The sequence below is a fragment of the Lactuca sativa genome, chromosome 6 (genome assembly GCF_002870075.4).
Source record: "Lactuca sativa cultivar Salinas chromosome 6, Lsat_Salinas_v11, whole genome shotgun sequence".
Lineage (NCBI taxonomy): Eukaryota > Viridiplantae > Streptophyta > Magnoliopsida > Asterales > Asteraceae > Lactuca > Lactuca sativa.
The window spans coordinates 48,978,141-49,050,229 of record NC_056628.2 but is presented as its reverse complement, the minus strand read 5'-3'; the positions used below and the strand labels follow the sequence as shown (position 1 = coordinate 49,050,229).

The following is a 72,089-nucleotide window of genomic DNA, read 5'->3' as shown; positions in this document are numbered from 1 at the left end:
ACTATAAGGGGGGTTTAAGGAAACGGCCTACAAAATGACCATCCTTGGGTAACTATTCTTACCTATCGTGCTCTTGTATGGTGGATGGTCGTTATCCAAACAATTTTGATAGGACATAATCTCACTAATAAGTATAATGATATAAAGTAACTAAACTATTTTTTTTAAAATCTCACTCTTAGTTACTTTTGGAAAAATGTGAAAAGTATGCTAATACATAAATTTGCACATTATTCTTAATATGTAGTTAGTGGAGCGTGTGTGGTTTACCGATGTCACACCCCCAAACCAGAACGGTTGAAACGTTCGGCGTGGATGACGTCATGTACAGTATCATAACAATTGAATAATAGTAATCAAAGCAACACAACCATCATATTGAAAATATATAATTTACATTGTGTTCAAAACATTGTTTGTTTGACATCAAAACTACAACAAAAACAAAGACGTAACGCTACTATGCTCCGTCTTCTAGAAGCCTATGTGGGTACCTATCTACTAATTTCGTGAGAATACAAGTAGTTTAAAAAGTATCAACATTTAAGTTGGTGAGTTCATAATCATTTTGTACGAAAAAATATGTTCTTTGTTCCTTGAAAACGTTAGTGTATTCTTCCAGAAAATCCAATATTTTCTTTGTATAAGTGTTATAGTCTTAGTACCTTAAGACCAAAATGTATAAGTTTCTTATGCTTAAAGTTTGTAATACGAAGTTCTAAATTTTGTACGTGGTGTGACCCATACTAGTTCCTCCTATGACCACTTAGTGTATACAAGTTATATATAATCAAGATCGAACGGACAGTCGAATGAGTGATTCTGCCCTAAGCCCACAACCAAACAAGGAACAGGATCTAAGGTGGAATCACACATTCTAGTGCCTATAGGATCTTAATTATATATAACCCTAACGGATACACTAAGTAATCATAGAGTTAACAATAATGGCCGTTTCCGAATTGTAAGTTGCACTGGACTAGAAAAATAGTGTACTGTAATTGTATTTGTATGTAATCCCTTTAAATGTATGTTTCTAGATATCTAACTCGTGTTGTACTGAGAAGTCGTGTAATGTAGTTTTATTATTATATAAAACTATTTGAAGGTATGTTTGCCCCGTAAACCAAATGTAAAGTTAACGCTCAAATGAGACTGTTTGAAAATATATTACTCCATAAATGTGTCGTTGTTTTCTCCATGTGAGTTCTTATAACCATACTATGACCTAAGATGGCCTGAACACGACGTTTTTCAGACGTCGGAAACGTTAACGACATTTGTCACCCCCGACCTGCTGGTCCAACTGTAGCTAACAGTGAGGGTGTGGGATTTTCAGTCCCATATAGATCTATACACAAATATCTCGCTCTCCCTACAAGAGTCTCTGGTTATAAGTCAGGACTTTTGCTGGTACTTAGGTAAGTACATGAAGATGTGTCTCACAAATTTATTGCTTCAATGAGTTTACGAGTAATGAACTGAAAACCATTTTAGTAAATGTAATACCCTTTAGTAAATGAAATGTAATACCCTTTAGTGAATGAAAATGTAATACCCTATAGTGAATGAAAATGTAATATCCTTTAGTGATAGAAAATGTAATACCCTTTAGTTAATAAAAATGTAACTTTTCCATAGAGATTTCTAAGTGTATAATTATTGTAAAATAAACCATAAACTATACCTATTATATTTTATAATGTATGTTCTGCTGAAATGAAAACCGTTGCGTTTTAACATGTTTTTGCATGTAAATGTTTATAAATTTGATAGTATCGTTGTTTCGCATAATTAGTAATTTCACATAAAAATACATATAAAAGTTAAGAAAACATACGTAGTGGTTTGTTTATTTACACAAATATTCTTGTGTTTTACTTGTATTCCCCCCCCCCCCTACCCTGAAACATAGAAAAAGATGTGAAAATGTGGGGGTATGAACTCACCTCGAGCATGATTGCGGTTAGATAACGAGATAAAAACGGTAATCTTCGAGTTTAGATTACATGAAGGGTGTTTTATCCTAACGGTTTTAAAAACATAATGATGTGTAAATATAATGAACTAACATAAATATGATTAAATAACACTAGTTTATAAGAACTTACAATGATTTATTTAAGGAAATATTTTTGAAGAAATGAAGTTCCAGGAGGTGTTTGATCTTTAAACTTTGAAAGGAAATGAGTTTGGTTTTGAGAGAAATTGTGGAGAAGTTAACTCTGAATGGTTTTGAAGAATGATTTCTAAAGTGTGTATTATATATGGAAGATAAGGGATAAGAGTTTAAGAGAAGTGACACTTACGTTGGTAAGTGTATCATATCACTTTGGGAAGGTAAATAACCAATCCACTTGTATCTTATCTTGACTTTTAAGGAGGATTTCGGCCAATGTGGAAGAGATTTTGGTCTAGCATGATCGAAATCCTCAAATATCTCTCACACAAAGTAGTTTTCGGTCCTAGCTTCCACTAAGGAGTTTTTGGTCTTGTTATGCTTCCATGAAGTGTTTTCGGCCTTAGTGGGCCTTAGGGGGTGATTTCGGTCATGATGTGTTTCAATGAAAGTGATTTCAGTCTAGGAGTGTTTCCTAGATTCCCAAAACCGAAATCCTAAAGTACTTTACAATTTCATGCTTTTAGACTTATCATTTGGCTTGTGTTAACTCCTTTGACTCCTTAATGTTTTGTTAACTTGTATTAACTTCAAAGGTTTATTACTACAAGGTTTTCCAAGGTATTATATATATATATATATATATATATATATATATATATATATATATATATATATATATATATATATATATAAATGTAGGTTCAAATATTTCTCATATCTATTGTGTGCTAGAATGTACCAATAAGAAATTAGTAAAAATCATATGTATATTAAATGATATCCATACTTATATTCTTTTTTATGGAAACTAATAAAATTCTTCATTAATGTCAATAATAATATTCTTTCAGAATGGATTCGTATCTAGAAAAATGAATATATTCTAACAGAATGAGAGTGTATTCTACTAGAATACACTCTAGTTATTTATATTCCATGCAACTTTATTGAATTTTAAGTGAATAAGTCCTAAAACAAAAAACGAACTCATACATCAAAACCTAGATACGAATTCATTCTGAAAGAATGTTATTGCTGACATGAATGACGAATTTAATTAGTTTCTATAGAAAATGAATTATAATTATGGATATCATTTAATAAACATACAATTATGGAAATCTTTTAATACCTACCTTTATTTAATTAAATAATTATTTAATTTTACTAAATTTCTATTGGTGCATTCTAGCACACAATAAATATAAGAAACACATTAACCTAACGCTATATATATATATATATATATATATATATATATATATATATATATATATATATATATATAAGCATGGTTTTCAATGAGCATCATATTTCTATTGCATCAAGTTACATTGTGAATTCACTGGTACATGATTGAAGTTTAGACCTAGTTTGCTTTGGAAATTTTCAAGTTGTCACAACCGACACATTAATATTCACTATAAAGAGTAATAATGTGCATTTCGGAAATTATCTTTGTTAATGGAGCGCGTGTGGTTAACCGGTACATTAATTGGAGATGATAAATGACATCGAGAGTGCAAAACATATTTGAATGGTTATTCACATCTTGTTTGTGATCCTCAGCATCGCAGTCACAAATAAAGGAGCATAATATGAGATTAAACATGTCATTGATAATAAAATGAATCTAAAAATATCTAGGAATTTCATAGTTTGAAATTGGTGATTTGCTTTTATCTACCTTTCATAAATTCGCAATAAGATTATGACATCCCACTTCTTAGTTGTGAATTGTTATATTGGATCCTAGCCTTAAATACTATTTATGGGTTAAAATATTAAGGATTATTGTCATCTTACTAAAACTACTTTTTCATTATATCTGTTTATTTTTGGTGATGCTTTTGCTCCTCAAACTCTTCCCACAACGTTTCACTACTCTCAATCGTGTCCAAGGTGACATTGGATGGCACCAAGTACAATGATTGGATGTGCAACATCAAGATGGCTCTTCGCTACATGGGAAATGAGTATGTCCTTAAGAAACAACTTAATAAGATTGATGAAGCCACTGTTAATCCTCAAGAAATAGCCTCCCACAAGAAACACTATGACGACATGACTAAGGTTGCTTCCATCATGGTTTCTGTCATGATAACTAAGTTGCAAAAGTTATATGAGGACTATTAGCCATACGAGATGAACTTGGATCTTGTGAAAAAGTTTCACAAGAGAGCTCAACAATAAAAGTATGAGGTCTTCAAAGCTCTAATGGCTTGAAAATTGAAGAAAGGAAAGTCTATCTACAACTATGTGCAAAGAATGCAAATATACGTGGAGCACCTTGAAAGGGTTAATGTGAATTTCGAGGAGGATTTGGCCATTGACATGGTCCTTAACTCCTTGCCTCATTTGTTATGATCACTTCATTCTGGCTTATCATTTGAACCACACAGAAACCACATTAGGCCAACTCCACAACTTGTTGACGACAACTGAGTCAAGAATGAAGAAGAATCAAACTCCTACCTCTACAAATTTTCCTGTCATTGCCATTGGGTAAAACAAAGGGAAGAAAAAGAAAGGTGGTCCTAAGCATAACAAGAAGGGCAAGTTCCATGTTGGGTTGTCTAGCAATGGCCCAAAAGAAAAGCCCAGTTCTTATATTACTTCCGTTAGTGATCCCAAAGATGCCATTTGCTTATATTGAAATGATAAGGACCATTGGAAATGAAGCTGCCCCAAGTACTTACATGACATCAAAGATGGCAAAGTGAAGCCATCGTCAGTATGTATTTACACTATTGAAGCTAATAAATCACAACCTACATGTTCTTTGGTCCTTGATACAGGATGTGGTTTTCACATGTGTTCTGATTTTCTTGGACTAAGAGAAAGTGAAAAGGTGGAGCATGGAAGGATAAATCTACTCATGGGCAATATGTGATCTTCTATTGTTACCAAGATTGGAACTTATAGTCTTATTGGAACTTATAGTCTTATGCTTAATAGTGATGATAGATTAGATTTAGTTAATCGTTGCTATTCGCCAGAAATGACATGAAACATTATTTCTGTTAATGCACTTTTTAGACAAGGTTTTTGATATTCATATAATGACATTAATGGATCAATTTTGGTTTATAAAAATGACATTTTTACGTTTGAAGCTTTACCTTTTAATAGTGTGTATGAAACTGTGATTTGTGATGATAGCTTGGGTAATAGTGTATTTCATATTGATTCGTTTAATGTTTTAGACAAGGCATGCTTGTGGCATTGTCATCTTCGGCACATTAACAAGAAATGCATCGCCCAACTCCAAAAGGATGGAGTTTTGGAATCATTACTTAAGTACAGATGATTAATGCAAATCTTATCTTTTGGGGAAGATGAAAAATCACCTTTCACTAGATATTGTGAAAGAGGTGATGGTTTGTTGGATCGCATACACACAGATGTGTGTGGACCCTTCAGATCCACCACAAGTGTAACATCCCGAATAAAGGTATGATTATCATTCTTGAAAATTTTCCTTAAATGTCAAATTTAGTCCCTAAAAGAGAAATGTTGGCAAGAGTAGTACGCGGGGCATACGCATGGGTACGCGCAGTGTACTCATGTGCCATGCATAACCACAAAAGACAACCTAGTACGCTTTGCAGCTCGTTTGCTAGGTTTTTGTGTCATTAGTATCAGGTGAGTCTCCTCACTTATTCTTACATTTATGGGTATGCTAGATATATTATGATGACCAGCTGGGTCTAGTTTCTATGATTTGTTATGTTATGATATTGTATGTGATTGGGCTGCTGATAGCCAATCGGGGGTTGCTGATAACTGTACGAGCGTGCCGTTAGCTCACCGAGACTACTGATAGTTCTAGGGTTGCAGATAACCCATGGTTGTTTACTTATGTTGTATTATATGTGGTATTTTGGGGAAATCATTAAGCTTTATGCTTACATGTGTGATTTATATGTGGCAGGTACTTTGTTGGACCGCGGGAAAATAAAGGTCTAATTGTACACAAGCACTGAGAATTTACTACCGGGACGTGTTCTTTTTTGTACTCTGATAACTATGATACTTGTGGTTTTAGGATGATTGTACTTGAAAATTGGTTGTGAAACTATGTTTTCGGAAATTTTAAAAATGAAAATTTTGGTCTAAAATTTAAGGTGTTACAATTTGGTATCAGAACCCTGGTTTTAGGGATTTGGATGAACCTCTGGGTGATTCAAAACTCAAACTGAGGGTCTGAACATTTTCAATAACTTAACAAGAAATGAAGACTATTTATTGATTGAAAAAAGCCAGAGGAGCACTGTGTACAATCGACCAGCGCTTGAGCGACAGTTTCCCAAAATATCTCAGTTTATTTTTGTAGTGCAGAGCAAACATGTTATATTACAAGCAGATAGTATTAGATGCTAGCTAGTTGCAGGCTAAGGAATCCTTCTAAACAGTATGAAATGTTTCCTGATTTATGATGCCTTAGGCTAGGGGTTCATTCCTTATTGGATTTAGTCTATCTTTACTATTTGTTTAGTGTATGCCTTATAGTTGTACATAGTTAGGGTTTTGTAGCCTTAGAATGCCTGATTTAGCCTTTCTTCATGTTCCTCATTTGGTTGTGGATTTGAGGAAGGATCATTTATTCGAATGTTTATCAAATCCCCTACTTTGTACATTTGGCATACACGAAGCGAACAGCTAGGGCAGATGAGATCTCATAGGACAGAGAAGTGTTGGGAGTAGTCTAGAGCTAGTATCTAGACGTATGATTGAGGTTCTCAGGAACCAAAAAAGGGACTCCATAGATGATATGAGGATGTACGATTCTTGGGGTCTCGAGGGTACGATCTGAGACAAATGCAGACTGGTGTGGAAGGCAGTATTGGGCCCGTACTATTGAAAACACAGGATCCGTATGCGACTCGAGGAATAATCTCGGGGGACTAAAGAACTTGTAGGGGTGTGAGTGTTGTTATAGGTGTTTTATCCTATTGTTGATAGTTTTTCTTATGCATTTCAGTATGGTGGTTACCCGAGGTTTAGGCTCTAGCGACCCCGAGGGGCTGAGTGCTAGTGACGATGAGACTCACAGGATTGTTGCCGCAGAGGTGGTCGCAGCAACCCGAGAGGCTATCCCAGAGATGTTTAGGTCTTTTAAGACCACGGTGATTGAGACCTTCGATGAGCTCTATGCCGTTGTCACTAAAGCTACTACTGTTGCGGCCATCACAGCTCTCGCTGCTACAAGCTGTAGAGGGGGTGATGCTTTGTGGTATTAGGTGTTCACCAACACGAAGCCACTCGGGTTTGATGGGACCCAGGATCTTATTGTTGTTATGAGATGGATCTCTGATGTTGAAGGTGTAGGGTTTTGAGCATTCTAACACTCCTAAGTGTAAATCCAACCCTAAATACCTTGGATCTATGTTTTCTCTATTATACATGCAATTATGAACATCCAAGGTATTATCCTAATCTAGCATACAAAATAATGAATATAACAAGATAGAATACATGCCTCTTTGAAGTAGAATGTCTTCATGAAGCTTGAGTGCCTAGTGCCTCAAGTGTGACACCTCAAATGGTTCACACAACACCAAATACACTTGGAATGACTTGAGAGAAATCCACAACTCATGAAATCGGCTAGCCCTTCTTTTACACACACTAGTCGCCGATTTTGGTGAATAATATGATGCTTATATAGTGTGTTACAATTAGGGTTACACCATGTAAACCCTAATTGTCATGACCTTTCATTTCCATGACCCATGGGTTATGTAACCTCCATGGAGCATCCTATGTGTTTAACCCAACTTGATTATCCATGGAGCTTTGGCCCACTATATAAGTTATGGATGATTTACACAATCAACCCATATATTTAATTAGTTTTCTTTTGATCACTTAATTAATCCTAGATTAATTCTTGATCAATACTAATTAAATAATCTAATTCATGTATTAGAAATTATAATATATTAACCAACCTTAAGTGTTATTTCTCTCATTATAGTCTATCCAAATGCATGATGCCATGCAACCCAAATGGACCATGCCGGGTCGGATCAAGTTTTACCAATTATAGTTATGGACTTAGACATTAATCCAACAGAGGGATGTTTCTATACCTTCTCCTGCCCAGAGAATTTGAGGGTTCGATTCACATTGAACCTGCTTCGCTTGGGAGTGAAGGATTGGTGGAAGTTTGTGACAGCTGACTACACGCCTGTAGAGCATGTTGCAATGACTTGGGAGAGGTTTATTGCGATTCTTAGGGATGCGTTTGTACCCATAATTGAGCAGGAAAGGTTAGCCTAGGAGCTCTTGTCTCTCAAGCAGAAGACAGAGACGGTGACTGAGATCACCAGGATGTTTCATCAGAGGGCTTTGTTCTGCCCTGAGAAGGTATCGATGGAGCAGGCTCGTGTGACTCGGTATTTAAATGTTTTGAGGAGGGATATCAGGGTGTTCATCGAGGAAAAGTTAAACCACGGTTCCAGATACGGGTTCATTTAATGTGACAAGTAGATTCCCATATATATCTCCCTTCTCAATCTATCCAAACGTCGTATTTTCAGGCTAAACGGATCTAACTAGGTCAAGATTTGTCAAGTCTATAAATTTCCTAAGTTCAACTCTGCCTAGTCATGTCCATTTAGAATCTTTTGTGCCTACCGACACATCAATCCCAGATCATAGACCCTTCAACTTTGGGTACGTTACGTAGACTTAGATTGCTTGTTATCACTAGATAATATCACTTCCCAAAACATGTCCCTTAAGCACATTTCATAACCAACATATTTTTTTGATTTTCTAATTTTCTAATGTTTTTGGATTTTTTTATATTTTCTAATTTTTTTGTTTTGTTTTTATTTCTCCCCCTAAATTTGTGCATACGAGAGAAACGAAAGTAAATGCGCAAATTTAAATTATCCTAAAACAAAAATTAGTCTTTAAAGCAAATCAGCTTAAGATAAACTCAGGAATATAGAGAAGAAAACTCAAACCGTAAGTCACCGATTGAATTTGCATCCAGAAGGTCTGAGAACAGCATGCGTAATCTCATGACAGATTCGAAAATTCTTCATGTCATTAAGCACTAACCCCATGAGTGATCCCTTCCTTTCCTCCTTTCCCACAAAAGGACACATACTCTCAAACAAATGTCTGAATGTTGTACAGTTGAGAGATGTCCCCTATCAAGTGTCAGGAACAGCCACTACCAACAAATCGAAGTCTGATGACATGCCTCCATAGCTTCTCCAACTACCTCGCTTGATCCATCAAAATTTTGAAAAGCAAAGTATGCAGAGTCAAATGTTTTCTTCAATGTATCAAGCTCGGTAGTTAGCGCATCATTTTGCCTTTTAACATAACTGTACAGTTCACATTTCTCACTGTACTCTGCATGAATTCTTCTAAAATCCTTTATTTTTGTTTCTAATTCAGCCTTCAGGGGTTTCTGTCCTTTTCTGAGTTAATATCCTTCATATCTTAGGTCCTCAACTTCTCTTTTTAATAAATCAATTTGGTCCCAAAGAAATTTAATCGTAGTTTCACAAGATTGAGAACATGAAACTTTATTGATTGGAACGTTTGAAGAACTCATATGTATTTTAATATGCCCTTTGACTAAAACCTCAAAAGTCAAATTAAAAAGTCAAACTCAAAAGTCAAACTTAAAAGTCAAACTGAAAATCTAAATTTGAAAATTTAAAAGTCAAACGAGAAAGTCAAAGTTTAAAGTCAAAGTCAAAATTTTAAGTAAAAATTCAAAAATAAAAGTTAAAATTTAAAAACTAAAATTTTTGGATGAAAAAGGAATTTAAAATTAAAGAAGGGATAATGTCACTATAGCACAATGAACTTTTGTGATTTGTCCGACTTGACCAATTATGTTTTTTTCTTGCTCATAAGGTCATCTAACTTTTACTGTACATGTCAATTAGGTTATTATCGTTAGTTTTTAACCTTTCCTCAGTTAATTGTTATCTAAATTACACGAATGGCCCCTATGGTTTAATTTTCTTTCGTAATTGGTCGTTATCATCCATGTTTTAAATCACTCGACTAAAACTACCGCAGTCCTGAAACTCTAGGGACCAAAGTGTAACATTTTCATCGTCTTCCCTAAATTCCTTCGCATCCCAACTTACCCGGTGCTCCTTCAAAATCGATCAAATATGCTCAAAAACCCGATGAAATCCTCAAAAACACTACCCCAAATCGCCATAGAGACCGATCGTTTGCACGAGGTGCCACAACTTGAGGACCTACGAGAACGTGAAGGATCAACCGTATAAATACTGCTACCTGATTTCAACTTCGATCATACAATCGAAACGAGGTTGAGTTCGGTTTCAGGTCTCGTCATTTGGGTTTACTAGTTAATGGGGTAAGCTTTTCTTGTGTTCTTAAAATATATGGAAGCTTATGCGATCAAATAATAGGCAAACAAATACCTTGCGATTGTATTAAATACATGTTTGCTAAGGATGTTAGCGCTGACACTTCTCTCATTAATATATACATAAAAACTTAATCGATTTCAATGGTTGAGAAGGTATTCGATGAAATGCCTGACTGAAATGTGGTGTCTTGGACTTGAATGCTTGTAGGGTATTCATTAAAGGGGTTACACGATCAGGCTATAGACCTTTTTCTGCGAATGCAAACAGAAGGAATCAAACATAACCCATTCACATTTGCTACTGTTGGTGGAGCTTTGGCTGACAATGGTGCAGTTGTGAAAATGAATGCAGGTTCATACCACTGGTTGTCAAATTTGGCTTTGAGCTAACTACATAGGTGTGTAATTCTTTGATTAGTATGTATTGAAAATCATGAATGATCATATGTGCAAGATCTGTGTTTGATTATATGGAAGTTAAAGATGCATTTTCATGGAATGGAATGATAGAAAGTCTTGTAACAAATAGACAAGATTTACTCTCCCTTGATCTCTTCCATATATGATACATTTAGGGGTAAAACTCACCATCCTATCTTTGTAACAATACTAAAAGTATGTGCTAACATCAAAGAAAAAATTGTCTATTATTTGGTTTGGTGTTTATGAAATCCAATGGTATGCTTCGTGTTTCAAACAAATTTAATGGGGAGAATGATGACAATGTTACACTTTGGTCCCTAGAGTTTCAGGATTGTGGTAGTTTTAGTCGAGTGATTTAAAACATGGCTGATAATGACCAATCACGAAAGAAATTTAAACCAAAGGAGCCATTCGTGTAATTTAGATAACTAGTGTAAGATGAAAGGGACTATGCACTCACTTGAAAGGTGGTGACTCAGCACTCGGACAACGCTTTGATACTCTCAAAACGATTTCCTTCGATAAAACCTAGTTTCAATACCACTAGGGTTTAGTCTAACGATAACCGCGACAAATTAATAGCTTAGCTATTATTTTTATTATATAAGTGTTAAATAACACTCAACATAACTCATAATAATAGCCCAATTTGCGAAATTTGGAAGCGGAAGGGAGTGGTTTTGAATATAATTTTGAAGGATTGTAGCATGTGATATGTTGGTTCAACTGGTAAGGTGGAGGGCTAATGAAGTAGAGGTCGCAGGTTTGATCCCCTGCACCCCTGAAATCCGTTTCAATTTTTTTGAAGCTGTTGAATGCTGCTGAACGTTGAATTCCCTAGCCGTCCAAGCTGAGTCGCACACGATCCGAGCCATAAACCGCTGAGCCGAGCCGAGGCCGCAAACCGCCGATTGCAAACTCCGGCGACCGTAAACACGTTTACGGCCGTAAACTCCGGACCGTAAACCCTTCAAAGACCGTAAACTCTTCAGAAATCGTTGTTCTTGACGAAAAACAACGTTTTTTCACCCTTTTTGCTCCAAAACTCGATCAAAAACTCGTTTTTACGAAAAACGCGAAGAACAAACCCTCCCTAATTTTCCGAGATCTATCCAAAAACGGAAGAATCTTTCCAAAATAAGATCAAATCGGCTCCAAATCTGACAAAGATGAGTGATACAAACCAAGCTCTGATGCCAATTTTTAGTCCCTAACCTGCTTGTGTGTCAATCAGATCCGTTTGATGGTGTGGTATCCCAATCAAACAGATGAAGTCAGATAAAATAGAAGAGAAGAAGAAGAAGAATATGATGATGAATCTATGTATGATATGATTAGAATGAAGATCCGGATACAAAAGATTCACACACACAAAACTTCTCTCTAGTTTCTCTCTCTAGAACACCTTCAAATGCACATACTTAAGCTCCTCTAGTGTTCATCACTCTTTCCTCACTCCCCTCACCCCTATATATACACACGGGAAACATGGGCCGTAAACAGGTTTACGGCCGTAAACACCTCCCTGGCCGTAAACACATATAAGATATTACATAAAAACACAATTTCCTAGAAAAGCAAAGTATAAACCATAATATTGATGTAACGCCCGCAGATCCGGGTTAGTCAAATTAGAGGCAATAGGGGTCAAAAACAACTTTTCGACAAAAGATTATTTAAAATAAATAATCTTAACCAAGTTGTAGAGTATGTCACAAGGTTTCCATACCTATAACGAACGCCGAAATCCGAGTTATAACGAAGAAGTTATGACCCGTCGAAGTTTCGCGACGAAACCGGCACGACACCGGGAAGCGTAAATAGTGAATTTACGATAGAGTGAGATTTAGCCTTAGCAATCTAAACGAAAGCCGTAGAATATGTTAAACTAAGAGCGTCGATAAAAAGAACGCCCAAATCTGACTTCGTATGAGGAAGTTATGATTTTTCGAAGTTTCGGATTAGCGGTGTACAGCCCGAAATTCAAATATTAGATCGAGTGATTTTTAGCCGACACGACCTAAAAGAGAATCGAATATCTCGATAAGATTAGCGTAACGAGAAAAATATGGGCGAAAACGGACGTCGGATGAAGAAGTTATGAGGATTTAACGGACCAATCCTGTCCCGGCCTGTTAGTAATATAGAATTTAAAAATCAAATCAAAATTAGCCGACGAAGTCTAAACGGAAGTTGTAAAGTACGTTCCCGCCTTCGCGTGGATATAAAGAACGTCAAAAACGGAGCTCGTACGCGAAAGTTACGAATTTTTAAAGTTGGAAAGTGAACTTGCGAAGCTGATGCATGAAATGATGACGTGGCCGAACTCCCAGCCGTCGGATGAAATCGCTTCGGATGGTGACACCTGGTGTGAGGGTTACAGCAAGCGTAGCGAAGAGACGCCTAGTGTCCGGAGTAAGCCCTGCGTCTGAGGCCAAGTACGCCTCGCGTACTTCGGTTCTTATCCGTCTGATGGAGTGTAAGACAGCTGGTCCGAGGTGGCATGCTTATCCGAGCACTACGCCCAGCGTAGCCAAGGACTATGCCCAGCGTACTCCGAGGCCTCGCTGGGTATAAAAGGGGGCGAGGCAGCCTTCATTTTCCACACCATTCTCCTTCTCTCTCTAAAATACTTTCTCTCTCTAGCTCCCCAAACCACCCCTAAGCCCTAGGAAAAATACCTAGCACCTAAAGGAAGCCCCGAGGCTCCCGGATTCCTGAGAAAAAGGGTCTTTCAGTTTTGAAACGCTGCTCCAAATAAAGTTCCGGTTTTCGATAAAATTCGTTGTAAGTGAGCTACGCTTACGCAATTTTTAATATAGCTTCCAAATAATTATAGGAATGTTATTAGGTCCTTAAAACAATTATTTGGACTATTATTACGAGTTATGTTGAGTGTTATTTAACACTTATATAATAAAAATAATAGCTAAGTTGTTAATTTGTCGCGGTTATCGTTAGACTAAACCCTAGTGGTATTGATACTAGGTTTTATCGAAGGAAATCGTTTTGAGAGTATCAAAGCGTTGTCCGAGTGCTGAGTCACCACCTTTCAAGTGAGTGCATAGTCTCTTTCATCTTACACATAGATATGAAGTATTTTATATAAACTACATGATATATGTGCATATTATCTGAATACTTGCTGTCTATGCTGGATGAACGTTTTATACATGTTTTAAAGGATTTAAATTGTATACGTATTTTATATATACGAATATGTTGAGTATGAGATGGGTAGATGAATGATGCTAGATAAAAGATGATGTGAGTAAACATTGGCAGCTATGGACTTAGTGCCTAATAAACATCGGCAACTATTGACTTAGTGCCTATTGGACAAACACCGGTAGCTATGGATTTAGTACCTGTTAGAAATTGGTAGCTATGGACTTAGTACCTATTAGATAAATACTGGTAGCTATGGATTTAGTACCCGATGAATACACTATAGCAGCTATGGAATTAGTGCTTTACGAACGAACATTGACAGCTATGGATTTAGTGCCAGTCCTATAACCTTGGAAGTAAGGGACTTCGGAATAAACGAATGCAGGATAGATGACTCTTAGGTTAAATCCTTAAGAGTAAAGAAGATAATGGGAATGGGTAATTGGGTTGATTGTTTGATTGTTTAAGCATAATAATTATATTATTGTGGGTTGAAAACCCTATGTACTCACCAGGTTTCCCAACCTGACCCACTCAGTTTATTTATATCACAGGTGTTGATACGAAGTCACATTACACTGAGAGATTAAAGAGATGTAGATCACTAGTGTAAATAAATGTAAGTTCCGTTTATGCTTATGTTTCTGTATTGACGATGACATCCCAAACATTTTAAAATGAATAAAATACGTTTCTTTGAAAATGTTTTGATAACGTATTTATCGTGTTTTTTTGGGAACAAATTCCGTAACATTTTTATGAAATGAGGTACTCTGATTTTTATAAAGCATAACCAAAAATCAGTCTTTTCTGGCTGTGAAAATTGAGGATGTCACAATTGACCCAACAAAATGTTTTTTTTTTTTGGAATGAGAGAGATTGATTTATTAATTTGTTATATGATTAATAAATTAATTAGAAATCAACATAAATGTTTGTTAATATATTATAAGAATAATATATTAATTAGAAATAGTATTGTTTAATTAAGAATTAATTAGAAATTAATTGGAATTAATTTTTGGATTAATTTGATTAATTAAAAGTATAAGGATTAAAGAAGTTGAACATTGACCAATTCTAGAACCTCCCATGAGGGGGACGGTTCTAGAGGAGGATTCTAGAGATTTTCTTGGGCTTTAAGGAAGCTTAGTTGATGTTTGTTTTTTGGAAAAAAAAAAACTCTTCAGACCTCTTATTATTGCGTGGCGTAGCACACGTACAACACTTTTAATATCGTAGTTGTTTGTTTTTTAGAAGTCTTCAGAGTTAAAAACTTCTACATGTGTTCTGTTTGGCGCAGCACTTATATTGTCTTTTCCAACCTCTTCTTTTTTCTTGCTGAAATCTTGATTATATGTTGTTGAAATCTTATTTTCCATTTTTTTCGTTTTTTTTGTTTATTCTTGTTGAATTTTTTTCGTGTTTTTTATATTGAATAATGATAATTTCTTGATAAAATATCATTATTTTTTGCTAAAATATCTTTATTTTTTTTGTTGAAATATCATTATTTTTTTTGCTGAAATATCATAAATTCTTGCTGAAATGTTATATATTATTAAATTTTTGGTATTAAAAAATCATTTTGGTTTATAAAATCAGTTTATTTTAATTTTTTAACGCGTGTTTTGTTAAAAAAAACAAACACGCTTCTTATTACAGTTTGCAGCCGTTTGGTCCACCTCTTCTACTGCAGAGGATTGCAGAGGTGGTTCGCAGACTTCATGAATTTTTGCTTTAAAAAAAAACAATACCTTAGAATGCCTTAGGGAGTAAGAAAAGGGATAAGAGTTATCCAAGGAAACCTAGCAGTTCTAGTAATATTTGTAATATGAATACCTTTACGTTTGTAGAGATATAAGGTGCCATTTTAGGATTCTATTTCCTAGTACCATGACCAAATTGAACTCCTGCTTCCATCATCTCTTCTAAATTAATGTTCCAATATTTTCTTGTCATTTCTCCCCACACTGCCTCCCCCTTTTGAAGAACAAAAAGGTACCCTGAAATAAATAATTGTTTCGATGGAACCTTCTTTTATACTATAGATTGGCATAGATACACAGCCCAAGCCATTATTCTTTTCTATTTGTTATTTTTTTATTACTATTACCAAATCAAATGACTAGACCAACAAATCCTTTATAAAAGATAAAAGAAATAGGTGAATATACTATTAGAGATCATTAAATCCTAAAAAATGATTGTTCTTGTATATCATGGAAATTATTTGAACTTCCTTACTCACCTATATAAAACCCTTATGGGATTCATAGTTTTGGCCATCCCTTCTCTAACGCTAAGAGCCAAAAATTCCTTCCTTCTCCTCTCTCCTCTAAAGCTTCCAATTTGCTAGGGTTTGGGTCTGATCCATTAGAGGCACGAGACTTCTGGCACTTGCTTTTTGAAGACCAACAAAGAAGGAATACTAGTTTATTTTCTATAATAAACTACATGTATGTAATTTCCATAAACCCTTTCTTAATCTCAAAAATAGTAATATGCTTTTAGGGTTCTTGATATTTAATAGTTGATTACAAATCATAGAGAGAACATAAGTCCTTTAGGTTGCATTTGAACTTCAGGTTTAAGTTTTTCTGCCAAAATAAGATTTTTGTAACCTATTAGAGTTCTAATAGAACTAATCCTACCAAACAGATCATAGTTATCGAAGTATTCGGTACCTTATTGCTATATGTATCTTTTATCGACTAATAACATATATGGGTATATATGTGGATCCATCTGAATGATATTTTCTTTTGAAAATCCATTTTGATCCTATAGGTTTCTTTCCCTTGGATAGATCTACTAACTCCCAAAATTTCATTGCCCATAATCAAATCCATTTCATCATTAACTAGTTCATCTCACAAAGTAGCATCCATATACAACATGGATTCCTTAAAGGTATTAAGGCCATCATCCAAGTTAATAGAGAAAATGACCTTTCTTGTCAATTTATTTTGAGTCCCTTCAGTCAAATAAGAGAAAAAAAATCATTTTATCTCTCTTTTTTCTTAATGTTGTACTTATCCTTGAATCTTCTACAATTTGAAAAGGTTTTATATAATCTTGAGAAGTACATAGAGCTATAATAGGGTTTGAGTTTTCATAATCTCTCAAAAACTTGTCCTCGAAGAATTCAACATCTTTAGATTTTTACGATGATACCTAAGTCATTATCCAATAATCAGTAAGCCTTGTTGTTATGATAATATCCAGTTAGTATACTCATCATATCTCGGGATCCTAATTTGGATCGCTTAGGATCAGGTGTCCGATAATAAGAAACACATCGTTATACTCTCAGATAGTTTAGTTTTGGTTTTCTCCCTCTACATAACTTATAAGGACTTGAAGGAATCACATAGATACTGATCTTATTGTGTGTGTGTGTGTGTATATATATATATATATATCAACCGATCAATAGTGCTTCCCCATAAATTGGTTGGTAAACCTGATTGGTTTAACATATATTTGACCATCTCAACTAAGGTCTTATTCTTTCTTTCAACCAAAATATTTTGCTAGGAAGTGAACGATGTGGTCTTTCATGTTTAATGTCATTCTATTCATTGAATGCATCAAACTCTTGGCAAAAATATTATCTGCCTCTATCTGGATATATAATTTAATATGTATTTCTAGTTGATTTTTGAAATTTAACCTTGTACAATTTAAATCATGAAAACTTCACTCAAGTTTGAATTTGCTACCAAGATGATAACCTCTTCAACAATGTTTGCAACCAATCCAGACATTTGATCCTTGTACTCTTGAGCATAATTCAGTCTCTCTGTAGACGTAACATTGTTAGACTGTATTTAGGCTTAAGGTAATGTTCATATATTGTTTATGCTTTAATTTCTTGAAATCCTTTTTATTGTGTTCCAAACCTCTTTTTTCTTGTACTTGTTCTTCCCTTTTGTAGCTAGGACCCCCACCAGACACAAGGTACACACTTGATATGAGTTTACTTTGTTTTTCTAAATTTTGTGTGGATTCAGAGGTGCTTCAATATATCATCCAAGGAGTAGTCATCAGCCTTATGCATCATCCTCTCTTAGATAAGTCATTCCAAGAGGGTGGAAACTTTACGACAATTGCACCTATCCAGAATAGCTTAATAAAGTGATGGACAGTATAATCATTTTGTTAACTAAGACCCGGAGTTCATGCACCTACTCCAAGATCGGCCTTCATCGACCATTTTGTAGCCTAAGTACATAAACACAAGGTACTTGTTAGTACCTTCCTCATGTGCCTTGTACTTAGATCCAATACTTTCTAGAGCTCTTTAGGATCTGCGACTGACGCGAATACATCATAGAGGCAGTTATATATGGAGTTCTTGATGTGGTGAAGACATAGGCCTTCAGACTCTCTGCATAGAGATAGATCTCAACTTTTCCAGATCAAAAATTGCTTTTAGATTTGGATCCTTTCTTGCTTTAGGGATATGTTCAAATGAAATAGGGGGCAAGGCGGGGTCTAGAACAAGTTCAAGATTAATAATAAATAGTAGAAACTTGACCTTGTTAGCCCAATAGGAGTATTTATGGCCGTCATAATGGTCTACTTCGATAAAACTTCTAACTCATTAATCTGTAGTTAATGGAAAACATTTCAATGTCCATTTATCTGAAATATTTGATCACAACAAAATCTTTAAGATTTTTATATTCAAACTTAATAGCAAACAATCTGATGAAAAGTATTGTGAAGTAATTTTAAATTATTAGTAATAACCAAAGAAATGAAACTGAAAAATAATATGCAGAATTATATGTCAATTAGTCATAAATAATAAATTTTGTCCAAAAAAATCAGATTTATCATTTTCAATTAGATTTTGATTATAAGAAAGGTAGAATGAGAATGTCCCATAATCAGACAAAATAAAAAGAGAAAGCAAAAAATTAAAACCAACCTAAAAGATGTTGATTCTTGATTATAACTAAATGGAATAACTCTTGTCGATAAAGGTTTTTATGCACTGCAGTGGATGTAAGTTGCAATGTAGAATCTCGGGATTTTTAATGCAATTATCGTTCATTCTAACATCAATAGATGAACCAGTAAACAAAAAGAGAATAAATGAGATCCTAGAGGTCCTATTTATACTAATCGAAAACCATAGAATCTCAAGAATTGTATTTGATGACAACACATGGCCTCTCATAGGCCGTCACATGGCAACTGAAATACAAGATAAACTACAAGTTGGTGTCATTATATAGAATATCAATCTAATCCAATTTCAAACTTGGACTTTATAAGGTTTCCAAAGACTTCAGAAATATTTCTTGTACTTATCCATGAAGTCAACACGTGGTCTGCACGTTGACTTGGTTGGTCCAAACCGATCCAACCTAAACATTACTAAAAACAAAATCTCCTCAGCAGCGTGCAAAATGTGCCTATATAACAAACCTTGTTTCTCACATTCTTATCTTGGCTAGGCGTGTATGTGGTTTTGGCCCATCCTTTAACTTTCACTAAAGCCTATAAAGGATTAAGGCAATGGAAGCCTTATAAACACACAAAAGTTTTTTTTTTTCCTACCACTTTGGGATAAATTTGGGATAATGGAAAATTTTCAACTTGCATTTAATCTCATTATACTTACAACATGATTGCATGATTTTACGTTAAACACATTCATGATTCGGCAATCCTCAAACATAATGGAAGATTGAACATATATAATAACATAAACAAACATTAACAAACAAATATAAACAGAACAAACGTAAACAAACATAAAATAATGTTAATAAACTAATATAAACGAACATTATGAGCATAAATAATAGAAAGAAACAATATATTTCTAACAAGTAGGTCATGAGTTCACACACACACACACACACACACACACACACACACACACACACATATATATATATATATATATATATATATATATATATATATATATATATATATATACATACTAATTCGTATTTCTAAAAAATATTAATAACAATTATAATAGAAAGAAAAAAAATAAGTAAGACCTTATTCATATTTGTTAGTTAGTTTAACTAAAAATATTAAAAAAAAATTATTATTCGTTTATTTGATAAATAAATCAAAATGTGATGGTTCATAAATAGTTTGTTAAATATTTGGTGTGTTTTAATGTTATGTGTTTATGTGTACGTGTGAGAGAAAAAAAAAGTTGTAGATTCTTTTAACAGAAGTTTGCTAGGAACACTCATACAAACATCTTGTAACTCGTTGCATTACCCTACATGCTATGATCAAAGTGACTCTCCCACTTAAGTATTGACCCAGTTATTCATTTATTTAAGATAAGCAAAGTGTGGTATTTAATCCATTAAGTTTATCAAAATGTTTTTAACCCAACCATATTAGAAGTTTAGTGAACGTTAGCATGCCGCAAAAAATTGATGTTCGGATTTTGAGACGAAATATGTATATTTAAGAAAAAAAATAGTTAATATGTGAGTTAGCCGTCATAAAAAAAATCCATTAAGTTTATAGTTTTGAGTTTATTATTTTACATTTAAATAGTAATATAGAAAACTAGTATTTTATAAAAGATGCATATGATTCACAATAGGTAACAAGCAATAACATCTACAGGAACTCGATTTATAAGAGGATAGGTAACATGAAAGAAAGTAAAAAAGCAAAAGAATTTAAGAAAGGGTTTAGGGCTGCAGAAGGAGACGTTTCCTCGTTTTTCAGCTGTTTATATCCTCTGACACAACTTTGATATAACAAGAGCAGCAGTCCCTTTTGTTTTTGTTTTTGTTTTTCTTTTTTTTATTTATATATATTCCTACTCCTACTCCTACTTTCTTTCTCTCTCTCACACCTAAAAACACAGTGAAAACACTCACAAGGCCACAACCATCGACATCTTTGGGATTGCTTTCTTTATCTCTCTCTCTCTCTCTCTCTCTCTAAAAGTTGTCTCTGTTTCGAGACTAGTGAGCAGGTGATGATATTCATCAAATAAGCAAAGAAAGCTGCTGCGCGCATCCAATGATTTGAAAAAGGAAGGTCAAATCAAACGACCCTTTGAATTCTTTCTTTCATTTCCATAATTCCCAGCAGCTTCTTAGAGAGAGAAAGAGAGAAAACTCATATATTAATTCAAGAAGCAGTTCTCAGCAGGTATATCTATCTCTATCTGATTAACTAAATCAAATTCTCAACTCAACTTTCGTTTTGCTGTTGATGATGAATGATATGACTTCTCCTTTTGTGCTTCAAAAGTTCAGGCATTTCATCCACTTCATCCATCCAATCTTTATGGATAATAAAAGAAAATTATATAAATGAAACACCTCTCTCTCTCTCTAACAAGTGGATAGAGAGAGAGGGAGAGACTTTTTGATGGCTAGTCTCTCTAACACAGAGCTCTCTCTCTCTCTCTCTCTATACGTACATATACACATATACATGTAGTTGTCTCTATATTTCATATCTCTCTCTCTCTCTCTCTCTCCAAGTATAACTGCATGAACCTCTCTCTCTCTCTCATAAAGTCTGCGAGTGTCACTGTAAAACTTATTCTTGTTTATTAATCTCCGCCTGCAGCTGTTGGATGACGATGATGATTATGAAGCAACACGTGCGAACTCATCATATCTCCATCACTACCCTCTCTTCAGGTACCTCCCCAGTCCAATCATATTACCATTAACATCATCATCATCTCTCTCATACTCTCTCTCTCTCTCACACACACACACATACACACACATCGCCTGTCTCAGCTATGGCAACTTCTGAATCTGTGTATTGATGATCAGTTGATCATTCTTGAATTCGTTTCCCAGGTTTGCTTTAATCATAGTTCCTGGGAATTCAAGCAGTCTTGTTTTACATGCAGTTGCGTATGGGTTGAAAAAAACAAGGTAAAAACATATATAGTATAACTTTTCTTCGATTTTATTTTATTTAATATTATCAACTAATGATATACACACAACTGTCCCTTATGCGATAACAAAGAATATTTAATTTACAGATCGAAGAAATCCATATAAAGAAAGATACAAAAACATCGATGGCGACATACTACAATGGGAATTCAGAAATTCAAGGTGGAGACGGGTTACAGACACTCGTTCTAATGAATCCTGGATACGTTTATTACTCAGACGCACAACAATCACAGCCGCAAGGTAACTTTGTGTTTCTTGATTCCAATCATCCTGGAAATAATCCGGTCAATAATCATAACCACAACCACCACCACCACATATCTCAAACGCCCCCACAACAACCACCACCACCTTCCGGTCAGACACAACAATTTGTTGGCATACCACTTTCTGCTTCACCACCATCATCCGTTCATTCACAACATGACGTCTCTTCACTTCACGCGTTCATCCCACGAGCTCAGTACATGTATAATCCGGCGGAGATGGTGGCGGCACCACCACGTGAGGTGACACCGTTTCAACAAGGTCTGTCTTTAACGCTTTCTTCTCAGCAATCAAGGTACGGGTCTCAGGCCGCCAGAGTAACTTCTATATCTCCCACCGGCGATGATGGGAGAGCGGCTGTTGGTGGTGGTGGTGGTGGATCCACGTCATCAGCATCCGGGATTTCAAACAATGGTGTGCATAATATGTTGTTGAATTCAAAGTATCTGAAAGCAACACAAGAAATTCTTGAAGAAGTTGTGAACGTTGGTAAGGGAGTGCTCAAGAACTCCGATCAGTTAACTAAGAATCTCAAGACTCCAGTGATCGGAGATGGTGGATCATCGTCTCCGGTCACCGGAGAAGGAATTAGGGATGATCAGTCTGGTAGTAAATCCGGTGGTGGAGCTGAACTTACTACAGCAGAAAGACAAGAAATTCAGATGAAAAAAGCAAAGCTTGTTAACATGCTTGATGAGGTAATAATTAATCAATTAACTAGCAAACAAACTAAATTAACCACTTCATTCTCAATTTTCATTCAAGATTTTGTACAATTCAGCTAAAAGTTTGAATTTTTCTTGTGGGTTTTGAAGGTGGAGCAAAGATACAGACAATATCACCACCAAATGCAAATTGTAATTTCTTGGTTTGAGCAAGCAGCTGGAATTGGATCCGCAAGAACTTACACTGCACTAGCGCTACAGACGATTTCAAAGCAATTCAGGTGCTTAAAAGATGCAATTATGGGACAGATTAAGGCGGCCAGCCGGAGCTTAGGGGAGGAAGACAGTTTAGGTGGTGGTGGTGGGAAGGCTGAGGGCGGTGGTTCAAGGCTGAAATTTGTTGATAATCAACTCCGGCAACAAAGAGCTTTGCAACAATTGGGAATGATCCAACACAATGCTTGGAGACCTCAAAGAGGATTGCCCGAGCGTTCTGTTTCTGTTCTTCGCGCGTGGTTGTTTGAACATTTCCTCCATCCGTAAGAAACTATCTCTTTTATATTACCGTTATATTTACAGCTAGTTGTATATTCAAAGTAGAATATACATTATATATAGATAGATCTCAAAATTTTCAATTTGCATTTCTTAAAAGATTTTTAACCGATTACTCGGATTTGATACAGTTACCCAAAGGATTCGGACAAACATATGCTCGCAAAACAAACCGGTCTTACTAGAAGCCAGGTAAATTTTCTTATTTTTTGTATTTGTATTTTGGATATTGCATTTGTAAAGTTAATGATTTTTTTTTCAAATTTAGGTTTCAAATTGGTTTATAAATGCACGAGTGAGGCTATGGAAGCCAATGGTGGAAGAAATGTATTTGGAGGAAGTGAAGGAACAAGAACAAAACGGATTAGACGACAACAAAACAAACAAAAACGAACAAAACGAAGAGAACTCATCATCCAAAAATGAAAAAAGTGTTTCACCAGAAACCTCAAACAGAGGAGGAATAGGATTCCATTCCACCAAACAAGAGAATCTAAACTCCTTCAATCCTCCACCACCAATGGCGGTTCCCGCCACCGTGTCCACATCACCCACCACCACTACCACGAGAATAAATTTCCAAAACCCATCTGGTTTTAGCCTCATCGGGTCCTTAGAAATGGAAGGAATCACACAATTCAGCCCCAAGAAACCAAGAAACAACGACCGGAATCAGGATTCCGACGCCGGTTTCACACTGACAGGTGGCAATCCAACCGACTTCATGGGCGGACTCGGGGGTTACCCAATTGGTGAAATCGGGCGTTTTACAACCGATCAATTCCAACAACAGTATTCAGGAAACGGAGTTTCTTTGACTTTAGGTCTCCCACACTGTGAAAACCTATCACACCACAGTTTCCTCCCTAACCAAAACATCCAACTAGGCAGAGGGGCAGAATTGGAAGAAAACGAATTTGGCGCCATGAATCCATCATCTTCTTCACACTCAGCCGCCATGTATGAATCCATGAACATTCAAAGCCGCAAGAGGTTTGCTGCACAACCCTTGCCCGATTTTGTTGCTTAATCAACAAAGAATCAAACACCATTTCCACTGTCAAGAAATTCAAGAAATCAAGAAATAAAATCAAGATTTACCCTAGATCAGATCTATACTTTAATGAAGAACAAGAACCATTAGAGTTCTTTATAGATACAGATTAGGTTTTTCATTGAGGGTTGTATATTAATTTTGTATCCGCAGATATGCATAGATGGATTGGCTACATATACATATTGTATGTATGTAAAAGTAAAAAAAAAAAAAAAAAAAAAACTAGTTATATATATATATTTTGATTGGGGGGTATACAAATTAAAAAAATAATAATATATTTATTATTATGATTTTCAATCTAGAGTGTTGATTTGTGGGTGGGGTAGAGTGGGGGTACCTATGGAAAAACACATTCAAGAAACAGGACAATGGCAATAATGATAGACCAAATTTCAAAAGAGAGACCCTGTAATGTTTCCTACAAGTTTCGTGTATAAAATGGTCCAATTCATTAAATATTAGGGGCCAATGAGTGGTTTAAAAAGAACTTTTTATTAGGTTACTTTCCCTTTCGGGTTGATGGTTGTTTGGTACTATTCAATATTGATTGATTAATGCATTCAATGTTATAAAAGTCGCCACTCCCAACTGTCACACACAATTTAATTAAAATCATAACATACCTATATTATCATGCTAGAGTTTCTCGACAAAGTGCATCATTAACTAAAAAAAAAAAGAGAAAGGAAGAAAGACATAGTCGCTATCAAAGGGTGAGTTAGTAATTATTACTATGTAGGTTCGTAATCTGAATGTACATATTCTGTGTGGAATTTTTGAATTTTGCAAAGGGTATCACATAAAGGACACTCCAATTATTAGAGGAGAAAATATAATGACAAAATGGTATGGCCCAATGTTATAAGTGATCGATAAAAAGGATTTCAAACATATTCACTAGAAAACACAAACAGTTAAAAAAATGCACATCGCATTTGGACAAATACCGCATATATCTGAAAGATGGACATTTTGGAGAAAGGCATTGAAACAAAATTGAGTGCATGTTGCTTTCTTTACTTATCATGGGAAAAAAGGAAGATAATTAAAGTAGAATATTTTGGATATTTGATACATCAACAATACCAAGGATTCAAGGTCACGTATATAAGGGGGATGTAAGATGTAGGCATCTTTTACCCAAAAGATGACACAAAAAAAAAAATAGTTGATACAGACAATAAAGCTGAACGTAAAGAGTAGCAGGGTAAACAGGTGAATATTGTACAGATATAGAAACAGTGAAAGCAGATACTGGCAATAAGGTAGGTAGGAAGTATGATGAAATAAAATATTTATATTTGAATTTCTCATTTGATGTAAATGATAAGTTGAACAATATACATATTACATAGTTAACACAACAACAAAGTAATAAACATACAAATGATGACAAAATGGTAAGAGAAAATTAGAAAGATTTAGTGGATAATAACCTAGTGAACAAAGGAGAGAAAGTGTTGTATAAGTTATAACATTTTTATAATACCCTTATTGCCCTTTATATGTGCAAGTCTTCTATTAGCAACTTTGGATCGATAACACCACACTTCAAATACTTCTGTAAGATCCGGATACCGAATATGCTTATTTTCCAACCATTCACTTAAAATCTCCGCTTGTTGTCCAGCTGGCAATGCAAGAATTATTGAAGAAAATGCAGATTCCAAAGATTGCCATATTTCAACATCCATTTTAACAACTAAACATTCATTTTCATCGGTTGTTAAAGAATCAAACAAAGGCTTCAAAATTCTCACAAAAGGAAGCCAAATTTTCACCATATGAAGCCGTTTTATTGTAGGTAAAATTACATTTCCATATGCTATTGCTTCTAGAACCTTGGAAGTTACCTCGATAACTTTTACTTTTGTCTCAAGCATTTCACCTTGTTGACTTATCTGGTCAACAGCTTTGACTATATTTTCTGATACATTGACCCAATTCTCCACAAAATCTTTTAGAATTTCTAACTTGGTTAATATCTGACATGCCCATGATATGTCTACTAAAAAGCATTGAAATTGATTCATTTGTGAATCGCTTGTTTCACATGAGTTGACTACATTGTTGAATCTGGTCAACAATCCCTTGAAGTGTTGTTTGACTTTGGATTTTATGTCTTCATCGGATGTTATCAATGGAGCATCATCATCTTCTGTAAGCATGTATTCGATCTGTTCTTGAGCTGAAGTTTTCAGATCAGCCATAGACAATGGGAGTGCTGACGTGGCAAAAAGAGTGGCTGATAGGAAAAGCTTAACTATGCCAGCTGGATTGACAGGCTGGAGGCGAGCTAAAACTGGTTCTGCTAACAAACCAATTCCAGGAATAATTTTCAAAATCTCTTCCTCCTCAGCCTCCTCCCATGGAGATGCTTCTAGAAAGTCTACACAGGTGGCAACAATTTCTGGTGAGCCAAGATTCACTGCCACCTGGAGAATGCCAAGGGCATTTTTGACATTATGACATATGTCAGTAACAGAACATGTGATTGTGACATAAAAGAGGCGTAAGACTGTGATGTGGTGATCAAAGTCATGTTCTTGACAGTGGACTTCAACACAATTGCGAGAATCAAGAATCTGACATGTGGGCCAGGTTTCAGATAAACGATCTGCAAAATATTTGCTGTTTTTCATAAGAATGTGGGAATGGCAGTATATCCATTCATCACGACCTTCAGGTGTTCTTAATCTTGCAATAACATCACTTGTATATCGATCACCAATCCTGCATAGAAACATACTTAGAGTAAATTTATTATTAACTGTTTAGCTTTATATCAATTTGTTCAATTTTAAAAAAAATTGGTCCATTGGTCCATCATCTCTACAATAAACCCACAAACTTAACTTAAAGTTGAGTAGAATAAGTATAGGGAAAGTTAGGTTATGACTTATGAGCTTCTTTCAGACCATTAGACAAACACCTTGTGTGCATCAAATACTGGATAATTATCTACTCTCTAATCGAGTAAATGTATGTTCCCACTCAACCCAATTGATAAAGTTCATTGCTTTCTCTGATCATCGGCACTAACACTTTGCGCAAGAGGGTAATTCATGATCGCAAGTATAGATGGAAGAGCACTGAATAAATTTAAAGCAGACCCAATTGCCGAAATCGAAACAATTCGATTTCTCTGAGCAGGTACAGGTAATTCTATGAACCAATATACGTACTGCTACATTCAGCTCCGTATCAAATGATTCTTTTTGTAAACTTTATGAAGAAAAATGCTAATTTGTTTATAGGGAAAGAGGTAAGGTGTGAATCGTGAAAGAGTTTATGCATTTACCTTGTATTTTCATCTTCCGTTATCCTCGGGAATGTGGACATGAGATTCTCTTCCATGGGTGAATTTTCCTCCTTTAGATTCACCAGGCAAGGAATGTTAAAAGCGGACCATCATCTGGTTCGGGTTGTTCTTAACCCGTTAATACTCTTGGACCGGAATGGTTGTATGTATCTCCTTGTAGATTACAAAAATCATTAATGTGGGTATATGTGCTCTTTTGGATATGGTTTAATAATTCGAATTGTAAACCTTGGTTTTTAAAATGTGTATTTTTAGCATCCTAATACTTTTCTTAAAAAAATCTATATGGTTCTATTATTCGTATTTTCTTTTATAATTTAACAAAATATTTATATATAACATTTTTTCTTAATACATAACAACTTATTTTTCTTAAATACTTGTACAATATAATTATTTAAATTGCATAGGTAAGTTATTTAGTTTCAAAATTTTTAGCGCCATTAGAAAAAGGGGCTACTAAATCAGAGGGTCGAAGAAGTGATTGGGCCCTCTTTAGGAAGCTCCTTCATGGTGTTTGGCAAAGCGACTTCCAAGTTCTGATTATTTATCTCATGTCGAAGTTGTTCAGTTAGACATTAGGGTTGTTTGATCCTTTTGTGTACCTACAAATAAGAATTTATAAGTTGTATGTAACTTGTTTGGTGGTAGGGAGATCTTTGAAAACAGTTTCTATTGTGTGATGTTGCTATTTTGTTTATTTGGATGGTTTTGTTTGTGTATAGATTTGCTTGATATATGGTTCGGTGACAATGTCAAAATTGCCCTCTTCTTCCAGTAATACCCTTAGTGTCCATGCCATACTAGTGTGTGTGATCCTTTGGAAAACATTGTTTGATTTCCCTCTGAGGATTGTAGGGATTAGTGGTAATGTACCATGATTTCCCTTTTCTTTTGGGGAATATCTTTTGTTAGCGTTGAGAAAACATTAAGGATTTAATCCTCTAGAAGGTATATTTTGGTTGTCCTTTGTTGGCTATAGGAGTTAGTGGTAATGTACCACAATTTCCCTCTTCTTTTGGGGAGTTCCCATAGTTAGCATTGAGGCAACATCAAAAGGGTGTGATCCTTCATAAGGTATCGCTTATTATTTATTGTCAACAGTAAGTGTTAATGGTAATATTAATTCCCCTATTTTTAGGGGGAGTGCCCTTAGTTGGAAATGAGGCAACATTGAGGGGTGTGATTCTCCATAATGTACAATTTAATTGTAGCATTTTGTACAAGTTGGACTAACACCCAATGTTTTCCTTGTATTCTTATGTAACATCCAAAATTTTGGTATGTCTTGAAACCCTAAGGAATGATAATTTTTGCATAAATGGTCCCTTAAGTACACTGGGCGTACTTAAGTGTACGCTTAGTGTACTTGCATGGAAGTGGTCACGGAGGAATCAGAGTACGTTGGGCGTACCTTGAGTTACGAGGGGCGTACGTGCCAAGGACACAAAACCCTAAATTCCAGACTTGAGGCCTATTTAAACAACTTAAGTCCCTTGGACTAAAGCCTAAAGAGCCTCCACGGCCTTAGAACGTCCATATACTCCTGGAAACCTTATGAGATCATTCTTGAGCCTTAAAGAGTGCATTTGTGGCCTTTTAGTGTGTATTTTAAGAAGAAGGGGTGGTCAAGCAAGCTTGGATCAAGTGGGTGCTTCAAGATCCTGCGCCAAAATCATCTTGCAAATCTTCTGGAGGTAAAAAGCTTGCATCTTTCCTTTCTAATCTTTAGATCTAGCTAGGGTTTTGGTGGTTTGTCCCTTTGATGAACTTTGGACCTCTTTTGTTGAGCTAAGCCTCCCCATTTGATATGAAAGACAGATCTGAGGTCCCCTAGTCATTTAGAAGTATAGAAACGGAAGATTGATGAGAGATTTGACCTCATACATGGGTAAAAGACCTTGGAAAGGTCTTAATGGAGTAGTCGGGTGTGTATGAGACATGCAAGGGCATAAAGTTGCCAACTTTATGCCTTAGGACATCTTTTCAGACTTAGATCTAGCTTTTGGACGTGAAGGATTCGAGCATTAAGCACTTAATGGAAAGAGTGCTTAAAATGGTTGTACGATGGGCGTAACTAGCAGTACGCGGCGCGTAGTCCCTAAACCTTCAGTATGTTGCGCGTACCAGGGCAGTACGCTGCGCGTATGTAACTCAGTTGGGCCCTAATCTGTTTTGGGCCTCATTTGGTTGTTGGGCTTGATTGGATTATGTGAGTTAGAGGCCTTTTCATCTGTTTGGCCCATGGACTTATCGGTTGGGCCTTATTGGGCCAAGGGGCCCATTAAGTATATTGGACTTGGACTTTGGGGCCTATTTGCAAGAAAAGGGTAATTAGGCCTTGGGGGTAGAGTTTGAAGGTTGGGCCTTTCCTTGGGTAATTTAAGGTCTTATCATAGATTATATTATTATTGTTATTATTTAGCTCAAGAGGTTGCAAATTATTAGGAGGACAGTATTCATATTCATCAGACGGAGATGAGTCTTCTCACCATACCTATGGGTCTATGACACCAAGGCCAACCCATTATGTGAAAATGTTATGTGTGTGTTATTCATTTTTGAATTAATATGTTATGTGATATTATGCTGGTATGGAAGACCTCGGGGGGAGCCTGTGGCATTGGATGTAAGGCCATGTGGGGTAGCCCATGGCAGTTCTAGGTAAAGACCATGTGGGGTAGCCCATGGCATTCTTGTTGAATCGTAGTGCATGGTTTTTGTGGCATGATTATAGCTTTATTAGCTATCAGGATATGTGTATGTGAATGTGTGTGGTATGTTCTGGGAAACTCACTAAGCATTTCGCTTACAGGTTGTTGATTTGTTTCAGGTACTTCTGAGCCCAAGGGCAAGGACAAGGCGTGATGACGTGGCGTGCACTCTTTCTCTCTTTTTAGTGTGTTTGGGAGCCTCTGATGTTTTAAAAAAGGAAAACAATGATGTAATGCATATTGATTTGAAAACAAATGTTTTGGGAATTTATGGTTTATGAGATTGGTTTTGATTAACTAAAAATGAAATTTTTCTTTGTAAAAAAAATTAGGTCGTTACATCTTATCTAGATATTGGCAGTAAGGATATTAATCTTACCAAAGAGACATTACATGAAAATATAAATTAAGGATAGTGGTGAAAACGCTTGTATCTATGGGTCTATTTATTATTTCCCTTATTTTTGTTATTGGGCTTTTCCAGTTTTTGGTGTTCTTACATTTTCTCAGTTAGGTTGTTTGTGGAGTAGGAGTCAGACCCTTCAAAGAGTGTTATGTTAAAAAGATTGTTACTGATGTGGTTCTTTCCTTTATGTCCTGCATAAGTGTTTTAATATCATGGTATGGTTCATCTAAGACGTTATTCATGTTTGTTATTTGAGCTCTTGTGTTACTATTCAAGTATGTGTCGAGCCATATGATACAAGTTGGTAAGGTTGTTATTTATGTTATTTCGTCATTTGACGAATGACTATTCTACTTCTAGAGTTCTAGTGTGTTTCGACTATTCCTCTAGAGTGTGTGAGTGTTTTTGTTTAGATTTTGTTCTTTTGTCTTTCCTTTTCTTCCGAGGGTTAAATTTTTTAATTTTTTACTTGGTGTCGTGATTTTTTGTATAGATCTGGTACTGTTTAAGTATCCACTAACATTTTTGTAGTTGTGGTTGGCTTTCCTGCCAGAAGTTTTCATGTTATATGGTATCCAAACCAAAGTATATGTTTGTATTCCTTCCTTATCTCTTTATCTGCACCGACGTTGTTGTTGTGTTGATTGTTGATTCACTGCTTTCTCGTACGCACTACTACAAAAATAGCCTTTAATGACATGCATTGCGTATCGTAAAAGCCTCAGGTGACACACAAATGTGTGTTAAGGAAGGCCCTTTCATAAAGGAAGACGACATGCTTTTATGTGTCGTAAACTTACTAAGCACATTTATGACATGCATTTACGACACACATTGCGTGACAAGGAAGACCCTGTCATAAAGGAAGAAGACTCGCATTTGTGTGTCGTAACCTTAAGACGCATATTTAGGACACGCAATGCGTATCATTAAATCCCCTGTCATAAAGGAAGATGACACACATTTTTGCATGCCATAATTTTAAATGTTTCATATATATATATATATATATATATATATATATATATATATATATATATATATATATATACTAGTTGTGAAACCCGTATATCATACGGGTTAATTAAAACATAATGTTAAACATGAATGATTAGATGAAAAGTTTATTTTGAATTTGAAATATGAAATAAGTGAAAATTATCAAAAAAAAACGTGCAAAAAATAAATTAATTAAAATTATGTGTTTAATTGTTAGACCCGTGTACTAAACGAGTTATTATAATAAAATGTTAAATACAAATGTTTAAAGTGTAAATTTATTTGAAATTGAAATTGAAATTTCAAATTTGAAATTAATAGTTATTATAATAGGTTTAATTTATGGAAACTAAATTAATGATACAGTGGAAATGAATAATGAAGTAATTGACAAGTGGAAAATAAATATATTTCAAAATTATGACAAAATGACATGTGGCCAAATAAATGAGAGAATGACAAGTGGCAATAACATTTTCATTTATTAGGTTAGATATATATATATATATATATATATATATATATATATATATATATACTAATTTTTCAAATTAAATGACAGTTAATGTTCCACAATACAAAATAATATATCATAGACAAAAAAAAAACACAATCCATTTCGCAGCATATAGTATTTAAAATAAAAATAATCACTCAAATGCTAAATAAATGTAATACATTGCTACTAAGGGGTTTTCCCTAACTATATAATTTGTTAGTACATTTCTATTAAGGGACACCTACATTAGCTAGCTGTTATGGGCGGTTGTCCACCAGGTCGTATGGATGGCAAGTGAACGCTTGGAGCATTAGCTAGTTGTTATGCTATTCAGTGTGACACTAAATAAAACAACCAATTCACCTTATTAATCAGTTGATGTTAACTAATATAAAATAATTAATGAACTTACTATTAAGCAAAGAAAGAAACTAACCTTATCATACTTTGAAAAATGCTTGATCATATCATTGTACTTCAAAAGAAAATTGTAACGCCCCGTTCCTGGTACGCATTTAAAATACTATTTTCTTCTTATTTTGGAAACTACTCGACGAGTCAGTGGCCCTAACTCGTCGAGTAGCAGCGGGTCAGCACGTGAAGTTGGCGTGGCGACTCGACAAGTCCATATCCCTGACTCGGCGAGTCCGCCAGTCTGGATGAAGCCCTAATTTTCAGGGTGTGTACCCTATTTAAACATCATTATAGCCCCAAACCAGCCTCCTTCACCTCTCAGAGACTTATTCCTGAAACCCTAGCCTCCTTGAAGTGTGTGTGAGTGATCTTTGCCCTTGTGAAGGAATTTTGGTGCATTGTGGAGCAATAAAAAGAAGGAGAAGCTAGAAGAGATTGAGGAAGAAGAAGTAGATCCAGATTATACTCCTCTTTGGCCATCCTTTGTGGTAATAAAGTTTCCATCTTGATTATTGTGCTACTAGATCTAGTTTGTCCACAAATTATTGGTTTTGAGCTTAAAACCCCAAATCCCTAGTGATGAAGCTTTGTAGCCAAGCCATATCTCGGATCTTGCCTCTCTTGAGCTCCAGGAGATCAAGAAGGCCACCTTTTGGCATCATGGCTTTGTTCTAGTCAAGTAACCCCCATAATAGCCAAGTTTGAGTGTTATTGCTTCATTACCTCTTAGATACACGTAAAGTTAGCAACTTTACGTGTTCAGATAGTCCCAGAAACCCAAATCTATGAATTGGATGCACTAAAGCTGATTAGAATCGACTGAATAGAAACTGCATGCAAAGGACTCGATGAGTCGTTCTTTTGACTCGGCGAGTCAGGTCGCGAATCTTAGATTTCCGGTTCAGTAGTAGTGAGTATATTCAGTGAGTAGAGTGAGGACCCAGTAGATGGAAGAGGACTCGGGAGTTAAGACATGGATTTGAGTGTAGAGGGACTCGGCGAGTCTACGCCCTGACTCGGCGAGTCTGAGGCAATCTTCTTGCCCCAAGAACAGACTCGACGAGTTGTTCATACAACTCGGCGAGTCGCAGTCTGGACGTGTTCATATGATAAGGATGAACTCGACGAGTTGTTCATCCGACTTGGCGAGTCGAATGAATGAGGATCCGATGTTATTGTAGAAATGGGGACTCAACGAGTTTCTGCTAAACTTGACGAGTAGAGTCGGGAAAGTGAGTAGAAGGAAAGATAGGGAATCGACAAGTTGGCGGCCCAACTCGGCGAGTTGGGTCAACAGGTTGTTGACTTTGGCCAGGGGTAAAATAGTCATTTTACGCTAAGACTAGTTATCAGTATTTGATTAAGTGTCTTTATGGGAATTGTAAACGGGGAGTTTCCGGAGCAGCAGTCAGATAGTTCCCGATCAGCATTTCAGCAGTCGGCCTTACGAGGTGAGTTTTCCTTCCAGTAGGAATGGTTCTACGGCCACAATGTCGGCCCGTTTAGTTAGAAGTAGTTCCGGACTTTGGTCTGATACAGTAGTTCAGTATGCTTGGTGTCTTTATGATACATGCATGTTATGTGTTTTGTTTACCGGACTATGGTCCGATGCAGTATGCAGTATATGTGTTTATGTTATATGCTATGATTATGTTATATTCAGCCAGTTCCGAACTTCGGTCCGATGCAGTGGGCAAGGCCCTAGTCAGTTCCGGACTTCAGTCTGATGTAGTTCCGGACTTCGGTCCAATGCAGTGGGCAACGCCCTAGTCAGTTTCGGACTTCGGTCCGATGCAGTTTCGGACTTCGGTCCGATGCAGTGGGCAAGGCCCTAGTCAGTTCCAGACTTCAGTTCGATGCAGTTCCGGACTTCAGTCCGATGCAGTTCCGGACTTCGGTCTGATGCAGTGGGCAAGGCCCTAGTTATTTCCGGACTTCGGTCCGATGCAGTGGGCAAGGCCCAGTATATGCTTTATATGTTATTGTATGGTATGTGGTAGTTTGTGGGAGCTCACTAAGCTTCGTGCTTACAGTTTCAATTTTGCTTTCAGGTACTTCAGCTAGCAAGGGGAAGGGCCCGGGATGATGGCATGATATACACACCATAGTTTTAGCCTGGGAGTTAGACTCTGATATTTTGACATGATCTTGACACTAGTTTTGATTTAATAAATTTATTATGACATTTTGAGATACATGATTCATGGCTTTTATCTTTTGATATTCGATATTATGGTTTAGTAATGTTTTCAAACAAAAAATTTTGGGTTGTATTTTTGGGATGTCACAAGTTGGTATCAGAGCCTTGGTTTGAGGGATTCGGACATACTTTCGAGTGTGTCCGAACTCAAACGAAGGAATTGGTATAAGGTTTTCAAAAGAATAACATTTTGAAAAGGATTTTTAATGAGAAACTTAAAAAGAGAAGAGTTTCAAAAAGAGGAATGGGTGTGGTGCATGCAATCAGCCGAGCTCAAGTAAGTACTCCCAAGTTATCCATACAAGTTTATGTTATGATTGTCAGTTTTAGTAGAACAGCATGCTAGAATAGGACTAAGGATCTAGGAGGATGCCTTATGTTCCTGTTATATGTGTTTCAGCTTTATGAGAATTGCATGCTAGTATCAAGTAGACAGTAGTAGGATAGCCTTTTTAGGTCACTACTAGAAAAAAGGCCTTTTACGACGCTCATTGCGCGTCATAAAACGCTCAGACGACGCGCAAATGCGTGTCAAGGAAGGCCCTGTCATAAAGAGAGACGACGCGCATTTACGACGTGCATTTATGACGCGCATTTACGACGCGCGGTTACGACACGCAATGCGTATCAAGGAAGGCCCTGTCATAAAGGAAGACGATACGCATTCGCGTGTCGTAACCTTACGATGCACGTGTTAATGACACGCAATGCGTATCAAGAAAGCCTCTGTCAAGAAAGGCCATGTCATAAATGAAGATGACACGCATGTTTGCGTATCATAATTTTAAATGTTAAAAAAAAATATTTTTTATAGATTTACTAATTTTCAAATTAAATTTGCATTTAATGCCTCACAATATAAAATAAAATATCATATACAAAAAATATAATCCATTTCATAAAATTTAATGTCTTACAATTCTATTTCTTAAATATATAAATTTACATGATGTGTAGTGGAACAAACAATGAGATACGCATACAATGGAGATGGATAACAAGACATCAAAAAGGAAAAAGAAGGGCAAAAAAGTAAAATACGAGGCCACGCATGAGAAGCTCAACTACTTTAGCAGCAACTGTGTTACGTGCAGCATCCTTGCTAGCCTGAGAATGAGATGCGGATCAAAATATCAAAGTTGTTAAGTAACTAGTTCCTTTTGTTTACTTTCCCAAATATTTTTTAAACATCATTTATCCGTATAGCACTCAAAGTAAGAAGACATACCTCACCACTTATCAGCAATGGGTTTCTTCCCTCATCAATTAGGACATAATCAAGTTCATCAACTATTGCAAAATGCAATGGTTTTGGCCTGATAAACATTGTGCTATTATTAATCCAAGAGACACTTCAAATGAAATCTGCCTTAGTAATTAGTATTAGTATGAAAAATGTGGTAATACCATCTCATAACAAGTTGTCCACTGCTGCCAGCTAGATTGTCTCTCAAATAGTCAAAACCAAGTTCCTAACATCATTAAATGTAATGTACAACGAAGAAAGAACTCTTTCCAAATAGTCAAAATACATACCTAAGTAATTAATAGCCCTTTACAACCTTTAAACTCCACCTCACAACCTTGGAAAAATCTAAAAGTGTAACTATGTAAGAGCCTAGGAAAAATACTTTATCTAGCTTTAATCACACATCCTAGCATAAGAGATCAGAAATACCACAAGGAACACTCACATCCAGTTGGAATTTCAAATACCATCTTCATGGGTAAAATCGTCCAACTTGAATTTAAAGTAGGTCACCACGTGAAAGGAGATGATATTTTACTTGATTCCACATCAACAACTGATTATGCAAAGTGAAACAAGAATTAGTTCTCATAGATCATGAGAATCTACATTTATATTGTATGTTTGAAACTCAAAATAGAAAATTAGATAATGTACAATAGTAAATCTTATACATACCAGCATCAGGTAGAATGGCCATATTAGGTTGATGATTGATCATGGTTATGATGATCATAACACATTGGAAAATTCATGATGATTCAAGTGGAACAGAACACTCCAAAGGGATTTCTATTAATAGAATGTCTGAATCAATATTCTCAAACTTGTAAGTGAAAGGAAAGCTATCTGTGTCCTTGGAATTATCGATACCAGATGACTCTTTTGCATTCGAGTTCCAATCAAGCATTGAGAAGTAACCAATGAGTACAGCTAGAAATTCAGTTGGCAATATGCATGAAACATTCTGAATACAAAAATCTAGTTCCATTCCATGATTTCCTTTCCTCACTCGAATGTTGATAACGGGAGAAAGAGTGAGTAAGCAGGGCCCCACAGAGAGTCTTGTAGAGTCTGAGGAAACCATTGTGATGAAAGGCTCAATCCCTCAACACAACACATCCAGACATGCAATACTTATTGCGCAAAGTTACAGAAATTCGATGTATAGAGCATTTAATGGAGGACAAAAGAATTCTATCACTTCCAGCAGCATCAAGAACAGGGGAAGGTGCAGGATGAAACTTTGTTGCCTCATAAATATCATGTATTTCCTAAGTATTTCCATGAAGTTTCTTCATTCTTTTACGAACATCAGATAACACAGAGTTTTGAGCATAATGCCACCATTGTATCTGCCATCCCAAAGGTATTTCTGATATAGGTATCCGCTAAGGGCGATATCATCCATATCTATAAACATTAAAAGACCAATGTGCCTCACAATCTAAAAGTGTAATTAAAAAAGGATAAAACTGATGAGACAACATTCCACTTACTTCTCTCTTAGCTGACAAGTGCATAGATAATCATACAGATACAATATTTGTTGCAATTGATCTTCATCAAGGGACAAGACTTAAAAGTTGGTGACATGCTGACATGTCAGTTGAATGTTATGTAATCTGACATAATAAACTAAGAAATGATTAATTAGTTACTTATAATTACAAAAGTTAAGAAACTAACCAATCTCAACAAGAAAAACCAAAACACCCTGGAAACCAAATAAAACCAACAAAGTCAAATAAAATATTACATATTTACTTGTGCATGTATATATACTATACCTTACCTGCCAATAGGTCATAAAAACAACACTCTTAATGATGATGAATTTTGGAACAGGATTAAAGGGCTGGAGCAAATCCCTGCATGCCATGTAAAACAAGGCCAAAGCATAGAGTGCCAGACTGTAAGAAATGGTGTATATAATGGTGAGATATAAGTAGGATTGTGCCACGCTGAAATTCCCATCATTGTATTTTCCTTGTGAATAAAGTAGAAAAGTAACTGCCACCAATATTGGTTTTAGAATCACAAACTGTAAACACCCTTGTTTGCATCTCCTTATAAATCGCCTGCACAAACAAAACAGAAATACATATAACTGTCTTGTCACTACACTACACTACAACATAAACAGAAACAGAAACAGAAAGATAGTCTCATTGATCTCACCCATCCAGTGGAATAGGAGGGAAGCAACATGTCATCAGACACCAATTTGACTTAAGAGAGCGCCCAGTAAGGCTTAAAACAACAGCACCTGGACCACCTACCCATGCCAGGCACAGTGACAGAAAGTTGTATATAACCCAAGCTTCATACCTGTAGAAAACAAGAAACATTTATATTTACAACTTCAGTCTTATTAAGCAAAAAACTAGCTTTTCTGACAAAGAAGCATGTTTAAAGAATCCAAAATTGGGCATTGAATACTCACACTTCTCGAATAGAATTGAAGTAGATTGAGCTCTTATTGAATACAAGCGACAAGAAAGACATCAATGCATAAACCTGCAAATAAACAACAACTCATTGTAAAATACAGGAAAACCACAGAAACAAACATGAATGAGCAAAGATAAAGAAAAACTGAAACATCAACACTTAAGAGTTTAAGGTAAGATCACTACTAATACATGCAAAAATCAAGAGGGTAGAATTTGGGAGACCATCTGTCAAATCTGCCTTAAATTTTAGAGGTGCAAATCCGTAAGTGAGGTCTCCTGTTCAAGCCTGATCATCACCTTCCTTGCTCTGAGGACAATGTGATTTACATTTACCTTTATCCACTTACATGCATCCTTAACCCTACTAGGTTTTACAAATCTAATTCTGGATAAAGGTACACATTTCTAACTAACCAAACTAATGGGATTTGAGACGTTACTAGGTGTGTTAGTTAAATTATAAGAGATTTATGTATGCGATTGGAAAATTAAACAAAACCTACAGTCAATACCTGAGAAGGAAGGACCAATGATTTACCTAAGAAAGAAGGACGAATGGATTTCCAGCACGGTGATAATCTTTCATGTGTATCAATCCAAGCTACTTCAGCTCGTACATCAAGAGAATTCTCGAAAGATAATAAAAGGTGATGACTGCATCAGATGGATTGTCGCCAAGGGTAAATGTTGATCAAACCCTAGAAATCGCTCCAAAAGGGTCAGTGATGGGAGGGGGAAATGATTTTCAATGTAAGATATAGGAGGTTTCTTCGAGCCCTAGAAGTCACACGACGTCAAGAATAATGAAGAAGCTAAGGGGGTGTTTGAGAGTGATGTATGTTCTTGTTCTGGATGTGTAGCTGAGAGGCATCGTGATAGGTGAAGCGAGGAGTTCAATCGATGTTTTTAGAGTGAAATCGGAGATTGGAGAGCCGAAGAGGAGAGAATCACAGAAGCATGAAGTGTGGATTGAGTTTTTAGGGTTCAATGGTGGTGGCAATGGCTTACGGTTTGCAAAGATAATAGAGTGAGAGAATGAAGGGAGATAGATTGAGTTTTTAGGGTCCAATGGTGCATTCTTCATGTTCCTTCTCTTTTCGTCTCTGTCTCAGAGGGATATAAGGGCTTGAAATTTCTTGATCTTCAGAGTGACACTAGAGCAGAGATCCGATGAGATTAACAAGTAAAGTCAAGAGTATGGGCAAAGCGGATCGGAGAGGAGGGAGAGGGGAGAATCGATTGAAGATGAACGATAGAAAGAAGGTAGAAAAGACAAGGATTGACAGAGGTTACTGGTGAGGCTGATAGTGTTTTGTGTGTTCTTCAAAAAAAATCCCTACAATGAATACTCCCTACGATTTTCTTGAAGAAGGATTGACAATCAATTCTATTAGGGTTCTTAAACCATGATTTTAGAAGGAGAAGGAGGAGACGCAACAGGCGGGGTTTTAATTTTTTGGGATTTCGTTTCCCCCCTATCTTCTAAAAAAAGCGCGTTCATTAAAATTATAAAGCGACACTTATAGAGGGCGCGCATTTAACATACAGCGCCCTCCGTGTTTTTATTTTTTTTCTTTATGGCACTAGTTTAAGGGCACGCAATAATGAGTGACCTAAATCCTTATATTTTTTGAAGAGATGACACTTTTTTAATGTCACTCTCTTTTGCGTAACATCAATCAACGAGTGTCGTGGTTTACGCGTCGTAAAAGGGTCTTTTTCTTGTAGTGGGTTATGCCTAATAGTAAGAGGTTAGCATCATATTCTAGTACAGTTTCTTGTTATATGAATAGAACCTGCTTGATTTAGTTTCCTTTGTCCGAATGTTGCTTGCTTTGTGCTTTGTGGGACTCGGAGTGATGGGAGTTAGTTATTAGGTGGATACGTTAAGTCACATGCAATCAGGGTTGAATAATCTCAGAGTGTTGGATTTGACCCTATTGCGTAGCTCTGGTCTGAATCCTAACCGTTGTAGGGATGAGTCCTTTTCTCGAAGGATTATCTGAGCCTCATTGCATGTGATGGTATCCATATGGTGGCTAATTGGCATTACAAGGAGGCCTTCAACAGCTGAGGACTAGTTTGGGTGAGACAGGGATCTACCTAGGGCAAGCCTAGGATGAGAATAGCAGAGATCTGTAGTAGTAGAAGGGACTTGGTGGAGTCAAGGCAGTTCTTGAGGAAAGTACGAATAGATGTGGAAGGTAGTATCGGCCAGTACTACTGAAAGCAGAGGATCTGTACTTGAACTAAGGAAGGCTGAGACGAGACCAGGAAACTTGTAGAAGTAGCGATCCCTCGGGATATATCAGTATTTCTGGCGTTTGTCATTATGTGTTTTCAGAATGGCAGTTTTATGCCCTAGACCAGCAGTCAGCAGTTTAGGTGTCGGTGAGGGATCGGGATCAGGCTTGGGGGCCGAGCGTATGGATGAGCAGACTAGGGAGTTTCTCTCCTCAGAGATTACTCGTATCATACTAGAGCAGACTCCTATGATCTTCGGTACGATCAAGGAGGCTATTTTGGAGCTGATGGACGAGAGGTTGAGCACATTCTGTGTCGAGGTGGCGGCCATGATGGGGTCGCACACACTCACTTTCAGTAGTTCAGAGCATGTGGAGCTCCTGACTACTATGGGGCGCGGGACCCCATTGCGAGTACCAGGTGGTTGGCGGATGTCGCCAATGCATTCCGCACCAGCAGATGTCCTGAGGGGGACAAGGTCAGACTAGCATCCTGTCTCCTGAAGAACAGGGCACGAGATTGGTGGGAGGAGATCGGACATGTCATGGGAGATGAAGCAACTCTCGATGCGATGACCTGGACCGATTTCACTACCAGGTTTAGAGTCAAGTTTGCACCGGTTATCGAGGTGCAGCAGTTAACGAGGGAGTTTCAGGATCTTGCTCAGACTATTGAGACTGTGGCGGAGATTACAGCAAAGTTCAGGGAGAGGGCTCTTCTCGTTCCTCAGTGTGCGGCTGATGAGGATATGAAGAAGGCTCGTTATCATGAGATGTTGAGGAGTGATATCAGACAGTTTGTGAGTCGGTCCAGTTGTAAAATGATGGATGACATGATTGTGAGGGCTCGTGAGAGAGAGATAGATTTGGAGATGGAGAAGAAGAGGAAGCCAGAGGCGGCATCTGGCATAGGGAGTTTTGTCAAAAAGCCCAAGGTATCGGATCACATATCTAGAGGACAGCAGAGCCACAGTCGGTGTGGCAAGTATGGGAGATTGCACGATGGGGCGTGCAAGGCAGAGATCTCTGACTGCTACAAGTGCGGTCGGACCAGGCATATGAGTAGAGATTGTACAACTATTACCACCACCACCACAGTAGCTGATCTGATTTGCTCCCATTGCAATCAGAGGGGACATAAAAAGTCCTCGTGCCCGAGTTTAGCAGCAGCAGGGAAGGTGGCAGCATTTGCCCCTGTTACTTTGAGGATTATAGACGGTCATCAGGGTCGGGCTAAGGCGCCAGTGACGAAGAGTAGAGCCTTCCAGCTGACAGCAGAGGAGGCGCGGGCGACTCCTAATGTGGTGACAAGTATGTATTTTCCTCTTATCTCTGTATTTTATATTGATTATTTCTCATGATTATGTGTTTGTGTATAGGTTCGTTACTGGTGAACGACATTTCAGCTACAATATTGTTTGATTCGGGGGCTACCCGATCATTTGTCTCGCTTGCGCTTAGCAAGCGGTTTAGCAGAGCTCCGGGGGAGATGGACTATCCACTTGAGGTTGAGATAGCTGATTGATAGGACCTTCAGGGTCGCGAGGGTACATAAGGGGTGTTCGCTGCGGTTATTTGATGAGCAGTTTTCAGTAGACCTGGTTCCTATTCCCTTACGACGGAATAAGGTCATAGTGGGTATGTATTAGCTGAGCCCCAATGGGGCAGTGATTGATTGTGAGTTGTAGTTAGTAAGGGTTCGCACTCCTAGTGGGGGGAGTTAGTGATTCAGGGTGAGAGGCCACAGTGCGGACCGATTCTTTGTTCAACAGCGAGAGCGAGGCGCTACTTTCAGCAGGGTTGCGGAGGGTACGTTTCCTATGTTTTAGATGCCCGGGAGAAGGGCAAGGCGACAGTTGACAATGTATCAGTAGTACGAGAGTACCCGGGTGTATTTCCAGAGGATTTTCCTGGGATACCTCCTGAGAGACAGGTTAAGTTCAGGATTGACCTGGTTCCTGGTGCAGCTCCAATAGCCAAGGCACCATATCGGTTGGCTCCTCCCGAGATGTTGGAGTTGTCTATGTTGCCGTAGGAGCTGCTAGACAAGGGTTTTATCAGACCGAGCAGTTCACCATGGGGAGCCCTGATCCTGTTTGTGAAGAAGAAGGATGGGTCACACCGTATGTGTATGGATTACCGGGAGTTGAACAAGGTGACGGTGAAGAACCATTACCCACTTCCGAGGATAGATGACTTGTTTGATCAGCTTCAGGGAGCATCTTGGTTCTCCAAGATTGATTTGCATTCCGGTTATCATCAGATGCGGGTCAGAGGTGAGGATGTACAGAAGACCACTTTTAGGACCATTATGAGTTCGTGATGATGACGTTTGGGCTCACCAACGCACCAACCGCATTCATGGATCTCATGAACCGCATATGGAGGCCGATGTTAGATCGGTCTGTGATAGTGTTCATCGACGACATCTTGGTCTATTCCAAGACATAGGAGCAACACGAGGAGCACCTGAGAGAGGTGCTAGAGACGCTGAGGAGGGAGAAAATTTTCATGAAGTTCTCCAAGTGTGAGTTCTGGTTGCGCGAGGTGCAGTTCATTGGACACCTCGTCAATCAGAAGGGTATATTAGTAGATCCGGCTAACATAGAGGCCATGATGAAGTGGGAGGTCCCGAGGTCTCCATCTGAGATTTGGAGCTTCCTAGGTTTGACAGGGTATTACAAGAGATTCATCCAGGATTTCTCCAAGATAGCAGTTCCACTCACTCGACTGACCAGGAAGTTGGTGGCATTTCGCTGGGGGCCTGAGCAGCAGGCAGCATTTGAGACCCTCAGACAGAGATTGTGTGAGGCACCGATTCTTACCCTGCCAGAGGGAGTGGACGACTTTGTAGTCTACTATGATGCTTCGATCACAGGTATGGGAGCAGTTTTGATGCAGCAAGGGAATGTGATAGCTTATGCCTCTAGACAGTTAAAGCCTCACGAGGCTAACTATCCGACGCACGATCTAGAGCTGGGAGCAGTGGTGTTCGCCCTCAATATTTGGAGACATTACCTCTATGGGGTCCGTTGTACCATTTACACGGATCACAAGAGTCTGAGGTACCTCATGGATCAGCCGAATCTAAACATGAGGCACCGTCGGTGGCTAGATGTGGTAAAGGAATACGATTGTGAGATCCTTTATCATTCGGGCAAGGCCAATGTAGTGGCCGACGCCCTAAGCCACAAGGCGATGGCGGCCCCGATCAGAGATATATGTCTGAGGATGACAGTGATTACTCCATTGTTGGAGCGGATTAGAGAGGCACGAGTTGAGGGCCGAAAGGAGGAGAGACAGAAGTGTGAGAGGATCGTGGGCCAAGTAGCTTCTTTCGAGTATCACAGTCAAGGATTGTTAACCCTTCATGGGAGAGTTTGGGTGCTGTACTGGGGAGGAGTATGACAGGTGTTGGTGGATGAGGCCCACAAGTCTCAGTTCTCCATCCATCCAGGGGCGACGAAGATGTACAGAGATCTTCGACCCGGTTATTGGTGGCCCTATATGAAGCGGGACGTAGCTTGGTACGTGGAGAGATGCTTGACCTGCAAGAAGGTCAAGGCGGAGTACGAGAGACCCCACGGCAAGATGCATCCATTAGAAATTCCCATGTGGAAATTGGAGGATATCACCATGGATTTCGTTACTAAGCTTCCCAGGACTGCACGCTGAGGGGATTCGATTTGGGTCATAGTGGATCGGTTGACCAAGAACGCACATTTAGTATCAATCCAGAAGAGCATATCGGCCGAGAAGTTAGCCGATATTTATGTGCGAGAGGTTGTGGCACATCATGGAGTGCCTGTTTCGGTAGTATCAGATCGAGACGTCCGGTTTACTTCCAGGTTTTGGAAGCGGTTCCATGACAAGATGGGGACTCGTCTCCTTTTTAGCACCGCTTTCCACCCTCAGACGGACGAGCAGAGCGATAGGATGATTCAGACTCTTGAGGACATGCTTCGGGCATGTGTCCTAGATTTTGGTGGCAGTTGGGATACGTATCTTCCATTAGTGGAATTTTCGTATAACAACAGATACCACTCCAGTATAGACTGGCCTCTCTTTGAGATGCTCTATGGGAGGAAGTGTAGGACCCCAAAATGTGGGGGCAAGGTCGATCAGAGAGTCATGGGGAGCACAGAGGTGGTGCTTAAGAACACAAAGTTGATACTGCATGTCCGTAGCCGGCTCCAGACTGCTCAAAGTCGGCAGAAGAGCTACGCCGATAGGAGGCATTCTGACTTGGAGTTTCAGGTAGGCGATATGGTCCTCCTGAAAGTGTCACCCTGGAAGGGTATCATCAGGTTCCGGAAGAAGGGCAAGTTGGGCCCCAGGTTCATTGGTACCTTTCGGGTCTTGACCCGGGTGGGTCGTGTTGCTTATCAACTTGATCTTCTAGCAGAGCTTAGCCAGATCCACAACACTTTCCATGTGTGTCGGTTACGGAAGTGTTTGGTGGATGAGTCAGCAGTCGTACCATTGGAGGATATTCAGGTTGATAGCAGCCTGAATTACATCGAGAGACCTGTTACGATCTTGGATCGGAAGACGAAGACCTTGAGTAACAAGGTGGCTCAGCTAGTGAAGGTGTAGTGGCAACATCGGAAGGGTTCGAAGTGGACATGGGAGACCAAGGAGGAGATGAGGGAGCATTATCCGGAGTTATTTTCAGATTCAGTAGCAGTAGACTTCGAGGAAGAAGTCAAAGATAAGTGGGGGAGAGTAGTAACGCCCTGTTCCTGGTACACATTTAAAATATTATTTTCTTCTTATTTTGGAAACTACTCGACGATTCAGTGGCCCTAACTCGTCGAGTAGCAGTGGGTCAGCACGTGAAGTTGGCGTGGCAACTCGACGAGTCCATATCCCCGACTCGGTGAGTCCGCCAGTCTGGATGAAGCCCTAATTTTCAGGGTGTGTACCCTATTTAAACATCATTATAGCCCCAAACCAGCCTCCCTCACCTCTCAGAGACTTATTCCCGAAACCCTAGCCCCCTCGAAGTGTGTATGAGTGATCTTTGCCCTTGTGAAGGAATTTTGGTGCATTGTGGAGCAAGAAGAAGAATGAGAAGGTAGAAGAGCTTGAGGAAGAAGAAGTAGATCCAGATTATACTCCTATTTGTCCATCCTTTCTGGTAATAAAGTTTTCATCTTGATTATTGTGCTACTAGATCTAGTTTGTCCCCAAATTGTTGGTTTTGAGCATAAAACCCGAAATCCCTAGTGATAAATCTTTACAACCGATCCATATCTCGGATCTAGCCTCTCTTGAGCTCCAGGAGCTCAAGAAGGCCACCTTTTGGCAGCCATGGCTTTGTTCTAGTCAAGTAACCCCCATAATAGCCAAGTTTGAGTATTATTGCTTCATTACCTCATAGATACACGTAAAGTTAGCAACTTTACGTGTTCAGATAGTCCCAGAAACCCAGATCTATGAATTGGATGCACTAAAGATGATTAGAATCGACTGAATAGGAACTGCATGCAAAGGACTCGGCGAGTCAGGTCGCGAGTCTTAGATTTTCGGTTCAGTAGTAGCGAGTATGTTTAGTGAGTAGAGTGAGGACCCAGTAGATGGAAGAGGACTCGGGAGTTAAGACATGGATCTGAGTGTAGAGGGACTCGGCGAGTCTACGCCCTGACTCGGCGAGTCCGAGGTAATCTTCTTGCACAAATAACACACTCGACGATTTGTTCATACAACTCAGCGAGTCACAGTCTGGACGTGTTCATATGATAAGGATGAACTCGATGAGTTGTTCATACGACTCGGTGAGTCGGATGAATGAGGATCCGATGTTATTATAGAAATGGGGACTCGACGAGTTCCTGCTAAACTTGACGAGTAGAGTCGGTAAAGGGAGTATAAGGAAAGATAGGGACTCGACGAGTTGGCGGCCCAACTTGGCGAGTTGGGTCAACAGGTTGTTGACTTTGGCCAGGGGTAAAATAGTTATTTTACCCTAAGACTAGTTATCAGTATTTGATTAAGTGTCTTTATGGGAATTGTAGACGGGGAGTTTCCGGAGCAATAGTCAGACAGTTCCCGATCAGCATTTCAGCAGTCAGCCATACGAGGTGAGTTTTCCTTCTAGTAGGAACGGTTCTACGGCTAGAATGTCGGCCCGTTTAGTTAGCAGTAGTTCCAGACTTTGGTCTGATATAGTAGTTCAGTATGCTTGGTGTGTTTGTGATACAGGCAGGTTATGTTTTATGTTTTCCGGACTATGGTTCGATGCAGTATGTGGTATATGTGTTTATGTTATATGCTCTGATTATGTTATATTCAGTCAGTTCCAGACTTTGGTCCGATGCAGTTCCGGACTTCGGTCTAATGTAGTGGGAAAGGCCCTAGTCAGTTTCGGACTTCAGTCCGATGCAGTTCCGGACTTCAGTCCGATGCAGTGGGCAAGGCCCTTGTCAATTCCAGACTTCGGTCTGATGCAGTGGGCAAGGCCCTAGTTAATTTCGGACTTCGGTCCGATGCATTGGGCAAGGCCCAGTATGTGCTTTATATGTTATTGTATGGTATGTGGTAGTTTGAGGGAGCTCACTAAGCTCCGTGCTTACAATTTCAGTTTTGATGGCATGGCACATACCACACTTTTAGCCTGGGAGTTAGACTCTAATATTTTGACATGATCTTGACACTAGTTTTGATTTGATAAATTTATTATGACATTTTGAGATACATGATTCATGGCTTTTATCTTTCGATATTCGATATTATGGTTTAGTAATGTTTTCAAACAACAATTTTTGGGTTGTATTTTTGGGACGTCACAAAAATCTTATTAAGACTTAAGACCCAATACTATAGGGTTCTGTGAAGAGCTAATGGTTAAAACTTGCAAGACTTACCATAACAGATTAAAAATATAATTTCCGATAGTACCTTGAGTATTATCATCATTATTAATGCCATTCCCATTCCATGACGTAGTTTACCATACCCGTATTCCCTGCGGTCCCCACCAAGTGTCCTTTCGTTTGTTCCAAGGTAGTCATCCGCTCTAGCTTTCTGAAGTGGGTTGTTCCATGCGAGAGTTTTTATAATATTTTCTACAGTGTGCCAATCAATCATGTCAGCAGAAACAGGCACAAATAAATATGCTTAGACTGGATCCCAGGGAGTGGTGGATGGTTCAACATCCACATCAAGTACAATGCTCATTAGTCTTACATGAAAACTCTTCAATGAATCTAACTGCAATAAAACTCATCAGCAACTATCAACCATTGCTCGTGCTTTCATTTTTACCAACCAACCAATCAAAACTAAGAGTTGCAAGTGCAACAAACCTGGGTTTCATTAAGCTCGATACATCCCTGAAAAACAAGAGATGCCTTAGTTGTCATTGTTCGTGCAATAAATAGCTCCGTTGACATTGATAACACCTTTAAAATGTATTTTATTTTTTTTCATTTAGTCTAGTTTAATCATAGGGATAATAAAGAGTAAATCACATTTTTGGTTTGTTCCAAGTAAAATGACTATTTTTGGAACCAAACTTGCAAAATTCTGCTATACTCCAAGGGACCAAAAATAGTCATAAGAAGAACCTAGGCTTAAATAAGGACCAATTACAAAAATGTAGTTTACTCTAATATTAGATGACAAAACAATATTGATAAATGTAAAACATGGTAATACTAGGTAATGGTACCTCTGCATCCAGTTGATTACCTAAAAACACTGTGAACTCTGAAACTTGAGTTAAAATGGATGTTTTTAGGACCCTACATTAACACATTTCACAACATACATATACAGACGAACCAGAACTAATTCAGACTTATCATATTCATCTCTTCCAGATAATATCCAATTGCCCTATGTGAAGAGAAAACATGTAAGCATATATATATATATATATATATATATATATATATATATATATATATACATTGATGGGTTTTATACAAACAATCCTATGTGTGCATGCAACCCTAGAGTTGGATCTATGTTTTCACTATTAGTTATACAACTTTATGAACACAAAAAGAAACCTGGCATGCTACTACAATTATCGAAATCCACATAAAATAATGTAATACATACCTTTTGTTGTTATATAGCAATAACAACTAGTTCCTTGAATTTCCTTAGCTCTTGAAAGCAAGTACCACAAGTGTAGTACCTCTAATGGCTCACAAACACACTTGGTGAAAGGATGAATATTGGAAAGAGAAGAGAAGGGTATCTTTCCCTAGAATTTGTCCCTTTTAGGGTTTCCCAAAGCTTGGACGAAATCTTAGTGCCTTAGGGTGCTATTTATACTTAAGGCTAACTAGGGTTTCAAGGTGTAAACCCTAATCCCTTAGCTTAGGGCCTAAGCAAGTCCATGGACTCCTTTCCTTAAGCCCTTGGACGAAAACTCCTAGATCCTTCTAGGATTTTCGTTCAAGCCTTAATAAAGGTGATCCAACGGCCCAAAGTCTCAACTATTGAATAATTACAAAATAGCCCCTGCACTTTCAGTCAGTTCTGTTAATCCCAAAATTAATTCTAAATTAATTTCTGATTAAATACTAACAAATAATATGATTCCAAATTAATATATTATTCATATAATATATTAAAAAAATCATATTTATACCCCAATTTATTATTCTTAACAATAAACCGGTCTCTCTCCTCAACAATCATCCTGTCTAGTCACCAGTGTGAAGGCAACCCAAAAGGACCATGCACCATCGGGTCAAGTACATACCAAAATAGTTATGGACTTAGACACTAATCCAACATATATATATATATATATATATATATATATATATATATATATATATATATATATATATATAAACAATCAAAAAAGAAGTAAGTGATGAAACTAACTTGTAGGATCTTAGCTACACCTTCTAGATAAAATTCCCTATGTCTAGTAGTTCCTGGAAACATTTCGCCTGCATCATTTTCATCAATGTTCTTAGCTACTCCCTCACTCCCCTTATAAGGCAATAGCATGTTGTTAAATGCTCCCATTTCTTGAAGCTTCTTGCAAGCAACTAAGTAAACTGCCTACATATCATATTATAAGACAAAAAGTAACTCAATAAAAGATGTCAAAGTCAAGTATAGAGACAGACATAGTAATCCAAAAGACATGACATGCCTGTTGTGCTATTCACATTGAACTACATATAGGTCCCTCAAGCCTTTCAAAAGGTACATTACAAGGAAGTTGAAGCATGCATGAGTATTCAGTTGGCCTACCACCTAGCTTCTCATGTCACTCCATAATAAACTCTGATATCATGTCTTATAATTGAAAAGGAATAAAACCCTAAACCCAAAATCAAAAGTACCTGCATTTCAATTATGACTAGGTGAGTATTGTTTAAAATATATTTCTCTATCAATGAAGCAAGAACTGCTTTTGATCCTTCATTTTCAATTGTAGCTTTCAATGTTGCAAGAGGTTCTTGGTATTTCAATGGTTCAAATGGATCCATATAATATATCCACTTTCCCTATAAACAAAAAGAGTAAAAAGTCACATTTACAGATAAGACACAAGTACAAGAAACCAAGCCAAACTTACAACAGAGCGAAGCATAGAGGCAAGGCCACGAGGATTAAACACAAATAAAAATTATACTTGATTGATAAGGATTCAAGGCTTGTTTCTGAACCATCGGAATCATATCTTCCTTTGTATGAATCTTTAAGTCCTTCAATTGAAGATTATTCATATACAACAAGAGATGACACAAATGTTTACCATAATGGAACCAAAACCTATGAAAAAAACAAACAATCATTTTAAGTTTTGTGAATAATAACAAAGTTGATATGGTAAGAGGGAGACAATGGAAAAATACAAACTTACCCATGAATTGACTTTCTGCTAGGCTTGGAAAGTTCTGAATAAATTGACCCAAGCACTTTAATTTCTGATAGAGGAATAGAAATTGAAAAGTGAATGTACATTCAATTAAAAAAATGAAAAGAGAAAATAAAAGAAATGAATAAATACCTCCATTCTGATACTCCAATCATCTGGATCTTCAGATTGCACAAGATTCTTAAGAATGGAAGAGAATTCAACCATCCAAGATTTGACCAATGGTAACATCAATACACTTCTTTCTGTCTAAACAATGTATTCTTTTCATTAAAGAAAGAAAATAATATGACCAATTTGACCCTTGAGATTGTAAGTGTACAGAAAGAAAGTACCTTGTACACACTACTCATAACCCCTATCATCAATGTACATGAATAGACTATTAAATAAGCCTTTATACGCAACAGTTTGTCATATATTTTTAAAATTTGTATTTGTAAAAAAAGACTCACATAAATGGAAAGTTTGACTTATAAGTTAAACATTATAACATAGAGTTGACCCGTGGTGATGAAACAATAGCATGCAAACACAGGAACAAAACTGGTATAATTTTGGGCACTAATTTATCATTCAAATCAGCAGAGAGAAGAACCAAACATTTAAGAACCCCATTCACTGCATTTGTATTACTTTGATCATTAGTTAACTTCATTAAGAATAGGAGTAACTCCAGCCATTCATTTGGCTAATCATGAGATGACATGGATGTAACTGCCATACTAAAAGTTGTGCAAATTTTTCTATGATGATCATCAAGTGAAAGCAAATGAAGACCGCGTATAATTACCTAATCAATGATAATGAAAATAACATCTAATTAAGAATATTCCATGCATTAAATGGAACAGTGAAATGTAACACCAATCAAAAATAGGTCAAAAACAATCACATGTGATCATGTCAAAAAAGTAATGTAATAAACTCACTATGTAGTTCATCGTAAATTGTAATACAAGTATGAACTTTCGTACATACTTTATGGTATAAATCAAAGTATACGTTCATGCAATTCCAAAAGATTATACGTTCATGCAATTCCAAAAGATTTTAACAAATCTCAATATAACTTTGCGTGGAGAAGTTATGATAAATTCTAACACTATAAATCTCTATAATAAGAAGAAATTAAAATATAGTGAGAATTGACTTTTGGAATCTAAAAGAAAGTTGTTGTACTCGGAAACACCTATGTGTGGAGTGGACATAAAGAACGTCAAAAATGGAGTTCGTATGCAAAAGCTTGCAATCATGGTTGGTTGCCAAAATGGCTCTTAGAAGCCCTAACTTTATTCACAAATAGATCCATAATAATAATAATGAGCAGGTTATAAACTTTATACCTCAAATGCATTGTAAAGGATGCTCAAACTCAGATCCCTCTAGCCTCCTCTTGTTCCTTCAAGCTTTTCCTTCCTTCCTTGGATCACAAAGGCACCAAAATGACTCAAAAGGTCTTAGATCTTCAATCACACGATTTGGGTTGCTATGGGGGTCTTCTGGAAGCAAATGGGACGAAGGGTGACCGAATGAGTTGTTTAAATAGGGTGCAAACCCTCAAATTAGGGTTTTTGTCCAGACAAGGTCTACTCGTCGAGTCCATCGCTTAAATCCTGCATCCCACTCCGCTTCTACTCGGCGAGTTGGTCCTTCAACTTGTTGAGTCCAAGGCCAAAATGCAAAATACTTAGATAAATAATAAAAGAAATACGTACCAAAAACCAGGTGCTACAGAAAGGGTGATATATTATGGTGGTTGTTGATGGGGTAAGGAATGAGGACCTGGTCAAGATAATAGACATTGACTTTTTCAAATGATAATAAACTCATTCAAATGATAATAGGCAAGCTTGACTCATTCAAACGATAATAGACATTGACTTTTTCAATTCAAACGATAATAGATACTGACTTTTTCAATAGTTGACCAAATAAGTTCTTTATTTTCTGCATGCATAAATTCATTGTATATATTGCATAAGGTCTTGTACCTCTTAAAATTCAGCAAAACATGTTAAATGCTTATTAAGGTGTATATATATATATATATATATATATATATATATATATATATATATATATATATATATATATATATATATATATATATAGACACACACACACAGAGCTAGGTTCAAGTATTCTAACTAATTATTGTATATCTATCGTATGCTATGACAATAATAAAGAAAATATGTTGTTTGATAATATAAATACGTTCAATCTTACATAACTATTGTCATTAACACACATTCTCACTAATTAAGTCGTCTACAAGGTTATTATACACTTGTTATTATTATTCTAATTTCTATCAGAATGTTTTATTGGGTCGTATTCTGTCAGAATGAAAATGAGTGAAGAAACGATGTGTGAGAAAAAAAAATTAACGAGAATGCATGAAAATGACAATATTCTTGTAAAGTTGAACGTATTCGCATTGTTAAACAACTTATTCTATTAGTAATTCTTATAGCATACGATAGATGTACAATAATTAGTTTGAATAGAATAACCTAAGCATATATATATATATATATATATATATATATATATATATATATATATATATATATATATATATATATATATATAGTTAACTGCTAATTTTCTTTAATAATAACACATAAAAATATGTTTTATGAAAATACCAATACTATTATAATATTTTTTCCCTAAATTCGAAAGCCCATTAAAATCAGAGGTCCCGTGCAACTACATCACTAGCACATCCCCAAGACCACCATTACATCGTTCACACAATCAAAATGATCGACTACGTCCATGAGCGAACACGAGAAAGATTTTTATTGATTTCATCTAATGACTTGTTTACACTTAGGCTACTCGATTTCAAGAGATACATTTATACTAGTATAAATAACTTGACATAAAGAACAAGACTAAGTTCTATGTTTGTAAAACATTTTCCACATTTTAATTTCTAAATTTATTTTGTTAAAAACTTATGTGAGGATGCTTCAATTAGATAACGGAGAGGTTCCTACTAAAATAGTCAAAATTGAAAAAAAAAAAAATGAAAATGACGTTCTATTTCTTTTAGAAGTTATTATGATTTATAGTACACGAAAATAATTTTTTTAGAACAACGAATTTAATCCTAATACTCCTAAATCCATCTATATCTCAAACGAGATTTGAATCCCCAACCTTAATGAGAAATGATAACATCTAATATCCTTGGGATAGAAATAACTAGGAACCCATGTGAATTGCAATGTTATATCAACCACATCTAAAAATTTATCAACTATATATTTAAAAGCATAAAATATTTTAAATAATGCTATTAATAAACATTATATTAGTATTGTAATAATATAGCCATTTTAATCATAATTAATAAATTAATTACTTGTATACTAAAACTCTAAATGTACACAAAGAAATAATTGTAGGTCAACCTCGTCCAAATTAAGTTATTAGAGGTAGTTTGATATATTTAATATGGGATCTTATTTAGTCTCATTCAAACTGTCTGATATCACATTTAGGTTATGTTTGACGTACTAACTGAAAAGCTGGCTGTTAGCTGATAGCTGGAAAGTTAGCTGTTAAATAAAAAGCTAGCTGATAGCTGAAAAGTTAGCTGATAAAAAATAACGTTTGGTAAACTAGCTGAAAAGCTAGCTGAAATATATAAAATTACATAAAAGGACATGTAATAATATGTGTTTATATAATTAATTAAGGGGTGTATTTGAAAATTTTTTAAAAAGCTCCTAAAAAACTAGTCTAAGTAGCTTTTCAAAAAGCTAGCTTATAAGCTACTTTTTGGCTTACCAAACACGACAACATAAAAAAGCTCAAAAAATAAGCTAGCTGTGTCGCGCCAAATATAGCCTTAGAAGTTTTTGACTCGATCTTTGCTCCTCTAATATGTCTTTTGCTCGGTTAGATTTAATGTTGTTTATGAATCAGTCAAACATTAAATCAATCAACAAGTATCACACAACCTCTTAAAAAAGTTCCAAGTTATTATTCAAAAAGGTTATTTATCACTTTTGGTCGATGTTGTCGAGATCGAGATCTATAGAGAATCGTTTTTCACTTTGCAAGCTCGTGATCATAAGATTGAATCAGATCGTAAGATCCTACCAAAAACATTTTATAATATAAAAAATACATTTTCATTCGTCACTTAACCATTTAGTTAATAATAAATAGTTTAAAACATAAAAGATTATATCTAATACATTATTTAACGATAAACAATTCAAAAAATAAATTTTATGTTGTTATCATAAAGGAAAATATTATATTAATTCTTTTTTTTAAATAATAACGATCTTACGATTTGATCTGTGATCTTACCAAAAAACGATCAAAGTAATATCAATATCGATTTATCTAGAAGAGATCATAAAATCAAATTATTATACAGTCAAAATCACGATTTTAACAATCTTGTTTTTATTTTTTGTCACGATTTTAACCATCTTGTTTTTATTCTTTACTGTGAATAGAATACATGTTGGTTAGAAATAGTCGGATTAGAAAATGAAACTGCATAATTTATATCGTAAGGTACAATTCCGTAAAATAGTCTGACTAGAAAATCAAAGTGCATACCTTTTCCCATATAAAAGTCTTGTAATGGTAAGGTACAATTCCGTAAAAATAGTGGAGATAATAAAATATACAAAAAATTTAAAGTGAAATAATAATAATATAATATATAATAAAATAAATAAATAACTCAAAAATACTGTATCTCTTTTGACCACTTTTTTTAAGTTTTTATATTTAACCGAGAGAAGTTCACATCTTCAAACACAATATTTTAAGTTATATCAATTACCAAATTTGAACATGTTTTTATATACTATTTGACCTTTTCAGTTTAAGCATTCCTCGGTTGAGTTAAATATGTTGCTTACTTGCAAATTGTTGTTCCTTGTATTCATTTATAAAGAAGATTGTCTTTTGTTAGACGAATAACCTATAATTTTTGTTGCATAACATAATTTTCTTTCTAGTAATCTTGAATTATGATTTAGTTACTCAGTAAAGTATTATATTTTATGAAGATATAAAGTATTATATTCTATGAAGATATAGTTGTTAGTTGAAAACTACAAATAATTTTCACATGATATATGGTTAAGAGTCGTCTAGATTACATATTTTTACAAAAATGCATAACATGTATTTGCTATTATTTCCTATGATGTGATTTTATATTATTTTGTTTTTGATATAATTAACTTGGTTTAACATTTTCATTTTGTAGCGTTTACATCTATTTAGAGTCAGATTTAAGACCACTTTAATGTTTGTGCAATTCATGATCACAACAATATAGTAGGAAATTGTTAGTCTAATAAGATTTTAGGCTTTATTTTATATTGAGTTTTATGACCGGACCTTTTAGCTAGGAAACTCTAATTCATGTCTTTTTCTTTTATTGTATTTGTACTTCTCTTTGATAATAATACGAAACCCTAGCCATTATATGTATTTCACTTGTTAGTTTACATGCTATCAGAGCTCGGTTGATCATCTGTATTTTTGTTTTGGGGGTGAGTTGTAGCAGGCACGACACTATTCATCAAAGTTACTGTTCATCGAATCACTATTCATCGAAGTTACTGTTCATAAAAATCACTAGTCATTGAATCACTATTCAATGAATGTACTATTCATCGAAATCACTATTCACGATATTACTATTCATTGAAGTTACTATTTATCATAAGGGTTTAGGTCATTTTTGGTCTCTTAATTTTTGTTTTTTTTGCTCATTTGGTCACTTAACTCTTTTTAAATTATAAAAGGTCATGAAACTTTGGCTTTGTGCTCATTTAGTCGCTTAATTTTTGGTTTGATCACATTTAGTCACCTAACTTTTAAAATTGTGCTCATTTAGTCACTAAACTTTTAAACTTTTTCAAATGTTTAATGACTAAATGAGCACATTTTTAAAAATTAGGTGATTAAATGAGCACAAATGTAAAAGTTAAGTGACTAAACCAAAAGTTAAATGACTAAATGAGCGCAAAGTCAAAAGTTTTATGACATTTTAAAACTTAAAAATAGTTAAGTAACCAAATGAGAACAAAACCAAAAATTAAGTGACCAAAAATGACCTAACCCTTATCATAACTATTCATGTATTTGTTTTTTTTTTTTTGCAATTTTGGGTATAGTTTTCTTGCTCGTTTATGTATTCAGTTTGATTTGATTTGTTCGTTTCAATGGCTTTGAGGGTTTCATTGCGTCTGTTGGTTTTGTTGATTTTGAGATCTTGATTGTTGCTGCTACTATTCATATTTGCTATTGTTTTGGTTATTCTCATTTGACTAATATTAGAATATGGCCCCGAGAGATGATTCTTTTCAGTCCATTAGTATCCAACTCGATGGAAAGAACTATACCTATTGGAGTTATGTTATGAACAATTTCTTGCGAGGCAAGAGTATGTGGGGGATTGTTACAGGTGATAGGAAGAAACCAATAGACAAGAAGGCTGCTAATTATGCAACCTTATTGGAATCATGGGAGACTGATAACTCCAAGATCATTGCTTGGATTAATAATTCTGTTATCCGGTCTATTGGTACTCAGTTGCGAAGTATGACACAACAAAGGAAGTTTGGGACCACTTGGCTAGGCTATATACTCAGTCTAACTTTGTAAAGCAGTATCAGTTAGAGTTTGATATTCGAGCCCTCCAATAGAACAATCTCAGTGCTCATGAATTTATGCAGCTATGTCGGATTTGTGGGATCGGTTAGCTCTTACAGAACCTGATGTGTTGAAGGCTTTTAAGCCTTATATTGATAGAAGGGAAAAGCAACGTTTGGTTCAGTTCTTGATGGCATTACATTCAGATTTTGAAGGTCTGCATGGATCAATCTTGCATCACATACCTCTTCCCACTATTGATCCGGTTGTTCACGAGTTGATTGATGAAGAAACTCATATCAAGTTCCATGCTGACAAAGCTCTCAAGACAGCTACTCCTGCTTTCATTTATGTTCCACAATGACCTCGGTCTTCAAACCAAAATCGTCCTAGAGTGGTATTTAATGAGTGTGCTTTCTGTAAGAAGAAGAACCATTAGAAGGCAAATTGTCCTTTACTGACAAGCAAGGGAAATCAACAACAACAACAAACAAGATCATCAACATAATCTCAAACTTAACAACAGAACAGGTCTTCTGGACATTCACGTCATTTGTTTCCATATTTTAGGCCACCACAGTATGCTGATGCTACACCTTCAGAATGAAACAGATTTCACACCACCATCAGCCTTGGATCCACAGACTGTTGAGCAGTTCAGACAGTTCTTAGCTGCTAATCCAACTACCATGTCAGCTTCCATGTCTCATCCAGGTCTTTCTTCATCCAACACGTCAGATATTCCTTCATCCTTGTGGATATTGGATTCTAGTGCATCGCATCACATGTCATATTTGTCATCTTTTGCTTCATTATCTTCTCGTACACCTGTCTATGTTATGTCTGCTAGTGCTACACCCATGTCTATAGAGGGTGTTGGTTCTATTATCACTCCTTATGTATCTTTAACAGATGTGTAATTCATTCCCACACTTTCTTTGAATCTTGCATCGGTCAGTCAGTTGTGTAAATCTGGTTGTTATGTCTTATTTTCTGATTCATTCTGCTGTCTACAGGACATTCGGTCTAGGAGGGTGATTGAGATAGGTCGTAGACTTGGGGAGCTCTATGTTTTGGAGCAGCTACATGTTGTTGATGTTGCTGCATCTAGTGTTGATTTTTCATCTTTTCATTTAAACCCTTCATCGTCTGTTTTTTTTTTATCTTTGGCATTCTCGTTTGGGACATATGTCAGCGTCTCGTTTACAGTTTTTGGTTTCCACTGGTGTGTTAGGCTCTTTGAAATTTGATGATATTTCTGATTGTTGTGGTTGTAAACCGGGATAATTTCTGCTTTACCATTTAATAAAAGTGTCACTTGTTCTGTTGCTCCGTTTGATATCGTGCATTATGATGTGTGAGGTCCCTCTCCGATCACCTCTAAATTGGGAGCTAAATATTATGTTTCATTCATTGATGATTACACTTGTTATATGTGGGCTAATTTTATGAAGCGTAGGTCTGAGTGTTTCACCATATATAGTGAATTCAGAGCTCTTGTCAAGACTCAACACTCTGCTGTCATAAAATGTTTTCGGTGTGATTTAGGAGGAGAATTTACCTCCAATGATTTTAAACAATTATTGGCATCTGATGACACTATATATCAATCATCTTGTATAGACACTCCTCGGCAGAATGGTATTGCAGAAAGAAAACATCGACTTCTCCTAGAAACTGCCATATCCTTACTACCTTCTGCGCAAGTTCCCGATATGTTTTGGGGAGAAGTTGTCTATACCACCACTTATGTTATTAATCGCATTCCTACTGCGTTGTAACGCCTTGTTCCGAATTGACTACTAATCTAAGGATGTGGCTCGAAGATCGGTCATCATAAGGATTATGGCTTTTGAAAAGGTAGGATCTAGGCCACTTGGGTACGAGTGATGTATTATAAGTGATTTGGGTGTTCGGTTCATGCTTTGGAGCCACAGGGTATATTGGTAAAGTGGCAGTTCGAGCTCTTTTTGAATTTTGGATTTTTGTTCAGAAGGTTTTGAGGTGAGGATAATTTGATATATGCATAGAGCTTCTCGCCACCTTTCCGTGGATATAAATTTCGTTAGAAATGGGCTTAGAACGAAGAAGTTATAGTACTTTGAAGATATTGTCATTATTGGTCCCTTAATGGAAAAGTTAGCAAATTAGGACCATGCATGCAAAGAAAGGGACGCGTGGGTACACCCAACGTAAGATGGGTTACGCCCAACGTATAAAGGGAAAGGATCGCGGGTGCTTGGAGGCGGACGCCCAACGTGCGCTCACCATTCTAAAACTCTAATTTTTAGGGTGAGCCTCTATATAAAGAACATAACACCCTGGTTACCAGCCTCCCTCTCATCTTCACTCAGCCACCATGAAACCCTAAACCCTCTAGAGTGTTCTTGGAGATTGTAAGGCCATTTTGAGTGCATTTTGGTGTTCTTGGAGTGAAGTGACCATCTTGAAGTCTCATTGATCAAGGAAGAGCCTTTGGATCCAATTCTATAGCTCATTTGTAAGCCCCTGAAGGTATAAAGTTTCTAACTTTCCTCATAGAAGCTTAGATCTATATTTAGGGAGCTTTGGGATCTTTTTAGGTCCAAAGATTGGACCTTTATGATGTAACTTCATCTTCAAGCTTGGGATTGCCACCCTTAGAGCTAAAAGTACCCCATAAGCAGTAAAGTCTCGATATTTATGGTTCCAATGAGCTCATGCATGAGATCTAGCCCTTGTCATGGAAGCGTATTGTCACCTTTTGAGTTTGGGTGTATTTGGTGTATTGAAAGTCACCAAGTTAGTGACTTCATGGACTAAGACATCAGTAAGGACCTAGATCTGAGTTGGTGGTCTCTGGAGTGGAGTATTAAGCACTTAATGGAAAAGTGCCTTAACAGGAGGATTACGCCGAGCGTACGTGCAGGTACGCCTAGTGTACTAACTAGCAGTCCAGTTCGCTTAGCGTACATTGGAGTACGCCCAGCGTACTCAGCAGAGTAGGATTTGTGCATATTGGGCCTCGGTGTGGGCTGTGTTTTGAATTTTGGGCCTTTGGGCCACAGTGGGCCATCAAGAGTCAGTTAATATGGACCAAGGAATATATGATTGGGCTTAGGGTAAGGCCCATTAAGGGATTGGGCCCAATGTAGCAAATTGGGGCATTAGTGGGTCACTAGTGGGCTTCAGAAGCTTACCTAGTGTTGGACCTTGAATATGTATCAAGTTGGACTAGGAGGGGTAGAATGGTCATTCTAACCTATGAAGGATTATTGTTTTGGGCTAAGTATTATTATGGTATTGATAGTTCGGGGAGCTAGAGGAGCAGCAATGCGGGGATTGTCAGATAGCAGCCAGAAGCGTACCAGCAGGGCTTCAGCAGTGTGAGTGAGTTACCTTCCAGTAGTGGTGGGTCTACGGCCAAAATGTCGGCCCACCATTAGGAGTTGTATGTTAGATGATTGTCTTTGTGATATTCATCTAGGTTGGCTACTACCTGATATGATGTGTGCTAGTATGATATGATGTTATATGCCAGTAGCAGTAGGGGAGATAGTCCCCAAGATTTTCGGTCGATAGGGCCGAAGAGGGGTAGTCATACCCAGTCATACTAGATACAATATGATTATGTGATACATGTTATGTGGTAGTAGTAGAGGGTTGAAATAGTCCCCAGTATCCGGTCGAGAGGACCGAAAGGGAGGCCAACACCCATATATGCTAGCCAGTATCCGGTCGAGAGGACCGAAGGGGAGGCCAGCACCCAGATATGCTAGCCAGTATCCGGTCGAGAGGATCGAAGGGGAGGCTAGCACCCGGATATGCTACCCAGTATCCGGTCGAGAGGAACGAAGGGGAGGCCAACACCTAGATATGCTAGCCAGTATCTGGTTGAGAGGACCGAAAGGGTAGGTCAGGCACCCAGATATGCCTGACAATATATGTATGCTATGTGATTGTATGGTATGTGGTATGATGGGGGGACTCACTAAGCTTCATGCTTACGGTTTTCAGTTTTGGTTTAAGGTACTTTGTTTTCAAAGGAAAGGAGTCAGATCGATCGCAGCGCATCACACTATGGTTTTCCGCACATGAGATCTTTGGGATTTCACTCTGATATTGTTATATGATAACATGTTTTGACTATTTCTACCTTGGTTTTGACACGACATGATATTATGGATGTTATCTTATACTGTTGGTTTTATAATAACTTATTTAAAAATGAAATTTTTGGCCTTGAATTTTGGGACGTTACATGCGTACACGTCGTGGATGTCTCCTTATGAAATGTTGTTTGGACAACTTCCAGATTATTCTTCATTACGAGTGTTTGGGTGTACATGTTTTTTCTTGAAGCCTCACGTAGAGAGAGATAAGTTGTCTTCAAAATCCTCTCTTTGTGTTTTTCTAGGATATGGTATTGGTCAGAAAGGTTATCGGTACTATGATCCTTCAAATCAGAAATTGTATGTCTCTCGCAATGTCACTTTTTGGAGCATATTCCATTCTATAGCATTCTTGTTCAGTCACATGATGCAAACCAAGAGAAGATTTGAACTATTGATCCTTTTAGCATTGACATTGATGATCCACCACATGTCACTGATCCACCACATGCTGCTGATCCACCGCCTGCTGCTGATCAACCACCTGTCGATGATCCTCTGCCTGCAGATCATCAAGACCCCCCTCCATCGAGGCCTTATCGTAATAAGAACTCCACAAAGCTTCCTGAATTTGTCTATTCCTCTTACTCACTGATGTTTGCCTCCTTTATTGCTAATGTACATCGTCTCTTTGAGCCAACATCCTACATGAGGAGATGTTTGCTCCTGTTGCAAAAATGACGACTCTTCGCACCTTGATTGCATTTTCTTCCATTCACCAATGGAAGATCTATCAGATGGCTGTCCAGAATGCTCTATTGAATGGTGATCTTCATGCAGAAGTATACATGTCTCCTCCCCCTGGTATTGCTTACCAACCAGGTGAAGTTTGTCAACTTCGGAAGGCACTATATGGCCTCAAACAAGCCCCTCGTTCTTGGTTTGAGAAATCTTCTACGGTGATTACCTCATGTACCACCCATAAAAATCATGCCAAATTTAAACTTTTTAAAACATTTCAAAACCATGAATCATTAAAAAAACTTGTTTTCAAAATACTAAATATCAGAGTATCCCAGAAACAAAGTCATAAATGTGAGGAGTTGTACAATCATGCCTTTGCCTTCCCGCGTCATCTGATGTACCCGAAACAAAACTGAAACTGTAAGCCCAAAGATTAGTGAGTTACCCCAAAATACCGATACACTGCAAATAACACATATACAAATAACAACATGTATTGGGTCCACAACTTTACAGACTGGATTACCCTTGGGCCCACAGTGTGAGTCTAGATTGCCTTCCGGGCCCATAACTCATATCTGGATTGCCTTCGAGCCTATAATACGAGTCTGGTATGCCCTAATCGGCCCTCATCTTGTATCTGGAATGCTCCCGAGCCCACAGTACAAGTCTGGCATCCCCCACCCGACACTTAACTTGTATCTAGAATGCTCCCGAGTCCTCAGTATGAATCTGGCATGCCCTGCTCGACCCTCAGCTCATATTTGGAATACTCTAGGGTTTGTTGGCTACCGCACTGAGCAGTACAACCTTAACCCAACCCACATAATATGTTGACATATAACATAACTAATGCACATACAGATAATCACACAATAACACAGGTAGTCCTACAGATCTACCAAACTGGCATAGCAACTAGCATGTAAAACTAAATCATACTCAACATACTATCAACTACTAGGATAACATATCCAATGGGCCGACATTGGTGCCTTCGACCCCTTAGTATAGTGAGGATAACTCACCTCACACTGCGAAAGTCCCGTGGATAAACTCTAGCTGCTGGTTTACAGATTCCCGAGCTCAATCATCAAAATAACACCGAATTAATAATTAGGTTCCAACACATAACCATAAGTCCATGCTTGGGGTAAAAGGCTACTTTACCCCCAACCTAGATTGATTCAAGCCCAAGGCCCAACTCACACTCCAAGGCCCAAAAGTCAAGTAATGGGCCAAAACCCCACATGTGGCCCAATTTTCCAAATTGGGCCCAGACCTCTACATGGCCTTTCCTTGAGGCCCATCCATTTATTCTAGTCCAAACTCTTGGTACTCCAATGGCCCAATGTCTCATAATCATCAAGGCCCGGTTATGGCCCACCTATGGCCCAATTTTCCAAATTGGGATCAAGTCCTTCACATTAGCCTTATCCTAAAACTTATCCAATTATTTTGGTCCATTTACTTGTTCTTGGATAGCCCATCAATAGTCCACTCACCAAGGCCCAAATCAAGGCCCAAGTGAAATTAGGGTTTTCACATGAAATGACGATTAGGGTAAGTGTTCCTACTTAATCCATTAAGTCCAATATTTCCTTAGGTTGATTTGCAAATGATTATTAATTAACATTTTTAGTTTAGTAATTAATACAAGTGCAGGTCCTGATAAATCCCCAAAATTAGGGTTTTCCAAACTCTAATTAGGGTTTCCAACCCAATATTAGCCTATTAGTAACATGATTGGGCTTTTAGGTCAATTAGGGCTTCATTGGGCCCATTAGGGTTTCCAACCCAATATTAGCCTATTAGTAACATGATTGGGCTTTTAGGTCAATTAGGGCTTCATTGGGCCCATTAGGGTTTCATTAGTCGGGCATCACCCACTACCACCTCAGGTAATGGTGGTAAATGGCGGCTCACGGAGGTGGCCACCACCTTGTGGTGGTGGTTATGATTGTAGTCCATTTTTTTGTCTAAACAACTAAACACAAGCAAAAACACACCGCCACCCAACACGACGACTGGTGGCAGCAGGAGGCGGTAGCCACCACCTTACGATGGTGGTTATGAGTTTTGTTTATTATACTATTCCCTAATCACAATTTACAATGCTTTAACCCAAAAGTAACACACACACTAATGGATAAACATACACACACAGCCACCCTCGTGGTGGCCGGCGATGGTAGATGGTGGCAGCCACCATGGTTGGCGGCCATGGTGGGTATCTTTTCTATTTTTCGGCCATCAAACACCATCTACAATTACACACTCACTATTCTAATTTGTTCAAAGGGTCCACCCACCCACCTGGTGGCTCACGACAGTGGCAGTTGCTGTTTCACGATAGCAGCCACCACCTCACGGTGGTGGCTATGGTTTCTTTTGGTTTCTGAACATGCAGCAACACACACCAGCAAACAAAAAACCCACGAACCGATGACACTCGTCTTTAACGAAAACAGCAGCAATGGGGCCAGTGGCTGGAGATAGTGGCGGTCAGCAGTCAACAGCTTCGTTATCGGTGGTAGCCGCCCATGGTGGTTCTTCACGCCTTCCATTCAACAGAAACCACTCACACACGCAATCGCATAACAAACCACGAACCCGACCACCATGCCTCGGTAGCATGCGGCAGACGAAGGGCGTTAGTGGTGTTGAGAAACCTCCAGGTGGCAACGGTGATGCAGTCATAGGGAGAGAAATGAGAAGATGATGATGTGGTTCAAACCCACCGAGTACAACAGCAGCAGCAGCGGTGGATAGGCGCCTGCTCGAGTCCCCGTCAGCAGTTCCGTCTTGAATAGGAATGGCAACAAGCTTCGTTGGCATCCATGGAAGGTGGTGGCGGCGAAGACCGGAGGGCAATCCATGAGCAACCGGCAACAACAACGCATGTAGCTTCGCTTTCCCGGCGTTACGATGGATACGGGGTGGTTGCTCCAGTGGTTTGGGGATCTCAACCGTGGTGGTGGCGATGGGAAGTTAGGAGGGTGACAGTTGCACATAAACTAGGTGTAGGGTTAGTGTTACCGGGTGGTAACGATTATATATCCCACTTCATGAAACTTCGCCCCATAATACCACATTTTGTGCCTCCTTCTCCCTTTTCTTTCAATTTAAGTCTAATATTTACTCTTTAACCCCTACTTCCATAAATTCATTTATATTAGGTCCAAATGATACTAAATAGCCCATCATCTTACAAAACATTTTCAAAATAAGTCCCTTAATTACACTTTAACCCCTGAAACTAACATCCCGATAATTATTATTTGATTTTTGGGCTATAATAATATAAAGTAATAATAAAAATTACTTCTTGGGGTTCCGGGTTTATTATTTAATTATTCTATTTTAAACGGGATGTTACAACTCTCCCCCACTTAAATTTGCTTTCATCCTCGAAATCGTTTCTTATCATTCCTTACACCCCTTACAACTTGAACTACATGGCCACAACTACAGGCATACCCCAGCCTTTCCAAGGCAACTGTATCCAACCCTCGTAGGATTATGAAACCTGAAGATACACGAATTCCTTGCAATAGGGTCCATACTCAATCCGAAATCTGTAGTCTCAAGATGGTCTGACACCCTGACAGATCACCCACACTGAATCATTGCCGAATTCATTGCACTTAACTCCCAATTCACTACTCATTTTTGATAGCCTGAGGTTCCCGTTTTCTGAACCAACGAGCAATCTTACAGTCACTCCGTGTGACCTTCAAAGGAAACTTCGACTATAAATAGCTTCCCTAATCGTATCACCACTCATGGCTCCATTAATCCTTTTGATCCATCCGATCATAACAGCCTGACAACTTGTCGCCACCAAATCCAATGCAAAAATTGAATGCTACCAGAATAATTGTAGTCTTACATCATGTCCGGTCTCCAACGATCTACCGTTTCCTGATTCCAATCATGTCGTGTTCTACCCACAATCTTACGAACTGGCCCACCCTGACCTAATCATCTGAAAAGAATCCATGAATGCTACAGTTATCCCCTGGCAGTCTTACAACACTTTCGCCCTAACTCAACCGCAATCCGGTACCTTACCCTCAATCTATCAATCCAAAAACCCGCAGAGTCGAGCACACACTCGAACGAACACCCGAACTGAACTCAATAAATGACTAGAACCCCAACCTGATTCCCCAAATTCTACTATCAACAACTGAGAAGACGTGATACACATGTTGGGGAGTTTTACCAAACTCCCAACTAACACAACCCTCAAACCAAACAACAACTTGGGCCACCATCCTACCTGAAGGAAATGCAAAAATTATCCCAGTTCCAAAACCGCTCCTGCTTCTAAATCCCGGGATAATTCTCCCCCACTTAGATTTGACTAAGTCTTCACAATACATGAAAGTCGGAGAATTCCCAATTGTTCTCACTTTCCAACAATCGATCCGATACAACCGGCTCTTTCAAACTAGTGCTCCATTACTAGCCAATCCTAATTAATCACACACTTCTAAGATATAGTTGAACACTTCCTAAATCCCAGTGAAACCGACAGTCCCTAATACTTGAATGATCCCACACTCAAATCTTGAAGACCTAAAGATAGGTGCTCCAACTAATATCTCAACAACGAGCTACTTCCCTTGGCGCTCTCATACGCCAATCAATAACGGTTGCTAAAACCACTGAATCCTGACAATGCTGAATAACCATCCTGTGGGACCATGTTCGCAGGCCTCCTATATAATACCCCTCTTCCCCAAGGTGCTCCAAACAAATCCCCCGCTCTCGGGCTCTAAAATCATATCATTCAGGGTCTTGCACCCAGACTCACTCACCATCTCAGTCTTCCACAGCTGAACTGTAGTAGCTGAAGCAACCTATACCCTATACCAAGCTACAAAATACTCCCAAGACATAGTCTCCAATCCCAAAAGTGCAATAAATCGCACAATCAATCGTTACCGCCCGACACAAGAGATCCAAAGCGAATCGGATCTTAGCTCCTATGGGTAGGGACAGTAATCGTGTATGCCTCAGAAGATACTCATGCCACATCGACCCATCTACGCTTACCAGCACTGAAATAATGTTGCCAATCCCTACGACTAACTGACCCCGAGCTGGAATACAATATGATCCTGGGGTCACAAGCCTGCTCACTCCATCGAGCTCGAAAAACTGAAAGGGCACAATCCTTTCCCTAGAAAATGACATTCCAATCATATCAATTAACCATTCTACTTCCAGCTGCATAACTCCAGCTGAACATAATCAACAATCCTTTTTGGAGTCCCCGCGACTCGCACTCCGACCTCTAGCAAAACCCCTGAGGCCACAAATTTAGAAGCTCTTATGCTAGCCTCTCTCGCTCAACCCGTGGAATGTAACGAGTACAGAACATATCCCTGATCCCAAGTAATTGCAGTCCTTTGCTCATCAGAATATGTCCCAGTAACAAGTCCCATTACTGGAAAGCTCGACCAGCTCCTCCTTCTGTCATCGTTATAATTGTAGCAGCTACTGTGACAACCATCTCAACAAGGGCTGCATAGCGCTCTTCGAAATGCTCAACCATGGCGGTCTTAATAGACCCAAACATCTCCGGAAACTGTCCCCGGAAAATGTCGATCACCTCCTCTCGGATGATCTCACTAACACGACCCTCTGACAATACTGGCCTATCCTGGATGCCAGCTCCCGATCCCGATCCGGATCCGGTCTCAAAAACTCTCGACCAGCTCCCAAGGATCATCCAAGAAAACCCAATTGATATAAAGGGTTTTCCTCGGAAACTTGATAATTTCTCACTCATTTCACTCAAAAACACTCTCATTTTGCTCCTAAGGATCATCCAATAACATTCATATGTTAAGGTGGAGACCTTCAAGCCTTCATATTTTCACCAAGAACACAAAGAACACCAAAAACAACCTTCATATCTTCAAGTGACCATAAACATCCCAGAACCGAAAACCTGTGTTTGGCCGAAAACTAGTTCCGAACGAAAACTCATCAGGACCGAGAACCTGATTCTCGGTTGAGCTTTGACCGAAAATCCTCTTATCCACTTCAAACAATTTTCGGTAACTATTCCTAACACACAACAAGTGTTTTCTAACACTTTAATTAATGGTTTCGCTAATTTAAATACAATTATGTATTTAACTATTATTAGGCTACCGTTAATTCTGCGTTCATCAGCTCGAGGTTCATCTTTCCAGTCTCGCTGTCCAACACGTGCACAAACAACTGTAAGCTCATACACCTACATTTTCACTGTTTTAATGTTTTCAGAGGGAAGAATACAAGTGAAACACAAAGATTTTTGTGATCTTATTCAAACGATTTCAAACAGATTAAAAACTTTTGCAATTGATACAAACCGAGAAATCACTACATTTTATAAAAATAATCAAATATTTTTATCCTTTTTTATAACAAGCTAAGCATAAGGGTAGTTTTCAACACACAACCATAATTGCAAAGTTTTCAGTACAATACATAACATACAATCAAACTATGGTCGATATAGTTTGGGAACATTACAGATCTTTTATAGAATTCAATACATGAAACAAGAACATGACTACAAACTATAATAGGTATAGTTTGGGATTCATTACATGGTTTTACTAATTCAAGAGCTTTATACAGTAAGGAACATATAAATTATGGTAGATATAGTTTATGGTATACATTACTATTTTCCAAATACAAGAGTACAATACTAAATAATTATTTAAGTATATTTATTTTACTCTATAAGTTATACATACAGTTTCAAGTACAAGAGAATGCTACAACACTACACGTAAACTAGGTAATACAAGGTTGTGAGGCACTACTTCAATTGTATCCTCTAGGGTATGGAACTAAATCCTATATAGTATAATCAGAGTCTCCTGGAGGGAGAGCGTGAGATTTGTGTATAGATCTATACGGGACTGACAATCCTACACTTGAACTGCTAGCTACACTTAGGCAAGCATGCCTGGGGTGACAAATTTCATAACATCCGACACCTGAAGAACATCATAGAGGTCACTAGGTCATATCAAGCATGGTTATATGAAACTCACTACAATATAAACTAACCATTTGTTTATGGGATTTCAATTCTTCAAATAGTTTTATTTTAATTAATAAAACTACTATACAATACAACTGTAGGATTCCATGGAATACAAACACATGGTTTTATTTTAAGTAATAAAACTACTATACATTATTAGTGGTAGCCAGGGTTTTCATACAAAACAATACTATACATTACTGGTGGTAGCCAGAGTTTTCATACAGAACAATACTATACATTACTGGTAGTATCCAGGGATTTCATACAAGAGTTTTCATACAAAACAACACAATACAATACATCTGGTGGTACCCAGGCCTACATACAAAGATATTCACATACAATTACATAATACAGTAACAAACATACATTTTGGTCTTAAGGCCTAAGACTAATTTTCACTACTAAAGAAAATATTGGATTTTCATGAGAAACATACAAACATTTTTACAGATTCAAAGAAACGATTTCATTACAAAAACATTCTTATGAACTCATCAACTTAAATGTTAATACACTTTCAAAATCACTTGTATTCTCAGGGAACTGACAGACATGTACACCCGCAGGTTTTGGAGAAAACAGAGCTTTTAGAGTCACGTCTTTTATACTTTTGTTATACATTTTGATTGGCATACAAACTATGTTATGAACAGATGTAAATACAATATTCTACTAATGTAATGGTTATGTTTGCTTTGAGTATTATTATGCAATTGTGGTGATACTGTACGTGACGTCCTCCACCCCCGACCATTTTCGTCATTTCAATTTGGGGTGTGACACACCATTCTGATAATATACCAGAGAGATTTCGGATAATCCATATAATAACAAGGAACCAACTCCCAACTAAACCTTAGGGGTTGTGACTTCCTTGATACGCGTATGGGTCTGATGCTTTCTGTAGTACGGGCCCATACTACCTTCCACACCTACCCATATTTGTCTCAAGTATCACCACAATGCCCTAACTATATACATAACATGGCAAGCGCTCAATCCTCACTCCTAGAGGAATGCTAAATATCTCATAACTGGACTACCGGCCTTGCACAACCTACCCATGAAACTTCCACCAACCCCGCAGCACTCGTGTATGCTAGCCATACATAACTTTGGACCCTATAGACTTTTGAATACCTGGTCCTACCCTAAGCCCTTCGTCAAACAAGAACAGGAAATAAGGCCAAACCAAACATTCTTAGGCTATAAGATCTTAATTATGTATGGCTGTGATGCATACACTAAGCAACTACAATAATGATGTCAATTTCATATAAAGAAACCCCTAGGCTATCAGGCATCATATAATCAGGCAATTCTATCATGCAATTCCTGAAGATCCCTAGCCTAGTACTAGCATGTTGTTCTAACATATCACAATATCAAATAACTGAATGGTATTTTGGGGTCTACTTACTGGCTCTAGCTGATCGTACACTCTGCATCCTCCTTTTTAAAAATAAAAGTTAAGTCAAGGTCCACATTCCCGATCCCAAGCCAACAATCAAACAAGAACATGACAAGAGATCGAGCCCATGCCCTTAAACCAACTCTTTTATTACAATTTCTTTTTCAAAAAGCATTTTGCATAAACTCTCAGATCCTAGTTTGAGAGTGGATTCACACAAGTGTTTATCCAATTCACTCAAACCATGGCTCTCATACCAACTTGTAACACCCATAAAATTCATGCCAAATTTAAACTTTTTAAAACATTTCAAAACCATGAATCATTACAAAACTTGTTTTCAAAATAGTAAATATCAGAGTATCCTAGAAACAAAGTCATAAATGTGAGGAGCTGTACGATCACGCCTTTGCCTTCCCGCGATCATCTGATGTACCTGAAACAAAACTGAAACTGTAAGCCTCAAGCTTAGTGAGTTCCCCCCAAAATACCGATACACTGCAAATAACACATATACAAATAACAACATGTACTGGGTCCACAACGTTACAGACTGGATTACCTCTGGGCCCACAATGTGAGTCTGGATTGCCTTTCGGGCCCACAACTCACATCTGGATTGCCTCTGAACCCATTGTACCAGTCTGGTATGCCCTACCCGGCCCTCATCTCGTATATGGAATGCTCCCGAGCCCACAGTACGAGTCTGACGTGACTTACCCAACCCACAGCTCGTATCTGGAATGATCCCGTCTCCTCAGTATGAGTCTGGCATGCCCTGGACGACCCTCAACTCATATCTAGAATACTCTAGGGTTTGTTGGCTACCGCACGGAGCAGTACAAACTCAACCCAACCCACATAATATGTTGACATATAACATAACTAATGCACATACTGATAATCAGATAATAACACAGGTAGTCCTATAGATCTACCAAATTGGCATAGGATAACATATCCAATGGGTCGTCATTGGTGTCTTCGACCCCTTAATATAGTGAGGATAACTCACCTCACACTGCTAAAGTCCCACATATAAACTCTAGCTGCTGGTTGATAGATTCTCGAGCTGTCTATCATCAAAATAACACCCAATTAATAAATGGGTTCCAATACATAACCATAAGTTCATGCTTGGGGTAAAAGGCTACTTTACCCCCAACCTAGCTTGATTCAAACCCAAGG

The 72,089-nt window shown here is 37.5% G+C and overlaps 3 protein-coding genes across 5 annotated transcripts; 1 reads left to right on the top strand and 2 right to left on the bottom strand.

The window, feature by feature from the left end:
* Positions 1–20,918: 20,918 nt before the first annotated feature.
* LOC111897409 (BEL1-like homeodomain protein 1) lies at positions 20,919–24,874 on the top strand. 3 transcript variants are annotated; one of them, XM_023893370.3, is made up of 7 exons: positions 20,919–21,254; positions 21,681–21,754; positions 21,923–22,000; positions 22,114–22,995; positions 23,113–23,501; positions 23,649–23,709; positions 23,786–24,874. In XM_023893370.3, exons 4-7 carry the CDS (start codon positions 22,153–22,155, stop codon positions 24,545–24,547), a joined length of 2,055 nt encoding a protein of 684 aa, XP_023749138.1. In that variant the 5' UTR covers positions 20,919–21,254; positions 21,681–21,754; positions 21,923–22,000; positions 22,114–22,152; the 3' UTR covers positions 24,548–24,874. The 3 variants fall into 3 exon arrangements, with proteins under 3 accessions (XP_023749138.1, XP_023749141.1, XP_023749139.1); XM_023893373.3 differs by having other exon boundaries at positions 21,896–22,000; XM_023893371.3 differs by lacking the exon at positions 20,919–21,254 and having other exon boundaries at positions 21,455–21,754.
* Positions 24,875–25,854: 980 nt separating this feature from the next.
* Positions 25,855–28,065, bottom strand: LOC111897413 (BTB/POZ domain-containing protein At3g05675). Its single transcript, XM_023893379.3, has 2 exons — positions 27,879–28,065; positions 25,855–27,310 (listed from the first exon to the last, which is right to left on the bottom strand). Exons 1-2 carry the CDS (start codon positions 27,932–27,934, stop codon positions 26,047–26,049), a joined length of 1,320 nt encoding a protein of 439 aa, XP_023749147.1. The 5' UTR covers positions 27,935–28,065; the 3' UTR covers positions 25,855–26,046.
* Positions 28,066–38,064: 9,999 nt separating this feature from the next.
* LOC128126786 (uncharacterized) lies at positions 38,065–38,970 on the bottom strand. The gene is made up of 4 exons (XM_052764901.1): positions 38,827–38,970; positions 38,562–38,711; positions 38,176–38,461; positions 38,065–38,097 (listed from the first exon to the last, which is right to left on the bottom strand). The coding sequence occupies exons 1-4, from the start codon at positions 38,886–38,888 to the stop codon at positions 38,065–38,067; spliced, it is 531 nt and encodes a 176-aa protein (XP_052620861.1). The 5' UTR covers positions 38,889–38,970.
* Between the last annotated feature and the right edge of the window lie 33,119 nt (positions 38,971–72,089).

What these genes read in the sequence shown, in the direction of transcription:
- LOC128126786 (XM_052764901.1), bottom strand. Translation starts at nt 38,888, where the DNA reads ATGTCTTTCTTGTCGCTTGTATTCAATAAGAGCTCAATCTACTTCAAT. An exon ending in CCTCCTATTCCACTGGATGG is followed by an intron (nt 38,462 to 38,561) that starts GTGAGATCAATG and finishes TTGTTTGTGCAG; the next exon opens with GCGATTTATAAGGAGATGCA. An exon ending in TTTTTATGACCTATTGGCAG is followed by an intron (nt 38,098 to 38,175) that starts GTAAGGTATAGT and finishes TTTGGTTTCCAG; the next exon opens with GGTGTTTTGGTTTTTCTTGT.
- LOC111897413 (XM_023893379.3), bottom strand. Translation starts at nt 27,934, where the DNA reads ATGGAAGAGAATCTCATGTCCACATTCCCGAGGATAACGGAAGATGAA. An exon ending in ACGGAAGATGAAAATACAAG is followed by an intron (nt 27,311 to 27,878) that starts GTAAATGCATAA and finishes GTTTCTATGCAG; the next exon opens with GATTGGTGATCGATATACAA.
- LOC111897409 (XM_023893370.3), top strand. Translation starts at nt 22,153, where the DNA reads ATGGCGACATACTACAATGGGAATTCAGAAATTCAAGGTGGAGACGGG. An exon ending in TTTGAACATTTCCTCCATCC is followed by an intron (nt 23,502 to 23,648) that starts GTAAGAAACTAT and finishes GATTTGATACAG; the next exon opens with TTACCCAAAGGATTCGGACA. An exon ending in CCGGTCTTACTAGAAGCCAG is followed by an intron (nt 23,710 to 23,785) that starts GTAAATTTTCTT and finishes TTTCAAATTTAG; the next exon opens with GTTTCAAATTGGTTTATAAA.